This window comes from Pagrus pagrus (assembly GCF_965226575.1).
Source record: "Pagrus pagrus genome assembly, chromosome: 1".
Taxonomy (NCBI): domain Eukaryota; kingdom Metazoa; phylum Chordata; class Actinopteri; order Spariformes; family Sparidae; genus Pagrus; species Pagrus pagrus.
The window spans coordinates 6,394,470-6,465,588 of record NC_140185.1 but is presented as its reverse complement, the minus strand read 5'-3'; the positions used below and the strand labels follow the sequence as shown (position 1 = coordinate 6,465,588).

Here is a 71,119-nt window from a genome sequence, read left to right as displayed (position 1 = left end):
TCATCTGCCACAAAACTAGTTAATTTCACTAATATTTTGCTACGATATGCTAGTGCTATTCCCCTCTGAGTCCGGGCTTGTCTGTTGTCAACATCCGGGGTCTGTAGGTTGACCTACTACCTCTGACCTGGAAGATGTTGTCTCTGAGCTGAGCGCACCCGCGACAGCCCGGCTTGTTTACCTGTAGCTGCTACTGCTAGTTTGACCCTGGTTTGACCCAATAAAATATTGATGAAATGAACCAGTTTCATGGCAGATAATGCGTTATATAGAGGCTGTGTGTCGGTGCCCCGTCACTCGCATTATATACGCGGCGCTCCACTGAATCTAATTTCGTCCGAACGACGCCAAATGACACCAAAGTTATCTGGGTGAGTAAATGATCATATATTTTGCTAGAAATAAGGTCCAGGTTGTAAAAAACGTTATCCTCTAAGTTAGTTCATGTGAAGTTGGAGATATACAGTATATGTCATTAAATATGATTACAGCTGAGTTATCAGGCGTCATGTTCAGGATGGGAAGCTCACATGCTGTTATCAAGAGGGTATAACTTCATACTGCTGTGCTCCAGGTTGCAAGTCAATACAACAGAGACTCTGACCATCTTGGACGTTAATCAAGCTGGCAATGTAACATTAACTGTCTTTACCTTGTCTCAGAATAGACTGGTTAAGTTAGTAATGTCATGTGTCAACCTGTTGCTGCATTATACCATGATGCTTCATATTAATGTCATGTATTTTAAGTTTTTGCTGTGCTTGCTTTTTTATCCTTTGTTTACTTGTGCTTATGTGGACTACAGGCCTTTGGAGATTTCTTCTATAAGCTTCGTGGGGATTTCTGAATCTCAGCTGCACAATCAGCTTATTTTTACTGTGCAAATAAATAAATACAATGAAATAAATAAAATGCTCTGAATAATAATCCAAGATGTTGTGTGGCTTGTAGGCAGACAGACTGAGGTGATGAATGGCCATCTGGCTGGCCGACCTGGACACCAGTACCAACACACGTGTAAAAAGATTGAGGCAAAGGTGACCTGGCCTCCGTTCCTCCTCTTTATACAGTCTGAGAGGCAGAGGTGAATCAGCTAAAGGGCTGAAAACAACCACATGGTACAATGATTTTAAACTTTGACCTCTCCTTTCCTCTAAGACCTGTTGAACAGTGTTTAAGTTTCCTTCCCTTGACTTCTCTGCTGATTCAGTTATACCTTTTGTTTCCTGGGAAGCCAACTCACAATGAGCACGTATCATGAACCTTAATCATGGAATCATTTCTAGAAAACAATAACTTGTCTCAGTTGGGAATAACAATACAATGGAATAACAAACGGTAAATGCAAATTATTGTAATAAAAATTACAGATTGAAGATTAAAAACATTTGTGAGGAAAATGGATCCAGAAGGACGTTGAGCAATTTCAGGAGTCCCCAAATAGGTTGGACTGGTTCATCACGACCTCCTCTCTGCCATGGACACCTGAAAGAGGACAGCAGAGGACAGCACAGCACTCACACAGGTAGAGAGACAAACAAACACACAGAGGGAGACAGAGCACCATGGAAATTAGGGAGAGAGGGAGGAGCTCGGTCTCCTGGGGGACAGTGATCGATGGAGGGGATGAGGATGAGGCTCCGACAGCCAGTAGAGGGAGAGGTCCCAGGCTGGAGCAGTGGTCCAGCACAGAGAAGCCAGAGTAAGAGGGAGGAGAAGTAGACTATAGAGAGAGATGCACACGGCTTGTTACTAGTGGAAAGCGAATGTTGTTTCAGCATTTTTTCTACAGGATGTACTGACGCTAGGATTGCTGATGTTTACAATTGGTCAATAAAGCTTTGTGGTGAAGTTTGCATTCTTACTGTTAGCATTTGGCCACAAGTTGGATGTTTCAAACATTTATCCATCGCTTTCCTTTTCTATTTTAGGTTCTCTGTGCATGGGATAAAATGAATCAAAATATCAAACCAATTTGATCCTTGTAGCCCCTGACAACTGCAGAATCATTTTTTCCTATCGTGCCCCTTCCTCTGGAATAACCTCCCTGCTGACATCAGACAATCTGACTCTATTGCGGCCTTTAAATCTAAACTCAAAACATACTTCTTTGACTTAACCTTTAATTAGTCTTAATTAGACTCTGATTGCTAGCTTCTTCAGTGGGTTGGTCTCAGTCTCAATGAGTCTCTTTGCTGTAGTGATAGAGTTCATGTTGTCCTGCCGATGAGAAACAATCTGTTTATTCCTGATAACATTGCATTTCTCTAATTTCACAGGCTTGTCACAACAAGCTCTGCTTTTCTGAGCACTACGTCAACAAAAGCTTCACTCTGTATAGGTCACACTCACAGCATCTTATTTGAGGACAAAGGCATATTCTTCATCAGCAGAAAAACAAATCTGAGTCATCTTTCTGCAGCCAAACAAACACGGACTGACAAATACTCCTTTTAAAAAGTGATCCTGCTGTCAGTAACCTGACTGTTTTAAAAAAAATCAGGGAGGGAATCTTTGGACTTCATTCTCTGGAGCTTGCATAACTGCTGAGGTTACCTGGAGGACAAGAACACTGACTTTATTTTGCAGACTGTACAAGAAACAAACAGAATGAGCCTGCCAGTAATAGACCTGTCTCAGTGCCATGAGTAAGTGTGTGCGTGTGTGTGTGTATGTGCAGAAGGAGAGAGAGGAGGGCAGAAGGCAGACGGTGGTGAGCTAGGTTAATGAATATTTTGTTTGTTTTCCCTCTTTGCAAAAAAAATGGTGTGCTGTGTTCTTTAAAGAGCTGCTTTAACTGACGAGGGCAATTAATCATTCCTCCCAAATGGCGCAGGAAGGAGTCATTCAGCACGATCACAGGGTGAGCTTACTCCCCAGATGGCACCTCACAAAATTCAACTATGTGAGTGTGTGTGTGTGAGTGTGTGTTTTCAGCTATGACTGTGTATGTGCGTCTGTGCATGTCAGTGTCTGTTTTGTGCGTGATGCTAGGACGATAAAAACAGACACAAAGGGGTGATGAGGCATAAATGGCTGCCAGGATATTTCATCCCCAAAGAACTTTAATAACCACCCGAACATGGCCATGTTCGTCTCACCTCCTTACTATCACTGGACACACATTTAACCCAGCTGGACTGCAGTGAGTCAATGGTGCAGCTGGTCACTTTGCCATCTTGTGGTCATTTTTAACAGTGCAGTTATTAAATAATCATTGTGATGTACTGATTTGTTTATGGGTACCTGATCTATTATTACAGGGAACAACCCATAACAACAAAACTGAGCAAAACCTGAACCTGATCTCGACCTTATTATCAACAAACATACATGGTTCCTTTCTCATTTTTAGGGACTAGAAATCTGTGTGCTAATGTCGTTATGGTTCAGGACAGTGTCCTGTCATGGATACTGTTGATCTCTGAAGACTATCTGAACTGAAACTTCACCAGAAAACATTTATGGTGTTGTGGCTTTGTCTGCCACTGACTGACAGAATTCACCCACCCTATGTTCATTCATTCTGTGTTTTGGTGACACCACTAGTAGACAATTTCAAATTCATCAGAATGTTCAGTCTTCTCCCTGTCAATTGTGATTGACCAGCTCCTAAAGTGTGCATGGCCTCCTTTCATCCAATACAATAAATGCAAATACAGCCTGATGAAACACAAGATAATACCAGCCCCTATATATGGTTAATACACTTGACAGCGAACTGCAGCTTATTTCATGAGTGATGAAATTAAACAACAGAGTCTGAGGTGGAAACTAGAAAAGGCACACTCTTCCGAAGTGTTCCCTGCAATAACTGAAGCAGTGAATGTGGTGTTGTCTGGGATATGACTTTGGCTCAGGAAAAAAAACACATTTTTAGCATTTAACGCACAGCATGTCACTCCGGCTGCTAGAGGTCTCTCAATCCCAACATGCAAAAGACGTCAGTAGTGTTGTTGTCTTCTTTGTTGATGAAATCTATCTACATGACTCAGGCAGAAATGTTCACTGATTAGGTCAAGTTAAATTTACGCTATTTTGTCATGTTCACTAACCACCCACTAACTTTGGGATGATGTAAACAAACAACTCAACAACATAGCGATTGGAATAACCATTGCATTTTATTCAAATTGAAATAACAAAACAAACAAACTGAACTTAAATTTTTTATTGTTGGCCCAGATGGTGCTGAAGTGGAGGATGACATGTTGTCGACCGCGTTCTCCAAGCTGCCAGTCATTCAGTCCACTTCCTAAAGCACGCCGTGGAATCTCATCTGCATGCATCGTTTTGACCAGCGACTTGGTCCACAACCAGCTGGCTCCCCTGGATGCTGTAAGGGACATAGCTACGGCTTAATAGACATTTATCAGACATTGAAACAATTATTGTATGTCCTCATTAAAAATAAAAATAATAATGTGTGTGCCTCATTTACTTGAGAAAAATGTAGAAAAGCTGCAGATATAGTATGGTAGCCATGTTATCTATGATATCAGATATCTGACAGCCACCTACAATTAAAGCAACATTATGATGCTATAGTCACGTAGTCCATTTTAGGACTGCTCTCTCTAGACATCCCAGCCAAAGGGCGCACCGCCATTTAGCCAAAAAGTTAGATATGTTCATGGCAAAACATTCAAATCTACTGCTTACTAGCACACAAAGGAGAGGGAGTGAGATGTAGACAACACACATCCTCACTGGTACTGGTTTTCATCCAACTTATCAGATCGAGTATTCAGGGCCACTATGGACAACTGTACTTCCTCAACTGCTCTGATGTCATGTGGGGTCCCACAGGGATCAGTCCTTGGTCTGATTTTGTTAAGTCTGTATTTGTTGCCTCTTGGCCATGTTATTCGCCATTTCACTTCTGCGTCGTACCATTGCTATGCTGATGATTCTCAGATATATGTTTTGTAAAAAAAAACACAATAACCTGGACTCTTTGCACTGCTGCCTGCCTTGCTGCCATTAAGGGCTGGAAGTCCTCGACTTCCTCCAGCTGAACATAAACAAGACTGAAGTACTAGTTATTTGTCCAAATCACATTTCTAATACTGTCACCCCTCACCTTGGACCATTAAGAACAAACACAAAACAGTCAGCTAGAAACCTGGGCATTGTTTTCGATCACCGTCTCAACCCACCTGCACCTGCAGCACGGCCTTGCTTTTATGGGTGCTATTTGGTCCAAGGTTTTTAAGCGCATAAACTGATTAACCACTAGAAGTGAAAGCAACAGCAAAGTCTGCAGCTGAGTTGCTATTTAAAACGTGTAAACAGTTTGCTTAGGGCATGGAGTGGCATTGATACAGTTTAAATCAAACAGAACCAATTTAGTGTCTGAAACAAAATCCCACAAAGAGAGGCGACTCATTTCTAAATCCAAAGTAAAAACTAAATCAACAGTGTGATGATACAAGCTCTTTCAGATTAAAAGATTTGCATGTAGTTAAAAATTCAGATGCAAAGGAGATATTTGGGTTGTTAAAATCATCAACCAAAAGGAGCAAGGTGGGACATAGATGACATTGTATAAGAGCGAGAAAGTCCGCACATGCAGAAGGATAGGGTTTGTGGTTGGCACAAACAAGAACAGGACTTTTACCCAGGAGACCACTGTTCATGTACAGTGTGAAACCAGAAGTCATCAGTGAGTTATTTCGGTAAGCATGTGACGCATGAAACACACTTTTTACGTCACTAATGTGGCTCACTTATCTTAATCCAAACCACAATCTTTTCCTGAATCTATCCTCAGTATTTTGTTGCCTGCACCTAACCCAACTGTAACTGTGTGTCAATGTTAGCCAGGCGACAGTGAGTCTGATCTGATTCACCCAACACTGGTACTCTCCAACGGTTATAAGTCGTAGTTTTCGTGTAATTGTGGGAACAGTCATGTATGTCGATTTAGTTAGGAGAGCGTGTTGCATATTTCTATAAATAATGATAGTGACACCTAACATTCACAATGAAAACTGTATTTTATCTCACAGGCATATATATGAAGGTGTTGGACCACACACACAAGCCCTACACAAGCAAGCAAAGATAAGGAGAGGGTAGAGGTGTAGAAAGCTCAGCTATTTCTAACTCCACACCCCCAGATTTTTCATTTTCAAACATTCAACCATTACTTTAGTCAGGCCAATGCAGGTAAAGTAGGTGTGTGGGAATCTGAAGGCTGACTTCCATCGTCTTCATTTTCCCTGCACTGAATTACAGCTCACTCTTTATGTTAGATAGTGGTTAGCTGACGTTTGCTAGTTAGCCACAGTAACATTCACCAGTGTTTGCAGCCCTGGTAATGTTATACAAGACTATTTATCAGATATTATCATACATACAGCTTAAACATGCTCTGCAATCTCTTTCAGTGCAAGGTTTAAAGAAGATAACTGTGTTCAGGAACCAGGAGGTGCCTTGTGATGAAACATCTGACAGCCAGCCTTCATTGTAAGTTATGGTGAGTGCCACACCTTCCTGTTTGTGTGTGTGTGTGTGTGTGTGTGTGTGTGTGTGTGTGTGTGTGTGTGTGTCAACAGCATACGAAGGATTTGTGTGGTGTCACGCCTCCTGTGCAAAGAGAACAGAGAGGAGGAGTGCTGTTCATCAGCATGATGGAGAGCTGGTCAGCAGCCTGGCAGGCTGGCAGTCACTGAGACTGATGTGTCTTTTCTCTCGTCAGCCTGCTGACGCTCGATAGCATTTTCATTTTAGTCTGTGCCACTGTTGTATTTTTAATCCCAACAACGACTTTAAATATTCAATGTGAGATAGGAGGGTGCATTAGTTTGACTCATCTCTGTGTGAATCTGTAATGTTTTTTCTCCGCACAACAGATGCCTGTTCTGTGAAGCAGGATTGGTGGTTAGTGTAGTAACTTCAGGTTTGACCTCAGGTTTACTGTATGTTTTGGGTCAGTTCCAAACAACTTCTGCTTTCCACAACTGATGATTCTTCAAGTCACTGTACACAGGACTGAAACACAACCCTAAGACCACAACAGAGACATCAAACTTGTTCTTCAGGGATGACTTTACATCTGCAAACCCCCACTGCTAACAGTAAGACACCAGCTCTTAAGTGAGCACAGAGAACCTCTCTCTTCTCTGTAAGTTACATTTTATATGTTCCTGTGAAGCAATCTTCTGGGATGTTAATGTCATTTCTCAGCCTTGTCATACTTCAGATTTCTTTTCTCCATAGTAAATCGATTTAAACAGTTTTTTATTTTTATTACACTACAAATTATTCCAAAAAAATAAAAAATTAAGTATTTTGATGACATCCCAGGTAAAGATCTTTTTGGTCGGTCTTTCCTCTGGCAGCTGGACCAGTTGGTTCCACACTTGAATTATTTTACATCTCTGCTTGACAAGACCACTCCGATCCCATCACCTTCAACAGCCTGCTTTACTGTAAATTGATGCATGCTGAGAAAGCACCTTGTGGCTCGACATTGGATAGTGTTACTGTCAAGGGTTTCAATCCTGCAACTACTCTCTCAACATGAGATGAAATTGAGCCGAAAAAAATCACATTTCATATTATTCATCACAGACCCTAATCCTGTTGACATTACCTATGTTCTATTCTACTCCACCCTCTATAGAAACAGTGACATTTCCCCAAAACACTGCTGATTCTGTGGTGTTTCTGTATTGAGCCATAGGAGCATGGAATAATAATGGCTTTCAGTTGGTGTGGACCTTTACAGTACGTTTGCAGGTATTGTGGAGTACTACTGCATTTAAAAAAGAGAGAAAGTAGTATGAAACCTTTAGTGGCTCCAGAGAAATCTGCATGTTATCTGAATGCTACCTAAATAGCTTCAGTGGCATTATGGGTAATGTAGGCACCAGGTTTCAAAAGGAAGAAGAATGTGTGGAATAAAAAGTTGATATCTCTGTTCTGCTGTATCGATCCTGATCATTTGTTTTTAAACTGTCCATGGTGAGTCCAACAGTGTTAGAGGAGTGCAAAAATCTGGCACCTACATTACCCACAATGCAATTTAGCCCCTGACTGGTATCACTAGAGGCAATTTCTCAGATTATGCAACTTTTTCCACTTTTTTCCGCATCCAATCAAAGACTTTCTTTAAATGGATAAAACAAGTAAGTGTCTTAGTTTGTTTGTGTGTGCGCTGCAGTAACCACAGTCATCCACACGGAGCAGCAAACATACTGGCAACAGCAAACATTTCAAAAGTAGTCATTTGATTTGTTACAATAAAACAAATATCAACCGTCTAAATGTTGGTTTCAATATTTTATGTCTCTTGAGTTTTTAAAGTAAATTCGGCAGCGTTACCTTTTCACCCTGCAGTTTAACCATGTTGACTGACCCATATCTGACCTTTGTTAAAACTCTTCTGTCAGTCTCATAACTCCATGGTTAATCCTGTTCCATAGATGTGAGGTGCTTTAAGGTGAGCCACAGTCAGATGTTGCCCTCTCCTCCCTCTCTACCCTTACCTTTCAAAGAAGGCTGCTAATGAACCGTGGCCGCTCAGACAGACAGGAGGAATACGGCTCGGATTTATTTGCATCCTAATGAGTCAGAAGCAGACACAGAGCAAACACTGATCAAGTGAACAGGTCTAAAGATGGAGAAATCTCTCCAGTCATCTGCCTGTGAAACATACTGAGAGAGCATTCAACCCGTCCTCATCTGTCTCTACTTTCATCTGTGTATTTGAATATGTATTACAATAGTGTTGAGTAAGGAAAAACAAAACAATTAAAACATGCCTGCAAAGAGTGTAAATAAAAATATATAGATATAATAGATAGATAGATCTATTAAATCTATATAACTGGCCTTGTTGAGAAACACAAGCAAATGCCTTTTACATCTCTCACCTAGAGAAGACAACCCAACATTTTTATAAAGACTGCAATGATGAGTGGTGAAGGCATCACTGGTGATAAACCTGATAGCAGAGTGTCAGACAGCATCCACAGGCTGAGGAGTAGATGCAGATTCATGCATATAGATCACATATCATAATCCAAAAGAGAAAGAAAAAAAGCTTCAACAACCCTTTTCCTACAAAACAAAGGAGAGTTAGTTCTGTCGATATAGGAAACAAAGACCAGATTATGGAGCACATTTAAAAACAACAAATGTTGAGAAAAGTGCTTTACAAGATTACATAAAACACAGTATTTAAGTAAAACAGGAATACATAAAAGCATAGCACAAAACAGCATTACAAAAAATAATAAAATACAAAGACAATAAAAACTGTTTTCAAACCCCATCGCTACTTGAAACAACAACAAGCTTTTTTAGCCACGTTATATCAGAGCTCACCCCCCCACGAGCAAACTAAATTTCCCCCCACACTATTTTGGAGGGGCACTGTCGCCACATCCTAGGTTAAACTCCACCCAAGACAAATGTGTTTGGTTTAAAGACATGCAAACAAGCCAGAGTGTTTCCCCCTATACCAGAAGGAGAACTGGTGCAGCCAGACCTCTTTCCAGTGCTGACACAGTGCTTGGACCTAGTTAGGTCTGTTAGGAGTGCTGGTTCAGGCTGATGTCATGATACAGTAGTTCTCTACCTGCTGCGTCTCTCACCCACCTGTCCACCACAGATGTAGCCTGACTCCATTAACTCAGGAGATTATGATAAGTGACCTCGTTTTTAATAAGACTTGACTTAAGAATTAATTTTTTACTTCTAATGCAGTTAAATTGCGCTTTCTCTTCAGCTCCCCTTCCCTATTAATTTGCATAAAAATCCTCCTACTTGCCTGGAACTATTACAAAATGTATTCTTTTACGGTGTACTATAATTAAGATTTTTGCCAACATGAACCCTATAAAGGATATGAATTTCTGAAAAGGATGTATCAATAACAAGGGCAGTCTCTCTCTCAACATCAGCCTTATTTTATTAAAAATCAGTGAGAAAATTAAAGGCATACTCTGCTCGAAGGCACACAGAGAACATCCACTAAAGCATTAAAATGATCATTAACATTAACACTGGAGGCTGTCTCCCCTGTATTAATCCTGAGGAGAAAGAAACAGAGCAGAACAGGAAGAGCAGATACTGTAATTACTCACAGTAGAATGTGTGTGATATAACTTCACTGGATCTGAAGTCACTCTCATCAGTGTTGCGAACAGTCAAGAGTGGAACACTTTATGTTGAGAATATTGAAATTCTAATATATTATTTGACATATTTTCAATTTCCACATTATTATATATCTCTTGTATCCTTGTATCTGTACATCTGGTCTGAAGTGTATGTGAGGTGTGCACATTCGCAAATCTCATTTTGTTTTGATACTAGTTTTGGAAGTGGTGTATGCATGTTTTCTGTGCATTTTTTATACATTTGGGCTGGTTTTGAAAGAAGAATGTGTAGAATTTATACCTTGCCTGGTATCTGTGTTCTGCTGTATCGATTCTGATCATTTGTTTTTAAACTGTCCATGATGAGTCCATGTTACATTTGTACTATTTTTGTGGTTTTCTGGGTGTTTTTTTCTGTGCTTATGGCTGTGTCTGAAATCACTCACTCATTCCCTGCTCCCTAGTCACTACATAGGGAGTCCAGCATAGTGGACTTTATAGGGAGCTCATCATCAGAAAGAAAAAAGCACTTTCGGACACTACTCAGGTGCCGTTAATTACTTCACTGCTGTCGCACAGTTGAAACGTCATACATCAACGCCAGTTGTGGACTTTCCATAATAAGTACTTAAATATATATTAAAATGAGTATTTAAAAAGTATACCGTTAATATTGAGTCAAAACACAAGCATTTTAATGTACATCCCGATTATATTTATATTTAAAATATATACTATATACATGTATGTGTATATATACACACCATTTTCGCACCACACCTTTTGTCTTTTTTATCTCTGTTATCTTGTACTGTGCGATCAAAGAGCTATAGTTAGACCCCATTTACCTCGCAATTACATACGAGTCTCAGAGCTCCCCAAAATGCCACCAAACGTAAATTTATCTGTGTTCTTACTCACCATCATCCAGATGATTTTGATCAGTAGAGTAAGAATACAACAAACAAGACAAAGAAGAGTGAGATTTGCAGCTCTTGCTAATCTAGCGAGATGTCGTCAGTTTGTAAGTAAAAAAATTAAGGATTTTACATTTATACAAGACATCTTAATCATTAATGTATTGTCAGTGTCAATAATTCACTCGTATTGTCAGACTACACCCCCTCCTGTGGAAACAGACATGGCACAACTTTGTTCTTAAATCAGATTAGATGGATGGATAAATAGATACTTTATTCATTCCCTATGGGAAATTCAGGTGTCCAGTAGCTCATAAAAACATACATGAATAAACAAGTTAAAATGGCTCATAAAAACACACACGAATAATGCGTTCCTCCGCTATTTTTCTCTCAGCGCAATGCATGATGGTAAATATTGCTTGGTTAGTGACCATCGGTTGTACACTACTTTTCACAAGCATTGTGGGATACTTTGAGTCCACTATATAGGGTATAATAATTCCCACTAGACATTCAGACAGCACCACAAAATGGCGTACTCACTATGTAGTGCACTATATAGGGAGTAGTGAGTGATTTCGGATACAGCCTAAGTGTTTCAGATGTACTGTGGACTTACTGGGTGTGGCTTTCTGGTGGCCCGGTCTCTTGGGTCCTATAACTTCCATCTACCAAGTGTAACAAAATAATCGGGCGAAGAAGCTGGACCCAGCAGACCCATAAGGCATTCACCAAGCTCTGAGCGCTATCATCGTGGGCTCACACGAACACATGCTCAGAGAAGGTATTTAATCACTTCAAGGTCTGTGCTCCAGTGTGTCCCAACCTCGGTACTCGGCTTAACCAGCTATCCACGCAATTACCTCCACCCTTCTCTTCGACACCTGCCGCTGTGAGTAACCTACCTGTGCCTTCCCCCTCTCCATCCCCCCCACCCCCCACTAGAGAGCCCTTTGTTCCCCCTCCTGAGCATTACTCTGGTGACTTAGGCACCAGAGATAAGGGGTTGTCAGATAGTCTGCAGGATGATTTAGCCACGCGTGATCAGCCAGCCTCCCTAGAAGAGTTAATTTCCCTACCCATTCACATTGATAATCGCATCCAAGAAAGGCGCAGAGAAAAGGGGTTTTCTCACTGCAGATTAGCCAGCCTCACTCCCAACCAACCAACTCACTCGTCCCCACCTCCCCGCCGACCTTCAATCCCGGAGCGCCCCCTGTTGCCCGGGAGGAACCCATGCAAGTAGGACACACTCGCCTCTTACCAGAGGATCTATCTACTATGGTCAACCTGGACCTGATACCAAACGGTGACTACAGCCTGGTGTGCCTGCTTGATACAGTCAGCTGTGTATCCTCTGTACCCCATACTGTACTGTATGTTAAATGATATACCGAACAGTGTGTTGTTGCTGAACACATTTGGACCAGTGTGTTTTAGATGTAACAGCCTTTTGAAAACAAAGGATGCCACTGCTCGTTATGTTTTTTGAACCTGCTCAGGCCTTGAATCATCAGAATTTCTGACAAAACCCGGTTTCATACAGACTGATACATTGATGAGTCTTCCATCATCATGCTTTGGTCCCGAGTGTGGTACATCATTTGGTTCGTCAAATCCATGAGAAAATTAAATTGCTGCAAGTCACATCTTGCACTTTGCTAATGTGGGCCTCAGCTGTGTCCATTTTATTGTGTTAATAAGTGCCTGACTGACTAGTGTGCTGATTGGTTTCTTGGCTGGAGGCACTTGTGGACTCTGCACATGCCCCCATGAAAAAAATGCAGCAAAAGTGTCCTCATAATAAAGTGCCCTCTGCAGCAGCCCCATATGCAAAAGAACGTGATACAGTACCATTTTGGGCAACCTTCCGGTGGAGAACACACGGTGCCGTGCCATATGGGCTGCTTCATGACCTTCTATAGGGTGGTGCCCACTGCATGCAGCTTGTGCCCTTTATTCACTGGCTAGAGGTTTCCTCAGGTGATTTGTTTCTTACAGGTGACCTCAGGCGATCTATATTAGCATCTGAACTAGCTCCCTGAATTGTTGGAGGGTTACCTTTTAAATATGCACAGCATGGTGCTCTGAAAGATCATTCTGTAATTCTAAGCAGGTTTAACATTTTGGAAAGCTTCCTTAATCCGGGCACGGCATCACAGTTTAAATTATGATCTCACAGAAGTTAATACCGTTTGCCCTTCTTTGACAGTTTTCTACCATCCTGCTAAAACAGAAATAACTGATATTATGCTGTGAAAGGCGACGTGCGTGTTTTTTAAACACATTATTTATGCTGAGATTACTTATTATTTACCCACAATGGTTTATAGCCTATTTATTACAAGCGACTCACGCAGGTGTATTGTTTAAATGTGCATAAATGAAACACACTATCCTATCTATCATGTCTACTATTTCTAAATACCATTTTGTTTGGATGAATGGCAGGATTATTATTTGTTTAAGTTGATTGCAGGGAGGGAGAGGTAGGCCCATCCACAGCACTGCGTCTGCCTTACTATAGCTTGAATATCTCCATTTTCTAAAAAAAATATTTTAAGCCAGTTGGTTTTCTGTTCACTACAAAAATCAATGGCACCTGTCATTTGTTTAAATGTGTAAAGGTGATGTATGTATATCTTTTCACTGTCATGGCCCTGTCATGTGAATTTTTACTGTCCTTTCATAAAGGAGATTACTATTTGCATCCTAATTATCAATATTGGTTTGTTTTAACCATGACCACTATATACTCTATAGAACCACACCTCTTTTATGACAGAGGCAGATCAGAAAGCAGTCCTATCTGTGGTTTTCTTGCATTTAAGACAATTTAATCTTTTCTTTCCAGCTCCTGTTAATGTCAGTGAGAGAGAGAGAGAGAGAGAAACTTTGCTTTTTTACCACCTTTATTAAAACATGTCATGTACTCATCACAGCACTATATGTAGTGAATAGGACACTGTACATCCCCCCTACACACACAGCCCTACACGCACGCACACACAAAATAAAATCCCCCCATTACCTAACCTTCTCATGAACAAATGACCAGTTCAGTCTCCCTCAAGCTACAAGCAGCCGTGTCTACACACCACACCTTCTGAAACACATTAAGGTCATTAACAAAAGAATGATACTCAAACTCAGCCCGAAGACGTGCAGCGACCAGCCCCTTAAACAGTAACTCAGGGTCCATCAGTCCTAAACCCTGCAACCCGTCTGTCTTCCTGCCAACCGTCTGGACCTGCCGCCAACATCAGCACTGGGAAAAGGAGGCACCTCCCCCCTTGCCTGACTGAAGGAGTCCAGCACTGATGGAGACAGCGAGCCCAGCACCTGCCCTCTCAGCCTCTCCAGAAGTCTCAGAGATTTCACACCTGACGCCTCTGACAGCTGCTGTGTTGTCTTCAAGTCCAGCCCGTCCATCTGTCTCAGGTGGCCCAGTGTCACAATGCTAGCCCTCAAAAAACAGCTCCACAGGGTCTCAGAGCAGATGCCGCCAAGTTCGATCAAAGGGCTGTGGTAGATGGGCTCCTCCCATACCCATGGTCCTGGCTCCAATCCCCCTTCTCGAACATGTCTTAGCATCCACCAGCTCTTTAGGACCGCACCGTAGAACAGCAGCAGCCCCATGATGTCTACAGCCCCTGGATTCAAAAGGAAGAGCTGTTGGTCCAGCCCAGTACCTCTAGCAACAGCACCCATGCTGGGTCTCCCCAGCAGATATCTGTATGATACAGCAACCTTTGGGCTGCTTGCAGCCTGAAAGCTGCCACTCTGCTTTTCAAGTCCACCAGCCCTTGGCCACTCTCATGTACCGGCAGATACAGCACCACAGCTTTGCGCCACTGATGACCGGACCAGAAGAAATCAACCAGAGTCCTCTGTAGCCTCTCCAACAGGCCCGCAGGTGGATTAAGAACCACCAGCTTGTGCCACAGTCAAGAAACCACCAAATTGTTTATTAGCAGTGTGCGACCTCTGTAGGAGACTTGAGAGAGATTCCACCTCCACTTTACCAGCCTGGTGGTTATGGCTCCCCTCCCATTTCCTACTGACCCAGCCCTTCGAGCCCAGGTACGCAATCCGAAAACCTTCACCCCTCCCTGTTCCACCCCATACCTGCAGCTAGCTGCGGGACCTCTGATTGCCTCCACCCCCCACACAACAGCACCCCACTCTTCCCAGTTGACTTTTGCAGACAAAGCCCTTTGATAAACCTGAAGTGCACACATTACTGCCTGCAGATCTTGGTCATTTTTGACCAGCACTGACACATCGTCTGCATAAGCTGAGACTACAATAGGGGCCTTACACCCCAATTCTAGCCCCACTCCCCCCTGAACCTTCCTACGCAGCAAGGCTAGCAAAGGCTCAATGGCCACTGTATATAGTTGCTCTGATAATGGACAGCCCTGCAGAATCCCCCTGCCCAAAGGCACCAGCCTACACAGCCCCCCAGCTACCTTCACTAGACATGAGGGCCCGGCATAGAGAATTTTCACCCCAGCAATAAAACACTCCCCCACTCCAAAAGCATGTAAAGCCTTAAACAGGTAGCCATGGACCACTCTGTCAAAGGCCTTCTCCTGATCCAAACTTAGAAAACCAAAGTTCACATTTGAGAGTTTTGCCAAGTCCATCAAGTCATGCAAGAGATGTCATGTATTGACCGCCCTGGTACACAGTAAGTCTGGTTATGGTGTATTATTATCTCCAAGTGTCCCTTCAGCCGGTTTGCCAGACTCTTGGAAAATATTTTTAAAGGCAGCACAGAGCAGTGCCACCAGCCGCCAGTTCCTCAAGTCACTGAGATCCTCCTTTTTAGGTAGCAGAGTAAGGACTGCCCTGTGACAGCTGAGTGGTAGCTCCCCTACAAGAAGGCACTCCTTTACCACCTCATACCAGCCTGGGCCCAGAACTGACCAGAAGCTTCAGACCATCCACAACTGGGGAACGGCATTTGTGCCACTGCCTTGCTCAACTCCTGGAAGGTGACAGGGGAGTCCAATTCACTCCCTTGGGTTGAGGAGAGTTGCGGTAAACCCTACAATAATTCCTCAACACAATCTGGATCACAGTCCTCTGCTGCATACAGTGTCTTATAAAAGTCCACAGCCCCCTCCCTCATTTCAGACAGTTCACATGTAACCCGCCCGTCAGGCAGACGCAAGCAGTGCATGTGTCCATCCTCCCCCTGTCGTTTTTTCCAGCCCAAAGAAAAAAGAGGTAGGTGCATCCATTTAATTTAATACTGAAAAATGAGCCCTTACAAGAGCCCCTCTTGCTCTATCCTGGAGAACGGAGCCCACATTTCTCCTTAGTTCAGCCAGGTTTTGTCTCTGTTCTGCAGTGTTCTACTCCATAAGCCTCTCCTCAACCTCCTTTATGATGCTCTCCATCCTTCCAATAGCTCTCTTCATACCTGTATACAGCTGACAAAAGTGTCTTATTTGGCACTTCCTCACATCCCACCATAAGCTGAGTGAATCAAACTCCTCCTTCCTTTCCCTCCACACCACCCAAAAATCTTTAAAACAAGAGGAAAAATGGGCATCTTGCAAAAGCCTCACATTGAATTTCCAGTATACAGAGTGCCTATGTCCTGAGGAAATATTCAAGAGACACTGGCCCATATGGTGGTCTGAAAATACTGCAGGGGACAACTGTGCCCTAACCAGTCTATTGTTGTGTCTACTGAAAATATATATCCTGTCCAACCTACCTGCACTAGCCCCATCAGGCCCACTTTTCACCTATGTGAAGCCCCTCTTGTCTGGGTGTTTAACCCTCCATGTATCCACCTGATAATAATCTGTTAAAATCCCGCCCAATACACTGGCTGAATCTACATGTGGCTCTTCACCCCTCCTGTCTAGATGCAGATCAACAGTACAGTTAAAATCCCCCCCAGCACTAAGATGTCATCCTGCTCAACCTGAGATAATTCCTGTTTCAGAGCCTCAAACAGCACCGCCCTTTCCCTGCCTGTTTTATGTGCATACACATTCACAAACACCAGCCCCTGAATTGTTGCCCTCACAACCAACAGCCTGCCTTTACAAACCTCCTTCTGTGAAATTACACCAACCGCCAGCTCTGGTGTAAATAACACTGCAACCCCTGCACTCCTATTTGTACCATGACTTAGGATGTGAGTGCCCCTCCACCAGAGCCCCCAGTCCACCTCATTATCCACATCTGTATGTGATTCTTGCAAAAAGATCACATAAACATTTTTGTTATTTACATATTCCATCAACACGCCCCTTTTCCCTTGGTCCTTGGCGCCATTTATATTAAGTGACCCGTTTTTTAAAACCTCCATAAGAAAAGAGGAGAGGAGAAACAAAGAAAGAGACAGAGCCAGCAGCACAATAGGCCCCTGTGACAAACCAGACACACTCATCATATATCCAGTGATCCAAGATTCCTCCTAACAGTTGTAGCCCATTCTTCAGCATAAACCTCTTTCCTGGAGTCACCCCAGCACCTGAGGCCACCCCCCTACCCCTGAGCATGTTTTCACAGATCTGAAAAACTTCTGTGTTCTCCCGTGCTCTCTTCAATGTTCTTCATGCTCTTGGTTCTCATCTGAAAATGATCAATTTCCTCAAAGGAGTAATCTTCACCTTCACCTGCCTGACTGGCTGACAGTTCAGCTTCTCCTACATCCCCTTGAGACATTTCCATCTCATCCCACTCTCCTTCAGACTCCTCAGCTGGCCTGCTGACTTCCTGCTGACCACCAGTCTGCCCTCTCTGGACCCCAGCCTGCCTTCTCCCCAGTGCAGGTGGCACCCCAGGCACCCCTATGCTTCTTTTCCTCCTCTTTCTCCCTTCAACCTTAGTCCATCCGGAGCCTCTGCCTGCTCCCCCTGATCATCCTCACACACACTGTCTCCTGTTGCAGACTGCCCACTTACCTCTCCTTCCCCTGCTACAGGCCCCTGACTCTCCTGAGCTCCATCAGAGGACTGACCTGCAGCATTACTGGCCTCCGTCACCGTAGCGTCTTTTTCCCTCCTGGGGCAGGCCAACCTCTCATGACCGATTTCCCCACACTCAAAACAATGCTGGCTCTCGGACGCCGCATACACAGTATGAGCACTTTCACCATGTTTAACATAGAAGCTGACATTTAGCATCTGCTCGGGACATTTAAGATACATCAACACTTGTCTCCTCAAAGACAACATGTTTCAGATCTGTGCTTCTACACTTCAGAGAGATCGGCTTAAACCTGCTTGCAAACTTACCAAAGCGAGACAGCTCCTTTACCAAGGCCTGATCCTTGGTAAAGGAGCTGTCATAGGACAGATTTCTGTTCAGGATTGGGAGTAATGAAAAACCATCACAGACGTATGTCGTGATTTTTTTCAATACCATTACAACCGATAACGTCGGAGCTTAGTGATACCACGATCTTTCTTTCGAAGCATGCTTTCGAAGTTTTGCCCTGGGTTTCGGTACCCATCCCTAGTACTTTGCATGGTAGCTCATTGCCATCAGTGTGTGAGTATGTGAAGTCGAGTCGTTAGTATCATTTATAAAGCACCAAATCACAACAAAAGTTATCTTGACACTTTTTATTTAAAGTACTTCTGTACCATTCTCTTACATTTACAGAGACCCAGCATGCCCCCATGAGCAAGCACTTGGCAGCAGTGGCGAGGAAAACCTGCCTGCCTGAGTGTATGTGTGAACAGATGAATGAGAGGCACATTGTAAAGCCCTTCATTTCCACAGTCCATTTACTCTTTCTTTGATTAACAGTTTCAAAGCTGTAATCTAGAAAATATAAATGTCTACAAATATTGTGGCTATTGGATGGACTCAAATGGTATTAACAATACTGTGGCAGAAGTGTATGTGTGTGTGTAGATGTGACGAGGACTGCTAAAATTATTCATTGTTTAGTTCAGGAGATTAATTACCACTAATCCATATAAGATAAAGGGGAGAAAAAGAGACTCAAACCAGCTGACCTGAAGAAGCCACTCAGTCAACACCATTTCAATCAGAACAGACTCACATTTTTTGAGTGAACGTGAAGATTTATTGTACATGTGTTCAAAAGAATGAGAAAGTTTGGTGCTTTGACTCCATCATGATGAAGTAATATTTGGGGAGGTGATGAAGTTGTGTGTAGAACAAGAAACCCTGCAAAGAAAAAAAGAATAGAAAGGAACAACAGGACAGATTTTTGATGAATATCAATACTTACCTTACGGCAGGAGAATATTTCTAGCAGAAGAAGCATAATGGTATTAGATAGAGACATGCATGGCTGGGAAGAAAGATGTAAATATTATGAACTACCCCTGAGAATACACTACCAGTCAACAGTTTGGACACACCTTCTCATTCAATGTTTTTTCTTTATTATTATTATTTTCTACATTGTAGATCAATACTGAAGACATCCAAACTATGAAGGAACACATATAGAATTACTGTATATAGTAAACAAAAAAGCGTTTAACAAACTGATTAAATATGATTTATACTTTATATTCTTCAAAGTAGAATTAGGTTCAATGACAGCTTTGCACACTCTTGGCATTCTCTCAATCAAATTCATGAGGTAGTCACCTGGAATGGTTTTCAGTTAACAGGTTTGCCTTGTCAAGAGTTAATTTGTGAAATTTAACTTAATGTGTTGGAGACCATCAGTTGTGTTGTGCAGAGGTAGGGTTGATACACAGTTCAATACAGTGAATAGCCCTATTTTACTGCTGTTCTAATCCATTTTGTGGCAAGAACCACTCAGCTAAGTAAAGAGAAATGACAGTCCTTCATTATTTTAAGACATGAAGGTCAGTCAATCTGGAAAATTTCAAGAACTTTGAATGTATCCTCAAGTGCAGTCGTGAAAACCATCAAACACATGATGAAACTGGCTCTCATGAGTACCACCCAAGGAAAGGAAGACCAAGAGTTACCTCTGCTGCTCCAGACTCAGAAACCACAAATTTACAGCACCGCAGATTAGAGCCCACATAAATTCTTCACAGAGTTTAAGTAGCAGACACATCTCAACATCAACTGTTCAGAGGAGATTGCATGAATCAGGCCTTTGTGGACGAATTGCTGCAAAGAAGCCACTACTGAGGAAGAACAACAAGACAAAGAGAACTGCTTGGACCAAGAAACACAAGGACCTAACTGAAATAAGAGGTCATACAACCAAACGAAAATTAGGACGAATGACAAACAGAAATTAACTGCAAATATCATGAATGATGTGTGAGGTCACAAAGACCATGATATGAGCATAAAGATACACATACACAAGACCAAACAGAAACAAAAGTAATAAGACCAAACAGGAATTAGGGCCAGCGGGCCAATGGAAATAAAATGCAAACAGAAATGAAAGGTTCGACGAAAAAACAGAAATTAAGGTTTGATGACCATTCAGAAATACCAAGAATATGAATAAACGATTAAACGTTCAACATAAGGACCAAACAGAAACGAAAGTCATGTGACAACGGATATTGAGGCCAACAGGCAAACAAAATAGAATTCAGACAGAAATTCAGGTCCGACGACCAAATATGAATTAGCCCGGATGATGCTTGAGTATGTAAATCATGATAAAGATGAGATAAATGAATGAAGTCATGAAACCCAGACTGAATGTTATTGGGATGACTTCCCCACTGATGAAATCAAAATATTATACTTAATGATTCAAATATGTGCAATGAATTTCAGTGAAAGCCATGACAAACCATGATTAACATTGTTAGTGTATGAATACGTGAACACCACCCCCAGTTCTATGCTCGTCTTACCGGGGGATCAGGGCTTCAGCAATCTTTGATTTGAGAGAACGACATTGATATCGGGGCGTATGTAGGAGGTGTAGCTAGATGATGAGCAAGCGCCTCCACACTTGGAATGTTTGAGATGTCGACTGGGATGAAAGCTAAGATCAGAAAATGAAATATCTGTGTGTGGATGACAGGATGTGGTGAATTCCCCAGCTCTGAGAAGCATAAAAGGCCAACAGAAATACAGCTTTGAATAGTGCATCAATGTAGGAAGAGAACTCTGATTTTTCTCAGTCGACATTAACTGAACCACATACTCCATGACTTTTCCGAAACTTTCTGGCTTTGTTTATTTTTCCAAAACATATTCCATGACCTTTCCAGGATTTAAATGACCGTACGAACCCTGTACATTTGTTCTGGATCTTTACATTTGCACTCAACCCTGTCAAACTGCATGCTATAAAGCATTTAGATGTTGGCGTTTGTGTGTGTGTGTGATTAGTCTGCAGGTTTTTATATGAGATTTGGGCTCCCCTCAATTGATTCAGACCTCCTCCTCCTCCCCAGCCCTTCACCTCTCCACTCAGTCCAATTAAAGGCTGCTTAGTCAGCCAGGAAATGAACAACTCCTGCATAGATTGAGCTCAGCTTGCTGATATTAACTCTTTTTGGGCTCTTCAGTAAGGAACATAAAAACAAATGGTAGAAAGATGTTTAGTCTGTTGCACTTATGAAACTTATCCTAATGAAACATAAGACCAAAGGCATGTTTACAATATGTTTTACTTATTGAGCTCATATACAGCCTCAGAACATGGAACAACAATGTGATGTTATCAAAACGGTCCAGAACAGCTACTTACCTTGTGGTTGTTCTGGTCATGGCTGGTAAACCTAGGACTCCTGGGGCCAATGTATTAACCATGCCTACACACAGAAAATGCACTCACACCACTTTCCATGCAGATTTCCACATTTATAAATGAGTCACGGGTGGTGAGACTGTGCGTACTGGAACACATCTTTTACACCGCCACTTTTCCATGCAGATTGGCGAATGCGTAAAAATCCACACAGGGAGAGAATGTGCTTACTGGTACACATCTTTAACACCATGCGTAACTGAACGCCATCAGACCGTCACACTCCCGTCCTGTCTGTCGGCTTACCCTTACACACAGACATCGTGTCTCCTCTGTTGCAGCTCAGAACCAAACTGTCCTTCCAGGCAGTGTGAATGTGGCTTCTCTCTGTCTGTTTGTCTCTGTGTGGAGGTGGTTTCTCCACCTGACTTGGCTCAGTGTGCACACCTTGCTGCAGTCATCTCATCACGCTGCCCTTTCTACACACCTGCTCTCATCTACTGCAGTACATGTACCCTGGCTTTCCATCGGATTGTTGTGTCACCACTGTCTTAGCTGCTCTCCAGGCTCTACTCGTGTTTTTGCTCCTTATGATTTTTTTCCCTGTGCTAACTTAAATTCTCTTTGTGCCCCAGGATCATCTGCCTCACAGTCTGCCAGCCAGCCGTTCCCAGCCTGCCATCTTCTTCTTTTATCCCCGGCTTCGCCATTCACCTCAGTCGTCTGGTCTCATAACTCCCTTGCCATCAGCCTTCATCAAACATCAAAACATTATTTTTCCAATAAACTACACTGCTCTGTGTCCTCCACTTGTGTTTATGAACAGCGGTGAGGCAGTTTTCTTTTTAAACATAATAGCAAGGCCAAAAACACCTCTTGACGCCTAGATCTGAGGGACTACACTGTGCTGACCAGTGATTCTGCCGACGTAGCCAAAGAGAAGAGCTTAAAGAGCTCTAAACTGCATCTCATGATTTTCAGATGAATTTGCTCAGTTGTCATGGCGATGAAGGGATCCTGAAATATGATTTTCAAAATGTTATGTCCGCATGATTGTTCATCGTAGATATTTTGAAGGGATCCTCTCATGATCATATTGTTCAAATAGTTTGACAAAACTGAAGAGCTGTCGTGGCACAGGTAGCACTGGCAAAGAGTTTGTTGTTTAGTCGAGGACATTAACTACCTTTCAGCTGTATCAGCTACTAACAGGCCACAAAGCACCTCAATGCCTTGGGTACTTTTCAAGAAAAAGATGCAGGCCTTACCTGAACCGCAGAGACCTTGACTTACTTTCCACCATTGCTCTGCCTGTTTCTCACTGTTTTGCTCACTTGACTGTGGGATTCTCAATTTAAACACCGTTCACTGAGCTCAATGTTTTTGTTCATTTAAGTAGAAAATATAGCAGGTCATTGGTCTCAGTGAAAAGTTCCTCTGCATTCATCTGTTGATGTTTCGTTGCCCCAACACACCTTATTCAAATGCATGGGTCGTTTTAAGGCTTCAGCAGAGCTTGATGACAAGCTGATCATTTGGATCAGGTGTGTTGAAGCAGGGAAACATTTCAAACATGCAGGGCAGGGGGCACCAAGGAACTGGACTGAAAAACACTGGCCTGAGTCTCCTGAATCAGCGAGGAAAGAAAGAGACTGAGGCTATGTACAGACTACAAGCCCAAATCTGTTTTTTAGGATTGTTGGATTTGGATTTCAAAGTGTCTCAACTCGACACAACACAGAAATTTAAAATCCAGAGAGATGGGTATGTATCCAAGTGGCTGAGCTGAATCTGTGCTACTACTGGTAGAGCAGTATGAAAGACACTACAGGGACCAACAGTCCACACAGACATGCTCAAATCTGCTGTGCAATTTGACAGCATGATTGTTTGGAGAGCTAGATGATGGATCATGCTTCCATGTTGGGAGAGCTGCGTCACTAGTGCACGAGTGAGTTACTGATGCCTATGCTGTTACCATTGCAACTCATGCAGATATGTTGTTGAAGTCTGGAGTCTAAAATCCGACCTGATCACTTGCGAATAATAGTGCCGACACTCCGTCTTTCAGATCTCACTTAAGAGACTAATTGGATTTGCCTGCTGTGTGAACATAGCCTGAGTGAACCCCAGAAAAAAGAACTCATCTGTCTGTGAACGCCAGCTGAAAGTGTCAGTAAAAGCTAAAGACCTTGAGTTAAGATACTTTCATCAAACTGTGTCTGTGATCAAGATTGAAATTTCATGTCTGAAAAAAGCTTTGAGACAAATATGTCCAGTGTTATTTATCATAGTATACAGTTCTATAGAACTTTTGATCAAATGGGTCCACAAGGCAAATCATTATAATAGTATGGTGGCTAAGTCTTCCTTCCCCAACATAGGAGCAGCTGAGATGTGGCAGACCATATGTCATCACACACAAAACAGGTGAGTGGGCTTTAATTGAGACCAGAATCATGCTGTTCAATCATCATCTCTATATGACACACCTGTCAGCTGGATGGATTATTATAGCAAAGGGGAAGTGCTCACTAACACCGATTTTAACAAATATGTGCTCAAAGTTTGAGAGAAATAAAGCTTCTGTGCCTGCTCATTGGCCTGATTTTCAACATCTCTTTCAAAATTCTCTGGTGCCCTGTAACATTATCTGCCCTTTCTGTGGGGTGCTAAGTCTTAGATCTTAAAATCTTAATTTATATAGTTGTTTGATAGTATATTTATTCATCCATTAAGTTGATATTAATAGCAGTGATACATTTTACGGTATGTTGTCATATTAAAGGATAATTGTATTATGAATCATATTATTATCGTTGCTATCATTTAGTGGAAGTGGTCAGTTTACTTGTCTGTTTATTTATTATTATATATAAATGATGTTATATATTATATTGTAAAACAGAGGCAGGGAGAGCTGTGTCAGGGTGTATTTTCATGTGAGCCAACAGTAAGTCAGACTGAGCCAACAAATGTGAACGTGCTGTTTGTTGTCTTTGTAGTAAAAACGTGTTCCATGTTCTCGTGTTTTCATGCTGATGTATGGTCAAAGACAGAAGTTCCACTATGGTGGCTGATAAAGTTGTACTGTGTTTGCTGGTGACTTACATTCATTTTGAAGAGCATGAAGCAGAGCGATCATGTGGTGTGTGGTGTCTGCTGTTGTTTGACAGTGAATGAACTCTAATAAACAGCTGATGTCCTCTTGAACTCACTGAAGGACCCTGTCTGACCACTGCACGAGGTGTGTGAATGATGATAGATCCTGCAGACTGTTTGCTGGTGCATGAACAGCACGTGCAGATGTGTGACATCATCACGTGAAGTAATACAGTAATTGTAAAAGGGGCAGAGGGGATAATTGATATTTCTCCATTGTCCATCGTAGCTTTAGTTACGTCATTCTAAGTGGAAACAAAGAACTGCATCGATCACATAAAATCAAGAAGACTGTGACCGGAAGTAAGGCGCTTTGCCTTCACAATAAAGGCGCGACCATAAAATGACTCGAAAATGAATGAGCACTGGAATACACATCGTCTGTGGTCAAAAGGTGCCAAAAATCCTGTAGACAATTCTAACAATGTGAAGTTTGCAGTGCAATAGCTTCTTGTAACCCTTCTCAATTCTCTCTCACATATGCTGTATATATTCACGGTAAATGGACAAACATTTCTACAGCTCATAACAACACTTGTCACATTCACACACACCACATGCAAGGTGCTGCTCATCAGGAGCACTTTGGGGTTTAGTTTCTTGCACAAGGATACTTCAACATGCAGCCGGGGATTCGTACCAGCGACCTTCCGATTACTGGACAACCCACTCTACTCCTGAGCTACAGCCATGCATGTATGCATGTATGCGTGTGTGTGTGTGTGTGTGTGTGTGTGTGTGTGCGTGTGTGTGTGTGTGTAGGCTATCTATGTGTGTGTATGTGTGTGTGTATTCTGTTTCTGTTAAGCCAAATGTAATGACACTAGAGCAGCTTTCATGTAACATTGTATCGAGATATTTGAATTATTTTTTAAATGATGTTGAAGTTGTTGTAGTTAGCCAGAGGCCTATATTTTTGTTTCTCAGGTGTGCGCCTCTCAGGCTCTTATTTTGAAAGCGGAAACCGGTGATGTGAGTGTGTTTTCTCCTCGGTGTGACGCTGGTTGGTTTTCAGCACGGCATGTTTCAATTGTCGGACAGCTCGTTGAGCACAGCAGCACAGCTGTGACCGGCAGCGGTCCAGGAGGACAGGGAGACCTCGGACGATGGAGAGCGTGGAGCCCGCAGGGACCGAGCGGGAACACGGATCCGTGACTGCCATCAGAGCCCACCATGACAGTAAATGTCTCTTATCACCATATACCTGTGCGCGTGCATGTGAGGATGGATGGATTGCTTTTTAGTGTTTTTCTCGGTCACACTCGGGCTCATTGGAAGGGTTAAAGTTTGTCTTCGGGTGCGGGTGCGCTGCGGGTTCAGAGCAGATGACGCGTGATCCCTCTCAGTCTTTTCTTCTCTTTGTCGGCTGTGTGATGAGACGTGCTGCGCTGCACCGGGCTGATCAGATGATTATGCGCTCTGCTCCCAACAACTCAGGGTGAGTGATGGTGTGCACACACAAGTGATGTCCCTGTGCACGCGCCCTGCTCTGTTGGAGGCTCTGCAGCGCAGTGACTGTCGGGATGCAGGTGGCTCGGTGTTAACTGGGAGTAGGATGCATTTCTGCTAGAAACGCTTGAGGTCGGTTCTAGTCCTCGTTTTTACGATGCATAGTCCAAAGTGTGTGTTATGTAGCAGTGGTCTGTGCAGGCTGTTCAGTGTCTCTGCCTCCTCCTGGTCTTTGGAAGTGAGCATCTCTGATTCTGTGATGTTTTTTCTTCTCTTCTGTCAGGGCAGATAACAAAACATTAGGATTGACTCAACATCTGTGTTTTTTCCAGGCACCAAGCTTCTCCTGAGGTAGGACCCTCTCTATAGGCCTGTTCCTGCCACCCAGCAGCAATGGACCCCCTCCCAGAGTACTCTCTGTTCCTGGTCCGGATCCTGGAGGAGCTGGACACTAAGCACAACACCATGTCCTACCAGGACCTGTGTAAGTCTCTGTGTGCTCGCTTCGACCTGGTGCACCTGGCCAAGCTCCGCAGCCTGCTCTTTTACACGGCCTGCCTGGACCCCGCCTTCCCGGCCACCCTGTTCAAGGACAAGATGCGCTGCTCCATGGAGGACCCGCAGTCCAAGAAGCTCATGGTGGCAGCAGACATCGTCACAATGTTCAACTTAATCCAGATGAACGGAGGTATAGCCAAGGACAAGCTCCCCATAGTGCAAAGAGGCAAGTTCCACAAGAACCAGTCGCTGGAGCTGTGCAGGTCTGACAATGATGTCTACAAGTTTCCGGATTGTGACATGGGGGTTGGCTATGAAAACATAGATCACCCCAGGGATGGACACCATCATCACCATCATCACCACCGCCCCCAGCAGCACCATGTGGCTCAGAGCACCCCTCCCTGCCCTAAATCAAATGAGTGCAACAGCCGCCAGCAGTTTATTCCCACCTCAGACCCCAACTTCCTTCTGGGCGTCAGCAAGGACCTGAAATGTAGAGCAGCCTCTCTGGACAAACTTCACCATCTGCCCCAGTATTCCAGTGGCAGTCCACCCTCTCCGCCATGTGAAATGCAGAGCACTTACTTTCCCATGGATATCGACAGCGAGTCCACAACAGACCAAGAGTCCCTGCGGCACATGGGCCATCCAGAGCCCTTCACAGTTCACCCCTGCATCCAGAAGAGGAACGCCTTTAAGGAGGACTTCCACAACTTCGCGGCCTTCTCACCACAGGTTTGTGTTCATAGGATGCTGTTAGGGGGTGTGAGAGAGGGAGGGCTACTCTGAATCAATATTAGTGTTTGAATGTACATAAGGGCATTCAGAATAAAAAAGCTCAGAGCTGTAACTCGGGCTGCACGATAAAGCAGAAATAATCATACTGTGAATACTTTGACAGATATTTTGATATTCATGAATGGTGAGAATGATTATTTTTGCATTGTAGTTTTCATTGTCACTGAAACTATTAAAATCCTGCTGATGTGACATTTGCTGGTTTCTGTATCAAACCAATTTGCTCTCGAACATGTGGAAGAAGACTTGTCGGCCAGCTCTACAGAGCTTCAGTATAATGCTGCTTTGTCACGCATTTGACCTTTAACGGAAAATTGCAGCTTCTCACATTTTTTACATTTAAAAGTATCAAATGTAAGTTTACATAATGCTGAATTGGCCCATTTATAGTTTACTGTTAAATATTGGCGTATTGATACTGATGCAGTAACATCTAAGCAGCATTTTAATGTACTGTATACTGTGTCGGTGTATGTCTATCTATCTGTCCTTACACGTGTACTTCGTTACTTTTTTTACATAATGGACTGAAAACAGGGGGCACTGATATGTTACATATTTTATCCTCACACAGGGATACACAGACTGTCACAGTGTATACATCTATATACAGTCCATAATGGCTAATGGTGCATGTGTTAAAATATTCTGTTTCACTGACACTGATTATAAATTCTTGCTTTTTGATTAATGAGTTTAAATCTCAAATTGCATTATCTCAACACTAACCTCACACGCTTTTTATTCTGAAGGTCGGAGGACCGTAATGAAAGCCTTATTTTTCTATGAATGCACCTTGATTGAGTGCTCCTTCAAACATTTATTGCCTTTGCCGTGTGTCAATTAGTTCACTCTGTTCAGTAATCAACCAGCCTTTTGTTCCTCACATAAACCTCAACCGGTTTGTGATGTTTTGTGATTCTACATTGTTACGATTCCATCATTACTAAAAGTGCACTGTTTCTGCCGTCTCTGCCATGTTAGTGTGTTTTAAAGCAACTCTGTCCTTGTCTTGGTTCCTGTTTTAGGTCGTCACCACTGAGTCCAAACAGGGCAGTAAGGCTGCTGACATGTACCACAGGAGGGAGCTGCACAAGCCTGCCACCTTCTTCAACCACAGCTTTGAACTGCCCTACAGTAACCCCTACTTTGAGCCCACACTCAACTCCCCCCTGCAGGACAGACGGAGGGCGAAGCACGAGAGCCTGGACGACCTACAGGCGTCCACATACTTCGGTCCGACCACAGTCTCGGAGTGCGTCAGCAGCAGGAAGCACATTAACAGGGCAGGGAAGCAGCCATCGTGGCCGGTGAAGAGCCTCAGTCTTAACACAGAGGATGGGCCTCCAGACTTTGAGAGGACATTTGTGAACAGCAAACCACTCAAAGAAAACCACCATCGCAATATCAGCATCATCAGCACTGACAACGAGCAGCATTTTCAGAGCCCAAAGGAAAAGGTAGTAGCTTCTCCATCTGGCTTTGCAAAGAAAACTAACGGATTAAAAACAAAGGATGTAGCACTGATGGCGAGTGGGCCTGCTGGTTTGGACAGAAGGGAAGCAGCCAAAAGGTTTAGAGACAAAAATATGCACAGTCAGTCCTTTCAGGGAGTGGACAGCTCCTCTAGTGTTGGGACTCAAACAGAGCAAGCTGAGAAGAAGGTGAAGGAATACCAAGCTAAGTACAGTGACAGAGAAAGACACCCCTTCAAACACTCTGATGAGGACTCTGAGATCGTTAGTGATGACATAAGTGACATTTTCCGTTTTCTTGATGATATGAGTGTTTGTGATTCTCTGGGCGTCGTCCAGCCGTCATGCTACACCAGCAATGGGTCCCTCTCTCAGGTTACGCTGAAGTCTGAAGGTGACAGCTCCCCTGAGCGCAACACGGTCAAACTAGCCAAGTCCAAGCTGGACCGTCTCTTCCATTCGCTGGAAAACACAGACGACGAGCTCAAATCTAGTGTGTGCAAGCTGGTGATGAGGATCGGTGAGATCGAGAAGAAGCTTGAGTCTCTGTCGGGGGTTCGCAGTGAGATCTCCCAGGTGCTCTCCAAACTCAACAAGCTGGATGAGAAGATCCAGGAGCCTGAGGCCAATGGGAGACATGGGGAGACTGCATCTGCATCTGGGTCCAATGCCACCCCTGACAAGCCGCAACCCCACCCTCATCCACATCACGACACCACCCTGTCACCTCGTGTTTTCCAGTGCAACACTACCGGCCACAATGTCAAAATGGACAACGGGTCTTCAGCAGAATGGTGCTGCTCAGATGGGAGTAACAGCGATAGCCTCAGGGTCAAAGCTCTGAAGAAGAGCATGTTTACCAGGAGGTCGTCCCGCTCACTCAACGAGGAGAACAGTGCCACTGAGTCAAAGGTCTCCAGCATCACCAACTCCCCACGGGACTGGAGGACAGTGTCCTACTCCTGCCACCCTGGAGACGAGGGCATGGACAAGGACAGAGACAGAGACAGAGACAGCAAGGACAGACACCGGAAAGCCAAAGAGGTACAGACACCGTTATTGAATTCACTAATAAATTAGATGGGAACACAGACAAGAGTATCAGATAAAAAGAATGGATTAAAAAGAACAGATGCAGTGTATCACGCAACAGAGGTAAAGAACGGAAGTAGATAAATGCTTACACTGTATGGACACACACACACACACACACACACACACACACACACACACACACACACACACACAAAAGTAATAAAAGTGAAAAAATAATAAAATTGGAACACACAGGATCCTCCTGCACATTGTGCTGCATTTAAGGTTAGAGCAATAAAATCTGCCATCACACCATGATTTTACTTTCTGGCTTGGAGCCCCAGAGAGAAGTATTAATACGTTTCTGGGGCAACTGGTTGACATATATACATATGTGTCAGTATTAACCTTGTCATTGATCTTCACAACTGTACAATTTCTCAATTTCTTTGCCCCTCCAAAACTATTGGAACAGTGAGACCAATTCCTTTATTTTGGCTGTACACTGAAAACATTAAAAGATGAATATGAGACAAGAGATCAGCATTCCAGCTTCCATTTCCAGGTATTTACATCTAGATCTGTTAAAAAACTTAGAAGATGGCATAATTTTTAGGTGAGCAAAAGTATAGGAACAGATAGACTAAAAAATAGATTAGAGTGAATAATACTTAATATTTAGTTGCAAATCCTTTGCTTGCAATAACTGCATCAAGCCTGCGACCCACTGACATCACCAAACCTTTGCATTCTTAGTTTCTGATGCTTTTCCAGGCTTTCACCACAGCCTCTTTCAGTTGATGTTTATTCTGGGGGGGTTCTCCCTTCATCTCCTCTTTAGCAGGTAAAATGCATGCTCAATAAGGTTTAAGCCTGGAGATTGACGTGGCCAGTCTAAAACCTTCCACTTCTTTTCCCTGCTGAACTCCTTGGTTGTTTGGCAGTGTGTTTTGGGTCGTTGTCTTGCTGCATGATGAAGGATCTCCCGATCAGTTTGGTCCCATCTCTCTTTAAATTGGCAGACAAAATGTTTATGTAGACTTGAGTTTATTTTGCTGCTGCCATCATGTGTTACATCATCAATGAAGATCAATCAGCCCATCCCAGAGGAAGCCATGCAAGCCCAAGCCATGATATTACCTCCACCTTGTTCCACAGATGAGCTTGTGTGTTTGGGATCATGAGCAGATCCTTTCTTTTCCCATACATTAGCTTTTCCTTCACTTTGGTGAAGGTTAATCTTTGTTTCATCGGTTCATAAAACTTCGTCCCAGAACTTTTGCGCCTTGTCTCTGTATTGTTTGGCAAATTCCTTATTGCTAATGAGTGGTTTGGATCTTCTACTGTGACCTCTGTACTTTTGTTTCCAAAGTCTTCTGCGAGCTGTGGATTGTGATACCTTCACTCCTGCCCTCTGGAGGTTGTTGGTGATGTCATTGACAGTTGTTTTAGGGTCTTTACAGCTCTCACAATGTGCTACTGATGTTGTCCTTGGTTAACTGGTTCGACCTCTGTTTCTGTGTACACCAGTGGTTTCTTTCTTCTTCAGGGTATTCCAGATGGTTGTACTGGCTATGGCCAATGTTTGTGCAATGGCTCTGATGATTTTCCATCTTCAAAATTGCTTGCTTTTCTCCCATAGACAGCTCTTGGGTCTTCATGTTGGTTACACCTTTTTAACTATAAATGCAGTCTGAAAAGGCAACACCCAAAGCTGAAAATGAGAGTAGACATTCAGCGCTATTTATTGTTTGAATAATCAATGTAATAGGACACACCTGGGCAACAAAAAACACCTGTCAGTCACATGTTCCAATAATTTTGCTCACTTGAAAAATGGGTGGGTTCAAACAAAAGGTTCTATCGTCTTCATCTTTTAACAGATCTAGATGTAAATACCTAGAAATGGATGCTGACATACTGATCTCTCGCCTCACATTCATCTTTTGGTGCCAAACCCAAAAGGCCATGAGTAAATGAGGCAAAAGCCTCACTCTTTGCATTTGAAGATAAATCACGCTTTTACTGGTGACTGTAATGTTAGTGTGGGTTACCGAAGTGGGTGGGAAATTGTCTTTAAGGATTTGATTGACTGCGCTATGAATGAAATCCTCTATCACTATTTGTATAATCTGATGTCACAATATCGGATGTATATTGTGACATAGTACAATATCTTGAAATCTGTTTTTGGTTAATCCAGGAAATTGATTAATCTGATGAATGAACGTATTTAATCACATTTAAACACAAATTCTATATATACAAACATATCATTACCATTGAATAATCCTGCACATTCCTGAAAATATCTGACTGTTGACAAATTTATATCATCACTTAGTAAACATCAATATATCACCCAACACTACTGGACACTGCTCTGTTTGGAGTTTTCAGACATGTATTTAAAGTTATCACACCTTTTGTTCATTTACTCCACACTGAAATAATTTTTGTGCATAAAGTTTTTGTGAAAAGTTCATGTTTTTTACCCCTTGGTTTACCCAGGAGGATGAATGGAGTGCTGAGATGATTAGCTGATTATTTGATGCACACCGTACACAAGTAATTGACAACAACTTTGGTTAACCTTTCAGGTCAAACGCTGTCTGTTCTTGTCAATTGTGCATTTGCTTTCCAATGTCAGGATTTTTTTCTTTCCTCTCTTATATAATGTGTTTATGTCTGGAACAGTTGGTTGGACAAGACGAGACATTTGAAGATATCAAATGAAGTGAGAAAAATAAAAATTACCATTTGAGGGACCTACTCTAGTCAGATATGAAAATGACAAGTGACTTCTCAAAGTAGAAGTTATTCTTTTTAATTATAATTAATTGAAATTAGGGGGTAAACGTGGTAACTTCTATTTCACCAAGAAACTACAATTAACACCTTTTCTTAAATTCCTTCAAACTCTTCACTACATAAATTATCAGTGTGGACAGACACAGATGTAAACTGCAACTTGACTGGTTGATGGAGGCATAGAACCGTGAGGAAGTAATTCTGGCTTTAGGTACATTTTCAGCTTTATTGTTCTGCCCCCCACACAGCCCTGCTGACTGGAGGCTTTTAACACACCATGTTGAAATGTCAGAATGTCTCAGCAGGTGTTAAACACACTAGTCATTCTCTGTGACCTTTCTGCAGGGAGCTAAATGGAGCGGGTGTTAATTGAAATGGGGCCTGACCCTGAGCTGTCTTTATGCGGCCTTTTGCAGTGTCAGCACATCTCTTTAGCAGCTGTATACCATGTCACTGTCATGTCATTAAAGTGGCCCGGCTGTGTTATCTATGACTTAATTTGCCTCTGCTTCTGTATCACTTAACCTTACATTTTTTGTAGATTCATTTGACATTCATCAATGAAGAGTATCCCATAGAGAAACTGTTGATTCACTCTTTTTTGTACTGATGAAGTTCTTGTATTAGGTCCATGGCAGAAAATACTGCCATGGACACTACATAATCAGTCATTGCACTGCTACCACCTGCACAGCGGTGTATATCCCTACCCTCCGTATCCTCAGGTGACGAGAGGAATTAGATTTTTATTTAGATATGTATTTATAGTTTTTAAGTTTAAGTCTTTTATGTCTACGTTAAGGTTTTTACATCCTTCTTTGTGGGCCTATTCTATTTTACGTCCGATTTTCTTTCAACGAACTTTAATCGGCAACATACACAAACATTTGTAATTTTTTAATAAAACGTTGACTATTAAGTAGGCCTGACTCTTACATTTTCTCAAAAACTGCACCAGGTTACAAGACCTCCTCTCACCCTCTCAAACAGGTTTCAAAATTAAGTGCTCTGTAACTGGATAGAGCTTTTTGTACAAATAACATCCAACTAAAAATGAATTGCAGTATATCCTACTTTATCCAACATGTTGTAAGCTATTTTACACAGTGGCCTGTTAGTGAAATGGTCTGAGTGAATGTAACTTCCCCCTGATAAGTATTTGCGCAGTGTATACTGGTATCCAGGACTCTTATTGTGAAAGATAAAAATGTAAGGAGTCTGTGTGATGCACTGCAGTGAAAAATTGGCTGCTCTGGTTCAGACACTCAAGCCTCCATGTTGCATTGCATTTGCATTTGTGGCCAGTTGCTAGTCATCGCTGTTGATCGGTGCATCTCACAGAAAACATTTTATTTAGCTGATATACTGCTTTGTTCTCAATAATGCTTTCCCCCCTATTCATTCATCACTTCTTAACTTGTTTGGTATGTGACTTAATAGGTCAACCGGATGAAGGTCCAGTAGTAACTAGCTGAAACGGTGTATCTGGCCACCTACCGTGGTGAAGTCGGACATACTTCAGTGAATAAATCAATTCTGTCCTGTTGCTTGTAGACTGGGACAATGGCAGCAGTCCAATTAAATGGCCTAATCGAGCTGTGACCGTAGCTCGACTTAAGTGTGCATGGAAACGTACTGACCGTCTTGCCTGCTGGACCATGACTGCTCTCTCAGTTCAGTTGAGTTGGGTTGTTTTTAAAGAGTAATTGACAAATCCTGCATAGCATCTCATAACCTGAGTTTTATTTACAGATTACAGCCGGTTGCATTCACTGGCCAAAGTGCTGCCTAATGTGTTTGTGACAATAAAGGACTTTTAGGTATCATAACATCATCAACTAAATCATTACCTAACCCTAACCCTAACGTTTTCTCTACACTCCTGTTTTCAGCCCTCTGTTTTATTCCCCTCACCCTCACTCACATAGTTATTTGTAATTTAAGTAAAGTGTTAGCAAAATCGGAAAGCGTTCAGTGACCGAACCAACTGAACAGACTGTCTGCATTGTTAAGACTGAGAGCACTGAGAGTAACCAAAAAGAAACCAGGAAAATCTAAGTTTGGACTTAGTGTTTTCTTATCCTAGCCTACACTTGAAAAGTTTGTTATGCCTGATGAGGCTGCGGGGGAAGGAGGAGACGTTATGTCTGATGAGGAGGCGTTGCATGGCGTGGGGTCCTGCATATCTCTCTCTCTCTCTCTGTCTTTCTGTTTCATGCACACTTTGGAAAGTTGTGCAGAGAGTCTTTAGTTTCTTAATTCCTTACTCTGTGGAGTCAGGACAGAAGGGTGCAGCAGGCCTCTAGTGCACTATGCACGCCGTTGTTGACAGCATGCAGCTGAGGTGCCCACCACTTGACCCACACAGGGGGGGCCCTGAGTGTTTGGCTTTCTCAGCTTTAAAATGATATCAAATATCAAACCCATGAATTAATACATGCCACATATTCAGAAATGCATGATAAACATTATTAATTCAGTATGAAATGCTATGAGTGGGGAGAATTAATAAGATTAGCGCTCTATTTACCAAGGATGGTTCCTCCTGCTCTCGGATGAACAGGACTGTGGAGTGAGTTAGCAGACCGGCATGTAGATTAGTATCTACACAAGCCACGGCACCCTGGGGAACCTGCTGTTGAGACCTAACCACATGGTTCTAATAAAAGAGCGGCCTGCATGTAGACCAAAGCCCAACATGGGGCCTCCTTGCACTAACAAAGCCTGGTAAACAAAGGAAAGTGCACCAACCCTAGTATCCAGTAGGTGGCGCCTAGTTGCCACAGTCCCCCCAGGTTTGAAAACTCCCTTCTCCCATTGTCTGAGAGCGCACCTGAACGCACTGTCAGTTCCACGCAACAGCCGGATGCACGGAGAAACCTTAAACAGCTGCACGCCAGTTTCACGGCAGTCCAATTGTATGGTGTTGCTGGAATCAACAGCTTTCGTCTGCGCAGCCGTTACTCAAAGGGAGCAACAAAACATTTGGATTTTACCTGGGCCTCGGCCTAGGCCACAGTCTTTAACCTCGCTGGGTTAGCCAAAACTGCCTTGTGTTTACCAAAGATGTTCCGGATCCAGAGGAGAGCTGTGCAACCCAGCCTCTCTCATCCCTGCAGTTGTGAGGACGTCCCCTCAGAGAGCGGCCCGCTTTGCCCTGATTTCTTTGCCCACAACGACTCTGCTGTTACCTCCACTACAACGCCGAGAACAGCCACTGTCAGCCCACAAGCTGCAGCTGTAGACGGCCAATGCCTTTTATCCACGCTGAGGAAGCGAGCTGGATTAAGGACTTATTTAGTGTCTGGGCAGACGCCAGATATTGGCGTGTATTGTATGCTTGTAGGCTACCTTATTTGCGTTTGTGGACCGCCGAGTCCTATCTGCTGCTAGTTTTACACTGTAAAACTTTGTGCTTGCCTGCTTTTCTTTGTGCTCATCATGAGCTGATTCCAGCCTTTCCACTCTGTGGAGCTAAGTGTTAGCTTTGCCGCCGTGTGAGCGTACAATAAGCTGTGTTTCCATCAAGGATCAGCCAAAGGTGAGTCCAGCCCGAGTTCGTTCACTGCCCACTGAGTGATAGAAAGAGTATTGTGTCTCCGTGGCTGTTTGTCCCTCCTTGCTGTGCTCCGAGCAGACTCAGTACACAGTATGAATACACAGTACACAGTATGAATACACAGTACACAGTATAAATACAGATGCAGCTTGTTCTTCGTGTGCAACAGGTAACAGACAGAAAATCACAGGCACAGTTTGAACTTTAAGGTTTTGGGTTCACAAAAAAAATCCAGAAGAAGTTTAATGTGTTTACAGAAGCTTCGTTTGGATGAAAAAAAAACTAATATTCAGGATAACAGCCGGAGCATCACATCCAGACATGTCCAATGAGAGATAAAACTGTGAGAATGAAACAGGAACTGAGCTCACACCACAAAACCAGACAGCAAAGCAGATGCAGATCCAGATGTTAGAGTTTCTCCAGAGATCAGCCTTTGAGAAAATAAAGTGATCATCCAACAAAACTGTTTGTCGTCCGCTTCAAAGTTATTTAAACAGGTATAAAAGGACAGGATTGGTTATAATGTAGGACACAGACAGCAGCTGAAATAATGCAGAGTACTAACTGCAGAAGAAATCTGATCTTTATTTTAAGCCATCTGTGAATCAAGTTCACAGTAGTGATGGATCACAGGTAGGCCTATATCCATGGACACCACGGAAAATCTGTGGATTGGGTATAAATTCATCTGACGTCCCTACAGCTGTTAAAGCCGACTGATAGCTGATCCAGCTGTGGTCTGCAGCTCTTCTGTCCTCCTGTGGTTTCGATGCATCTCTCCACGATTCCTCGGTGGGAGGGACTAAGATACAAGAAGAAGACACAAGTGAGGGAAATGGGGATGCAATTTAGGTTAAATGGGACATACCCACAGATTATCTGGTCTCTCAGTCAAGGTTTAGTTACAGGTCAGGACTAATAGGCTACAAGATTAAAAGCAAGAGATTGATATTGACTATTTACTACAGCTTATAGGCTTGTGCTAACATTGTATAGCCAGAGCTGTGTAGTAGAGTAAATTGTGAGGACTGGACTAATCACCAGGCAGGAGAGCTGAAGCTTAGTGTTATATTATCTTCTATATTTTATATTTTCCATCATTTCACATTTATAGTCATGTCATTTTTGGGATAGCCTCTTGTTTTTTCTCTTAAAGTGCACCAGATTGATGCATTTAACTTTAAAATGTGCACAGTTTTCTTCTGGGGAAGCATGCCCCCGGAGTATAATGTACATTCTGTCTGTGACTATTTACTCAAACACAAATAGTACATGCAATGGTGTGGCTCATTGGTGTGTTTTAATAGTTTTTGGACAACAATGACACAGAGTAATACAATATGTCAGGCTTTGGATAGGCAATACTAAAAGTATGTTCAATTCATTGAAATAGATGCAGAAGAGATCACCTTTGATTAAGGCCTCCTACTGAGCTTATGTATAATGTACGTAATGTCATGTCCCATGAAAATGTTCATATACAGTACTCTGTCACTATGTGTTGGTCCCTACTGCTTGTGTAATTGATAGGGATGTAACGATACCAAAAACTCATGTTTGGGTTTTTATTTATATATATACATATAAAAAAGACTTGAACAATGTCCTTATTAATACATGTGATGTGTACAGCATGTATTATTTGTATACAATTTGTTTTTACTTGAGGTCCTTCTGCTTTCCTTCTAAAGTATAATAAACGTAGATGGCCATGAGCTAAGCATATGTAAAAAGTAGCCAATGGACTGGGTACAGTTACAAAACAATACTGCAGCCAGTAGCAATCCCTCCCTCTTTCTGGTTGTACAGCGGGACTACCAGGGCACCCAGGGGGGTGTGAAACGGGAAGACAGCTGAAAACAGGCACTCAGCCGCACGTCCCAGCAGTCTCTCCCCCTGTTGTTGTCCAGCAGATGACCAGGGCCTCGAAAATCTCTGTCAGCGTACCTAACACATCATTATTTCCTATCTGTGTGTTCAGCGGTTCTCAGGTGTTAATTATGTTGTGTTTTTCTCGCGGTTGGTTCGTCAAAAAACATTTTGATGCAGCGGATTGTGAGCTGTAGTTTCCCCACAGGTAAATACGTTGCCTGGCTGTTGCAGCTACAATGACAGTGGGCTCATTAAGTGAAGCAGACTGGACGGGTGGCAGAGCAGTGGCACAGCAGCCCACCCTGTGGACAGCCAGCCTGCTTGCTCCACCTAACAAGCCTAGAGTCTTGCAGCAAAAAGCGGCTCTGGAGAACGAGTGAAGAGGTGGGAGTATTACTACAACTGAAACACAGCCGAAAACAGACATTACCAGAGCTTCTGTGTGCGTTAACAGTTTGAGTCAAGCATTGAGAACAAAACCAACCAAGCCAACCAATCAGAGGCGGAGTAGGGCAGGGCTTATGAGAACGAGTCTGTCTTCTTCAGCAGTATGACTGCACCCTCTGCTGTTTAAATACAACAATATAATGATAAGGAGAAGGAGGAGAATGTATTCATACTGATTACTATTGTTAGATCCATGAACTTACGAGCAAAATAGCCACGTGATAAGTTGGCAGATATCGTCACAGTCCCACGACACTATCGCACTATTTTTTTATCACGATGTTGCAAAATTCGGTGTATCGTTACATCCGTAGTAATTAATGATTGTTGGCAGTAGTGAGATGAAAAGAACTATTGCATCTCAAATCCATCTCCTAAGAGAGATCTTGCCTTCTCATCTCTTCTATTCAAACCAATTGCCACAACCTTAATCATTCCTACACTAAACACACTCTACGAACTATCCTTTAAACATTATAAATCACAAGGTAACCAGTTGGTTTTTCAAATACATTCAATTAATGCATGTCTCCAAGCTCTGCTATGACACATTAGTTGTTTTGCTGAAGTGTCTGTAGGCTGCTGACAATGATGTGTATCAACTCCCAATTAGGTATTGTGACTGTGACATAGGGAAGGCTTTTCAGTTTAAAGTCAATACTTACACAGACTGATGGTAGATAAGTGATATATCCAGGTCCTGAATACACAGAATGATGGAGCTTTGCTATTTACACCTGTCTTCAACCTGTGGTTCAGTTTAATGATATAACACTGAGCTGGTAAAGGTCAGCTTTGGAGTTGAGCCATCTTTGAAGCTCAGGCAGGTCTCTGTCTGACATATACGTCAATGCCTACAGATCTAAGGGCACTTTATTCCTAATGATGGCTCATGTCCTGGTTGTTCAGGATAATCTTTTTATAGGTACCTTTCATGCCCCTCTAGATTATTCTATTATTAATATGCTTTTCTTTTAAGGTAACACATTTAAGGTAACATGGTTAGTACACTTTGTTTCCTGGGTTGTATCAAAATAACCTTAATACCTTATGGCGGTTTTAGTTGATACACTTGGTTTTCGGTAAAACCACTTCAGCCAAGCTCAAGATAAGTCCAAGTCCAAACAATTTTGAGATTGAGTCAAAACCTAGTCCAAATGTGCTAAAGACCAAGTTAAAAAAACTAAAACAACAGACAAAACAGTGCTCAAAAGTCTCCATATTGTTACATTACTGTTTTACTGCATAAATTATGCATATTTAGCTAAAATATTATTACAGCTGAGAAAAATGGCGACAAGGCACAAGTGTGGAAATTCTGGAGGACATGAACATCATTCATGTTAGCTTAACATTGTTCAGGGAAAAGGGCAAAGTGGAACACCTAACATGACTTCTTCTGTACTGATGGAATTGTGGCCATTATACTAAATCTTTAAAGAAAACAGGTAAACATGGAGGAGATCTTGAGTTTGCATAACTGTGGGAATGGGGAGAATTAGAAATATAGGCCTGTCTCTAATCTAAGCCTGGTTTTCCAGTAACTTAATAAATGATTATTTTTATGAAAAACTGACTAAATAAGTATGTAATAAAACATATATGCTATTCCAGCAAGCAGGCCGTCCCTTAGTAACGACATAAGAAAGGGGAGGATTTCTAGTCTAAATTTAATCAGCCAGCCAACTTATGCTAATGTAAATGTTTTCTAAAGATTGTGGGAATTTACAGACTGAATATTCAATGCAAAATGCATGCAATGCTTCACTAGCTCAATTTTTTTTTTGATATTAAACTGTCTGGTGAAAAAATGTTCCCTTGAAAGATTTTGCTACCATGTCTGTGAACTACACATGTATTTTCTAAAGCTAGTACTGACTGCCCAGCAGCTGACGGAGGATGCAAAATATTCAAACATTTCCAAAAACTCCATAGTGTTTGTAAAGATCAAAAGTGAAAATGTATTGAAAAAAAGATAGATGTAAGCATTTCCAAAATTCATGACATGTTTTTACAAACAAAATAAGCTGCCCAATTTGTTGGTGTTTTGCCTTTTTAAAACAAGACTTCCACTTCTGAAAATGTGACCAAATCTTGAACAATCAATTTTGGTGATTATAGAAAGTTGTGTGAATCAAATGTTCTTTGTAGCACGGCCTCTTAATTACTTCTGAGTGATTCTCATTGATAACAGCTGGTGACTTTTCTGGGCCCATTTTAATAGGGCTTGTTTGATACACCCATTAGACTCAGACACAAACACTATAATGGGAAAGTCTAAGGAGCTCAGCATTGATCTGAAAGAACACATTATTGATTTGGACAAGTTAGGGTCACTTGGAGCCATTTCAAAGCAGTTACAGGTGCCAAGATCAACTGTGCAAACACCTGTTTGTAAGTATAAAGTGTATGGCACAGTTGTGTCACTGCCAGGATCAGAAAACACAAACTATCACCTGCTGCTGAGAGAAAACTGGTCAGGATGGTTAAGAGTCAACCAAAAACCACCAAAAAGCAAGTCTGCAATGAATTAGAAGCTGCTGGAAGACAGGTGTCAGTGTCCACAGTCAAGTGTGTTTTACATCAACATGAGCTGAGAGGCTGCTGTGGAAGAAAGAAGCTCTTGATCCAGACGAGACACCTTAAAGCTGGACTGAAGTTTGCTGCTGATCACATGGACAAAGAAAAAACCTTCTGGAGGAAACAAAACTGAGTTGTTTGGTCACAATGAGCAGCGATTTGTTTGGAGGAGAGAAGGTGAGGCCTTTAACTTCAAGGACACCAAACCTACTGTCAAGCATGGTGCTGATAGTATTATGCTGTGGGGCTGTTTTACTGTCAGTAGATCTGCTGCTCTAAAGAAAGTAAATGGAAAAATGAAGAAGGAGAATTATCTCCAAATTCTGCAGGAAAACCTAAAATCAGCAGCCAGAAGATTGGATCTTGGGTGCAATTGGATGTTCCAACAGAACAATGATCCAAACACACATCAAAAGTTGTAAAGGAATGGATCAATCAGGCTAGAATTGAGGTTTTGGAATGGCCTTCCCAAAGTCCTGACTTGAAGCCCATCGACAACATGTGGACTGTGCTAAAGAAACAAGTCTTTGTCAGGAGGCCAACAAACGTAGTTGAACTTCACTGATTCTGTCAAGAGGAGTGGTTTAACATTCAGCCAGAGGACGACCAGAAGCTTGTGGGTGCCTATCAAAAGCACCTAACTGAGGTGAAAATAGCCAAAATAACCAAATATTAGAATTACTGTATGTATAGATTTGGTCACATTTTCAGAAAACCTATAATGAATTCATTATTGAACCAAACTTTTTGAATGTTTTTGTGACAAAGTAGTTTGTGTTGCACTCATTCCATCACAGAAACATGAGAGCTGTAGAAATCATTGGGACTGAAGACTGCTGTGATATACATGTTCTTTACAAGTGGATGGAAACTTTTCACCACGACTGTATACAGTACATTAGCTTTTGCTCCAGCTCTTGCAGTTACATTGTTGCTGTGGAAAAGGCAGAACAATATTTTCTAATTACTGTATGTACAAAGTTTGCTGTCATGTTGATTTGAGCACATTCTGAATATCTAGTTGAGTAATCTAATCTAATATGAGATTGCTTGCTGTATAATCAGAATTTATTTTGTAATGTTACAAGCAAATTATGAAAGTCTAATGTTTACATGTCTGAAATGAAGACACACCTTTTTTATTTGCTGTAAAACTGCTGTCAACAGCTAATAATTCCACAGCAGTAATGAAATCTCTGAATTGAGCGGGGCGTGTTGATCTACCAGTAGGTGTATTATGAATAACCAACCTAAACATTGGTGACTATATTATCTTTGAAAACTCAGATCAGAAAAATATGACATGTTACATAAGGAATATTTAATGTTGATAGATGAATGCCGCTAACATTCCTTGTAAAATCACTAACCATGCCAGATGTGGTTTTAAATCACGATCTGGATATAATAGGACTGTGCTAAATAACATGTCTCCTGCTGCCTGTTTTTCAGTCACATTCACATTCAGGCTTCTTATTCTTATGCACACTTTGTGAAATGAGATACTCAGATGCTGTAGGACACATTTCCTTATTCTAAGCTGACTCGAGCTGTGTTCATCTTCAGATTAGTGTCAGCAGGTGGTAATGTGTTAAGGCTGATGGATCACCTGTGTTTTTACAGTTAAACTGTGATGAGGTTCATGATATCAATAGCTGAGATGACTGCTAGAGGAACAGCCCACACAGCTCATTAGTTTTAATTAGACCCTCCCCATGGAGAGCATTACCTGATACTTGACACTGTGGTACTAAAAGAATTTACTCGCCACGCTGATAGGAGAGCAGCCAGCAAAAAGAGCAAAACATTAATCGTAAAAGACAACAGGACTCAGTCGAGAAAAGAGATGGATAGCTGAGCTAAGTCAAGTCAGTGTCAAAACACCCATGAGATCTTGACTAGGAGACTGGAGGTGAGTACAAAGGTTTTTCATAGCCAATCTGTTTTTATGTACTCAATCTGCTCTTTTTATAGACAATCTCATGAGTGGAAAAATTAAGTAGTTCTCAATAATGTATAACTACACACCACACTACCAGCATGAAAGCCAAGCCTATATCTGTTGTGTTAACCCTTCCACTAACAGTGTCCACTACGTTGGACAGATATTTAAAGCCAGTTTTAACCATTTAAGTTGGAGTACCATGTCCATGGCATCAATGCCTTCGTCATCCAGGAACTGCCTACACACTCTTGCCACATGAGGCTGGGCATTGTCCTGCACCAGGAGGAACCCAGGGCCCACTGCACCAGCGTAAGGTCTGACAATCCCTCTGAGGATTTCATCCCGGCACCTCACAGCAGTCAGGGTACTGTTGGCTATGGCATGGAGGTCTGTGCAACCCTCCAAGGATACGTGTCCACAGACCATCACTGGCCCACCGTCAAACCGGTCATGCTGGATGATGTTACAGGCAGCATAACATTCACCATGGCGTCTCCATACTCTTTCATGCCTGCCACATGTGCTCAGTGTGAACCTGCTCTCATCTGTGAAGAGAATAGGGCACCAATGGTGGACCTGCCAATTCTGGTGTTCTCTCGCGAATGTCAATCGAGCTGCACGGTGCTGGGCTGGGAGCACAGGTCCTACTAGAGGATGTCGGGCCCTCATGCCACCCTCATGGAGTCTGTTTCTGACAGTTTGGTCAGAAACATGCACACCAGTAGCCTGCTGGAGGTCATTTTGTAGGGCTCTGGCAGTGCTCCTCAGGTTCCTCCTCACACAAAGGAGCAGATAGCGGTCCTACTGCTGGGTTGATGCCCTTCTACAGCCCTGTCCAGCTCTCCTCATGTAACGGCCGGTCTCCTGGTATCTCCTCCATGCTCTTGAGACTGTGCTGGTAGACACAGCAAAGCTTCTTGCAACCGCACATAGGATGTTCCATCCTGGAGGAGCTGGACTACCTTGTGCAACCTGATTGGGCTGCAGTTACCGCCTCAAGTAGTGACAAGGACACTAGCAGAACACAAAACTAGAGAAGAATCAGTCAGGAAGGAGAAGGAGAGAGCAATTGTCAACTTTTGTTCTCAGTCTTTGTTTTGTTTTGACAATTCATTGATGTCCCTCATGTGCGAACATCAGTGTCTGGCATCATGCAGCCTGAGGAACAACAAACGACGCACCCGTAACACTTCCTTTACCGGTGTGGCTGTGAAGGACTCATGAGCGCTGTGCCCATCACGTGGTGATGTGGTAGAGAATCTAGGTCTTACCATTTTGTCTCTCCCTCTTGCAGGTTTTTTCTCCACTGCGTTGACTGTTAATTTCTCCATTTTTGCAGCTTGTGGATCTGCTGTCTCCATTGCCATTGCGATTTCCTGGAGCCCAAGTCTTTCTCATGCAGCAGCCGTCAGCGCAGCTTGTTTGAAATGCACCTCAATCACTTGACATCTATGAATCGTCTCTGTTGTCAGTCTGTTCACCTTGCTGCCACCTGACAACAGGTACAGAAGTATCTACTGCCATACCACCAGACGATAGTGGTCAACACTCCATTTTCCAAAATGGATGTAGCAGAAAGGACTCAAACATAGTCTTTGTTTTTTAAACCCTTGGGTTTTAAAAAGTGATGATACATTTGCCTTGTAACCTTGTAATATTTAACAGAATGGTGAAGCATGTTCTTTCCTGTGATACTGTAGGCATGTTAACTCATTACTGGCGCATAACTTTAATGTTTTCTGTAATGGTTTGCATCGCCTTTTCAGTCTCCACTCTGTAGCTTTGTCAGGGTGGGAGAAGATGGTAAAAGAAGGAAAAAGCTTAGATAACAGACTCAGCTGCCACAGTCGGCTCCTCTGCCAATGGACTGTGGCATCAACAAGCACACCAGCTGTAACTCCAAGATGAGCCTGCTATTTAGGGCACTTTCAAAACCACAGTCTGGCATATTCTCTTTGTTTTTAATCAGAGGATTCACTCCTTATCTCCTGCATTTGCATCTTAGATTGGTTGAAATAAAAAAAAACTCAACACTTAAATATAGACCAAAATGAAACCCTCCATGTTTGCTGCCATGGATTTTTTTACTCTGTGACAGAACCAAGCGAATCTGAAGCTGCACAAAATCCTTATTAGTGTATTAGCAACCAGCATCTCACATTTAATGACTGACCCTTACACTTGTAGAGCAACAAACTGCACTCTGAGGTCTGTCATTAAGCAGCTGAAAGTGCATGTTAAGACTCAGTCAGGGTGCAAGATATTTGAATCAGACACCCATTCCAACATAACATGTACTATCATTCCTGCTCTATTCTGAGCAGAGCAGTTCAGACTTCTTGAAATCTTTAAAATTCAAAGCCAGATTGAGGTTCTACTTTGCTTGGGCATATAGTTTGTTCCTGACTGCATTCAAAGTAGTCCAGACCAGATGTCACAAGACAAGATTTACTTGGCTTGACTGGAAGTAGACTGGAAGAAACTGATCTAGGAGTCAGGATGCCCGCTTAAAACAGCTAGATGCATAAACACCCTAAGGCTAATTAGAAAGCCAGACCAGTGCCATTTTTTTAGCTTGAATAAGGACATGTTATCATTAATTCAGTAAGTCCACTGCTGTGGCTCAGCGGGGTTCATGATGCAGAGAGCTCCGGTAAAGAAGCACAAGGTCATTGCCTATGAAGAAGTGATATTAATGAGTTTCAAATGATATCATGATAGTGAGAGTCTGAAGTGCAATTCAGTAAAAAAGCACATTTCAGACAACAGTGACTTTATATTATCATGTGCAATAAATATTGTGCTCCTGCAGCTGGTAAGGCATGCCCTTACATGCCCGATGCCCAGACAGAAAGATACGTTGGACCGAATGTTCAATGATGAGCTGAGGATGGTATTCATGTTTTCAATAAATCATTTTTATTTAAGTGCAGAATCACAGTGCAGTGTGTTCCAAAAAGAGTGCACAATAGGATAGAACACACCGTACATCTGACAAAAAAAACTGCTGACATGACTGTTTGTGAGTAATGAACGAATGAATTCTGCTGTGGCAAACTACTGTATCACACTACAGTTTCTTTAAAAACTCCACTGCACAGCCATCCAGTTAACATGCTAATAACCCGATAGCCACATTAGCAGCTTAATAAAGACAAACACACACACACAGACACACATTTATACCACTTTCACTGACCCTGGAGGCAGATATTGTCACTATGTTTGGTATTAATGGCAGCTGCTTGTACATGTTGTAGGATCAATGCAATCAATACTATGCCTGCAGGAATGTTTTATTTTTTATTAGGATTCAAATCCCTAAGGGAAGAACCCTATCGAGTTCATGCCGGTTTGTTATAATCCGTTGTCTTCTGCTGTCGCTCAATTTTCAATGAGATGGAACAAGCTAGAGACATGACAGTTGGCCCAATAACTGAAAATGATGTGCATACGCTTCATTAGAAATACGCACTCAGCCTGACAGTGGCGCTGAAGTTAACAGCCAATAAGAGAAAACTTTGAAATGCCAATCCCCCGGTGAGTTTAACTGACACACATACATGACTCAGTCTTTTTAGGAGTAGACGTCTCTCTTTCTATGCTATAGATTAAAATAATTAGAATTGATTTTTTAAAGCAAGAACAAATTGAATTGACTGAGTTTTATTGTATACATACCCCATATATAAGTCGACACAGCACAAATGTATAGGCATCAGATTCATTCAACAATAAATGATAGCCACTGTATGGATTTGAATTGTAAAACTATCCCTTTGATTTTATAAGCAGCCTTATCCCATGAGCTCTGATTGACCCACTTCATGTCGAAGTTTGCACCTCTTTTACTTTAATGACTTTTTTCTTTAAAAGCCATTCATGCATTATCTTTCACATTAATGATATCAGTAAGGAAGACTTTTAAATGATGGTTATGTCAGTACATGCTTCATCTGTTCATCAGAGCAGACCAGGTTTGGATAGTAGACTGCCTCCATCTGCCTCATAAAAATGTACACTAGCATTTTACTGTCTCCCCCCAGGCGTTGACATCAGCAGTCTGAAGATATTAAAAATGTAAAAATAAACCTCTCTGCTCTGTAAGACATCCTGTGCTGCTTGTCTTACAGATTACCTGTTCTACTGGCTGAGAGTTGTAAAGTATTTAAAGTCTCAGACAGAGGCCCTGGTTAATGTGAAATGAGTAATTCCCTTGTTGTCCTAAAACAAACCCTAAAAAAAAGAATAGTTTTTCTGTAGCCACAGCTCACATAGTTGAAAAGGTGCACTAGACACTTCCCTGATGACTTTTCTGTTCTCTAATCCTCTCCATTTCTAGGCAGAGAGAGAGCGCCAATACGAGCTCCCCCAGGTCCACCGCCCACCCAAACCGCCAAAGGAGTCCTACCTGGTCGAACAGGTTTTCTCACCACACCCCTTCACCCCCACCGTTAAGGCTCATGTGAAAGGCAGCCCTCTGTACACCGACCTGAGACTCACCAGCCTGTCAGACGGCAAGCGCGGCCAGCCATCCTGGACCATCGAGGAGTATAAACGCAACTCAGGAGAGAAGGGGAAGCAGCTCACAGCCCTGGACCTGCAGGTACTGAACTATCACAATCACAGGAGGGCTGTAGGGGAGTGAACTAGGCATAGCTGCCCTTTAACTTTGTAGGTACTTAAACACCATTTACAGTTGTGGTCAGAAGTATACATCCACTTGTAAACAACATGAAAACGATTTGGTCACATTTTCAGAAGACCTATGATAAATTCATTATGGAAGAAAACTTCATGAATGTTTTTATGACAAATTAGTTTGTGTTCCACTCTTTCCATCACAGAATGAGAGCTGTAGAAATCAATGGAACTGAAGACTGCCATGATATACATGTTCTTTACAAGTGGATACATAAGATACAGAAGTATCTGCTGCCATACCACGAGACTACAGAGCAGCTTCACTCCCTTAGCTGTGAGACTCCTCAATTCATCATAAATAATAGTTTTTCTTGCGTAGCATAAAGGGACTACAACCTCCATTCCATCAGATGAACCTTGAACTTTAAACCTTGAAACATCACATGCAATTTACCAAACAAAACAAGACAAAACAGTGCCGACCGAGACACCAAGGCATCCATCTGCAGCGGCATCTTGATGAAGCCTAGCCTTCAGATGATCATTCAAATATGCATAGAAGGCAAGCTGAATATTGTTCTCAGCTGCAGTAGCCAACTGAACCAGATATAGTTGTTTAGTTAAAAGTGAATAGGTGGGATGAAAAAATCCCTGAGGACTTATAAATGAAACCTGCCTAACATTAAAATTTAGGACAGATATAAGATGGTTTATTAAGGCAGTATAAAATAAAATGCAATACATCACCTTTGAAATGAGAGGTTGGTGTTGGATATGAGGCAAAATGGAGGCTTTAAATCAGTGATCCGAATTGGTGACCTTACCTTGTCTACTGAAGAAAATCCATGTCAAATATTCATTAGCAAATTGCAGGTCTCTGAATGCTGACTGGTAAAATTATGCAGCTGGTGAATTTTACATACTCCATAAATTTGCTGACCAGGAAACAACTAGTGAATTTATCTGGCCTTACGGCAGAAAGTCAGCCTCACAGTCCTCCAATCCAGCTGTGCTTTTAATGATCGAGAAGTACCTTGAGTCAGCCAACAAGTCAGCTGAACCGGTCAGCTGAACCAGTCAGTTGAACCAGTCAGCCAATCGGTCAGCTGAACCAGCCAGCCAACGAGTCAGCTGAACGAGTCAGCTGAACAAGCCAGCCAACAAGTCAGCCAATGAGTCAGCTGAACCGGTCAGCTGAACCAGTCAGTTGAACCAGTCAGCCAACGGGTCAGCTGAACCAGTCAGCCAACGAGTCAGCTGAACGAGTCGTTCAACAAGTCAGCTGAACCAGTCAGCTGAACCGGTCAGTTGAACCAGTCAGCCAACGGGTCAGCTGAACCAGTCAGCCAACGAGTCAGCTGAACGAGTCGTTCAACAAGTCAGCTGAACCAGTCAGCCAACGGGTCAGCTGAACCAGTCAGCCAACGAGTCAGCTGAACGAGTCGTTCAACAAGTCAGCTGAACCAGTCAGCCAATGGGTCAGCTGAACCAGTCCGCCAACGAGTCAGCTGAACGAGTCAGTCAACGAGTCAGCTGAACCAGTCGGTCAACGAGTGAGCTGAACCAGTCAGCTGGCTGTGTTCTTTCAGTCCTGATAGTGCTTCATCACCTATTGAAGACACTTCACAGCTTTCTAATTTGAGTCCTTAAAACTAAAAGGCATGCCCAGTTGTCTTTGACATCAGTTTCTAGAAATCCTCCACTGAGGACTAGAACCTGGCTCTGTGTGGTGAAGAATGAACAGCCATGATGAACAGCACAGGGAAAACATGGTTTGACTATTTCATTAGCTTCAAAAGGATTTCAGGCTGACAATAAAACTGGGTTAATAGTTAATAGTTGTTGAAATTGTGAGTTGCCCATTTTATTTTATTTACCACTGCATCTCACACACACACTAATGCAAACCCGACTCTCGTATTGATTGTCAAGTGAGACCTGCAGGGCTTCATAGATACGAGGGTTCTCCTCTTACATGTGTGTCTGTGAGGATTCCTGTGACTGTAGGGAGCCGTTTAAGCTTTGACACAGGCACAGAGGCACATTATTGATGTCACTGTATGGCCTTCAGGGTCACAAGTTACTCAGAAATCAATTCCCTTCCTGACAGGTCTCTGGCTGTGGCTGAGATACATCTAAGCCCTGTGACTGCTTCTTCAAATGTCCTTACATGTCCCCTTAATGGCTTCAAAGACATTGTTATTTGTGTGGCTGCTGTCAGCCCTGTGTTGAACTGTAAGAATCTACACAGAGTAGAGCATTTCTGCATCTGTTGTGATTTTTATTAGCACCTTAACAACCATTCTTTACAACAGACAACAGCCATGGTCCAGTCTTCTTTTCACCATGCCAATCCATTAAACAAAGACACACACTCTCCTCCATCACACAGAACTACTCGTCCTCAGGGAAGCAGTGAACCGTGCTACAACAAGAGAGAGCTAGCACCATGGAGCCCCAATGTGTCAGTGCAACAATCAATGCAAGCAACAGTCTGAGTGTTTGGTATTTTCCTGACCTTGAAATCTGCTTTACATGTCCGTGTGGTATTTTGGTGTCCAGGGCAGAGCACATGGTGTACAGTTGAGTGGCTCTTTCAAATGGAGCAGCACAAAATGAGTTGTTGGTATTTTGGTGGAAAAGGTGGAAAAGGGGTAGCCTGGATGTGACATCACATCCAGGCTAGCTGCTTTTCAGCAGGCCCAAAAATTGAGGGACCCTCAAATGCCTTTCAGAAAAAGTTAAAATGGGCAATATGATGGGCCAAAATGCATATCCCCTTATTTTCAGGCTGAATGACAATACACGATATATTACTTACATGTAGACTATATGCAGACTACAACTACCAAGTAGAATAATGATGTGCTATGATTCACCTCACACACAAATAAGTGACTCTCTCTCACACATACATGGGACAGCGCTGTTTTGCATGTGTGCTAGCAATGATTTCATGATTTTTAGCGGAGCAGGTGCATATAGGTCTATCACACTGTTGACTAATTAACAGACTGATCAAAGTAGATTAGCGGCGCTGTGTCTCCATTAATGTTGCAGGACAACTTGTGAGTGGTGAGGTGGAGCTGAGCGGAGTGTGTGAGAGAACAGACACACACTGGCGAGGCTTTACAATAGAAATGGGTCACGTAGCACAACATCACCCTGTATAGATGGAAACAGAATTGTCCATAACTACAGTCGTGGACAAGAACATGTATATCATGGTCACATTTTCAGAAGGCCTATAATAAATTCATTATTGAACCAAACTTCACGAATGTTTTTGCGACAAAGTTGTTTGTGTTCCACTTATTCCATCACAGAAACATGAGAGCTGTAGAAATCATTGGAACAGAAGATGTTCTTTACAAGTGGATGGAAACTTTTCACCACGACTGTATATCTTGTCTGAAAATATAGATACGTCTTAAAAAATTGAGATATTGCCCAGCCCTAAGCCATGGGGCATTATCTATATTCTATACTACATGAGTATCTACTACAGAACTTGGTATTCATTTTAGATAAATAACACCATGAAGTTTCACAAGCACCACAGCCCACATAATACATCGTCATAAGTGCTGGTGCTTGGTTCCTATCTGCCCACACTCTCTTAATGTCATCATTAAACCAGACTAAGGGCTCTAGCTCTAGTTTGGTGACTGCACTAGTTGAAGGGGAGGCATGGTACTGTAGAGGGAGTGGTGATATGAGTCGCACTGAAATCTTGTTGCCAACATTGAGTGAAGCACAGTTGTGTGGGTTATTTTTTACACTTCTGTGAGGTAATTTGGTGAAGGCGCAGATAGATAAATCTCTCTGATATCACACAAAGCCCTTCATTCATGTTAGGTTCAATTCTCCACATTGGTTTTACAATCCTAGACCAGCTCATATGTGATGACACATTAATGCCATCCAGAAGGAAGAGAAATTAATGAGTTTCTTACCAGCATCTGTTGTCTACTAATAGTCTGTTCTCGTGCCCGTTCCTTTACTCTGCTGGCGGTCTTTACAGCCATCTGAAGGCAGCAGGTATCTGTTCCATCTGCAGTCTGAAAACAGTTCACAGGTCCATGAAAAATTTAAGCTCAATTAAAAGTCTCTCTGCTAATAACTCCCTCAGGACTGTAAGACCTGTCCTCTTTCGTGTGTCTCCATCCAAATTACTGGGTAACCGGGGGCAACAACTGTTGAGTGTCATCCTTTTAACGAGTCTGGGCAAAGTATTGCCTGGAGCTCTGCAAGCTTAATTGCAACACGGGCAGATGTGTGGCTGTGATGAGCAACATATGTGATGAAGTTTGTTCAGGTTAAAATGTTATTTTGAAACAACAATTTTGTGGATCATTACCAGGATTATCTTTATGCTGCGATATGTAGGTTGAAGAGGCAAATCTATCATTCTTACATTGTCAGCAACTTTTTTTGTCAAAAAATACATTTACGTTAAAAAAAAACTAGACTGCATTTTAAATTCCACTTTCAATTTTTATGGCACGAGGGTTGGAGTAGACGCTGAGAAGACGCAGCCCAACCCAAACCTGTACTACTGCAAACTGTAAGCTGAGAATGTTATTATTACTGTCTCCAGATGTGATTTCACTAAATGAAACGCATTTATCTGGTGATACAGTAATGTAATTAATTAAACTGGTTCTTGGTGTGGAAATATCAGAAACAGACACATAAGAGCTCCAAAGGGTTCAGGTGGAGTTGGCGTTTTAGTTTAAAATGAACTTTTTGAACACTTTAAGATTGAAGTTGTGGACAAATCTGTCATTGGAGTTCAGGATCCCTGAGGGGAAGAGACTGTAATACATTTCTCAGTTCTGTGTTTCCCACAGGATTATTTCTGAGACTATGGTCTCAAAATTATGAGCGCCCGTGAGTGTCATCTTAACTATATACTGTCTGGTCTGTGTGGTTGAGTGTCATCTTAACTGTCGGTCACCACAGTAGCTCAGTTGGTAGATTAGCGCCCCATGTACAGAGGCTGTGCCCTTGCTGCAGCGGTCCAGGGTTCAAGTCCAACCTGTGGCCCCTTGCTGCATGCCATCCCCCCTCTAACTCATCCCCTTTCCTGTCATGTCTTAAGCTGTCCTATCAAATCAAAAATATTTAGAAGAAATACTTGTGAGAGCACACAGATAAGTTGGCTACTTTTGTTTCTAAAGCTTGGAAAAAACGTCAAGATGGTTTATTTGTTTGGTGCTATATGTCATCTATATGCTGCTGCTCTGGTTTCTGGTCTCTTTTTACTGATAATGGTGTCTTGTGAGGCCGTTCGGCTGGGCACACTGTTTGTGCGTGACACAATAATAAAAAATGAATCAATAAACTACTCAAGTAGAAGGACTGGTCTAACAGGATGACCTCACTTCCAGGTCAAACTGATGTGGTGACGCTCTGAGTTTGAGTTTGTGCTCAGGTAATTAAGCGTGAGCAGCTTTCATCATTACAGGTGTGAGAATCCCTGTTGCTCTCTCAGATGTAGTTAAACAGTTTCTCTTGCTGCTCACATCATCTGTTCATGCTCACAATCCTCTCCTCCCTCGTGCACAAATCCAATTCTGCTCATACAAATCAGTGTCCGTGCGCTCACAGGTTGACTTTCAGACTGAGTAGCATTGGAATTTGTTTTGCTCTGTCAAATCTTTTGTTGTCCAGACAATGTAGATGTTACTATGCTACTATGAGAAGAGACTGTGCAATTCCATTTAGGCGCACCTCCTTCTCACAGTCTGCTATATCAGTCAGAGGCAGCAAAATCTGGAACAGCCTGCCAGCCTCCATAAGAGACTGCTCTACTTTCCTTATTATCAAAAGGCAGTTAAAAAACTGGCTCAAGTCCAACCAGACCTGTAATCATTTCTAATTGAACACACATAGCTCCCCATGCCACTGCGCATGACCGCCCACGGACATGCGCAGTGACATGGGTAAACCATAAGGAGCACTTTACAAATGTACTACCTCTCATTTCATTTTAGCACAACTCCCAACAAGAAATCGTGTTCCGGTCTCTGCATTGTTGCACTTCATCCCATTTACCCACCTCTGACAGCTGATTCAAACCCCAACAACTCTTATGAGCACTGCAACACTTGAGCACTGTAGCACTTCATTATATTGTATGTCTTTGGCTTCGCTGTGTTTCTCTGTTTTTTTTTTGTTGTTGTTGTTGTTCGATTTGTTTGTTTGTTTCTTTGTGTGTATTACTGTCTATCTGTTGTTTTTGTCTTAGTAGTGTTTCTATGTCCCTTGTGTCCTTGTATATTTAAATGGCTTTTAACATCTTGCCTCATCATCTAACACAACATCTAACACTGGCACTTTTACAGTCATGTTCATTAATGTGCACTGTCCTCTTAAAATAAATGTAAAAAAAAATAAATTAATTAAAAAAAAATGTCAAGCAACCTCCAGGTGCTAATGAGCCCTGATGGACCTACAAAGACCTGGAGAGAGGACAGACTCCACATACACAAGAGATCTCTTGTTTTGAATAAACAGTTTAATGGGAGTGCTGTCCTTTATTTTTAAGAGGCATTCAGCACCCTGTATTTAAGTTATATAAGTGAGTCGAGCGCATTGTGTCTTATTTGTAATTATAAAAGTTGCATGACGTAAGCGTTTCTAAAGAAGTACATGTGAATATTCATCATTTAATAGAATGTGTACTTATGGTATAGACATGATACATTATAAGCTCTGAATCTGTGTAAGCCTAAATAAATAGGAATAATTAGCTTTTTATGGTGTCTGACAGAAAAAAAGCATATTTTATTACAAACTCAGGAGGTTGCACTGAAAAATTGCCTGATTGCTGAGACCCTGCTCTATCAACATGTAACTTAAGATTTTTTAATACTTCAACTTTTTTCTTTTCAAAATTGAACCTGTTTCATCCAAATTCTCAAGAGTCAGTGTGCTACCATCAGTAGAAACACGTTTCTCCAAATCAACCAGCCCTGACTCACAGGCAATGTTCTCACAAACTGGACCACATGCCCCCCACTGAGTGTAAAAACAGCTCAGCAACCAAGCCCAGTACACTGACCCAATGCAAGATCAGCATCTAAAGACCCTCTGTGTGGTAGAAACCTGCCAAGTCCCGCTTCCCTTGTGTCGACAACAAACTGGTGATGAATGAGGATCAAGAACAGAATGGACAATACCTGGAGGAAACAGGTCCGGACAGCAAATGTAGACAAAATAAAGCTGTGCCAGCAAGTATTTCAGAGTATAAATAGCCCTATATTGTCAATGAAAATCAGGAAGTGAGGCAGCAACACACAGTTGTACAGTCGTATATAAAATGAACCATCATTTGGTGTCTCCAATCCAAACCCAAACAGTTTACGCTGAAATACAACTCCTTCTTAATGGGTAAGCAGGGAGGGGCCTGGGTCTTTAACAGGGGGTCTGCGACCTCTTGGGGGTCCTCAGAGTTACTGCAGGGGGGCTGCCAAATTAACGACTTATGATATTTTTAAAGTTAAATTTTTGTTGAAATTTTAAATGTGCCTGGAAATTCATGTTGAAATAAGAGTAAGAGTAATTTGTTGAAAAAAAAAAAATTGAGGGTAGTCACTCTTGATTCCTCATGTGAGCAAGCTAACCTAGCCATACGCTAAATCACTATGTGGCTCCGGTCTCTAGCCGTAAACTAGTCAGCCAACTAAAGATTATACATTACTTCAGGTTGCTCTAGGCCCAGTTTGCTAAGCGACAGAATTTTATCCACATTATTCTTCGCCCCAAAGATTACTCACGTGACTTAAGCCACGCTCTGACCCCTCAATTCCACCAGCTCCGTGTTCAGTCCGTCTCCGATCCGCCATGGCAGCTGCATTGCGTATCTTCTCCATTGCAGCTCCGGCAGTCTGGACCCTTCCACGACGGATACACTAGGCTTCTATTTTTTGCCGGATGTGACACTAAACCAAAACTGCTGTTTATCACGGCAACGGTACATTAATCCTCTTTCTTAGAGGGATTGGTACAGCATAGCATTCACTCATGAATCTCTAGGTTGTCACCTGTATCAACTGACTACTGCTAACACTATTATAATTGCTTTGCTCACTTAGCGAACGCTTCTAAAGTACTATCGGTATGTGGGTTATCAAGCACCGAAAGTATTACCTATAATCATCTCTCCATTGACCTCCCCAGGAAACTCGTGGATACAGCACATGTAGTAGGGGGTCCTTGCTCCGTTTCTCTATCAGCTTACAGGTCCTCAGGCTGAAAACATTGAAGACCGCTGCTCTAAAGGGCAACAGGGTACAGCTGATGGATGGATGTATAATACAGTATGAAGGACATGCAATGCTTACTGTGAGCCTCTCACTAAGGGGGTGGTGTCAATATGGGCTGTAATGCACATCACGTGCCCCCACTTTATGTACCCCTCCACCTCCCGAAATGAATTTACACAGAAAAAAATGAGACTGAGATTAACAACCGACACATATCTCCAGTTTAATGGTCACACTTCATCATTCTGCTTGTCTGTGTCAGACTCCATCTTAGCCTCGCTGCGTATGAACAAACCCTGAGAGATGTGGACACTTGCAATGAGTCATTCATCCATCATCTATCTTTTCTTGGGTGCATCTTATCTTTTGACAAAATTACTTCAATGAGTTATGCACTGCAACGCTGAAACACACGGTCTGGTAAGTTTATCTACCAGTTTACAGTCTATCTTTTTAATGAGGAGCATGTTTTTGTTTTGTCCCTCTGTCCACTGCTCTTTTTTTCTATACAACAGTCAGTTAAAATATCAATATGCTGTTAGTTGGAGGCCTTACAATGAAGAATGTCTCTCCTGCAGTGTATTCAGCAAAGCTATTACAGAGCAGATTGGAAAAACAAAATCAATCTCTCTGTTGCAGAGTCAGTTTTTTGTGGGTATAGACTCCTGCAGTAACTGTGTTCTCATCACATCCAGGCTCCAGAGAATGTTTCTCCACTCTCACCCAAAGAATTAAATGTTAGCTACACTTTATTGACTCTGAGATGGTATGGCTTTAGTGACCGAAACTATACACCTCAGTCAGAGCCTCCTTGGTCACCATAGGGGTCCAGAGAGTTAGGATTCCTGGCAGTGTAATTGCAAATTCCAGGCTCAGTTCCTTCAGGGGACCTTTGTTGGTTGCTGTTGTCCCTCATACCTCTCCTCATTTCATATCAACACAACAACAAAACAGAGCTCCCTGGTGGCGGTGCGTATAGTATATTAATTTGAATGCAGAGCAGTGAAATGTAGCATGCAGAGTGCACAGAGAGCATGGTTGTTGGTTGAACACATGAAGACGGTATGAGATTAGGAAAGATCTAATATCATCCAGAATTTATTATCCTTGGTTGCATTAGGGGTCAATCATGGCCAGTTACACTGAGTCGTCTCATCCCTCTGCTGGCTCCTCTCATTAACAGTCAGGATTCACCATCTGCTCTTTGTTTGGTGCTAAGAAATGGCCAGATATTGGGATCATTGTCTTTTCTTTCAAGGCATCTGGCATTTTTAGTTGTTTTTGAGATAATTCAGTGCAGCCACTTCGTGATTCTGTGTGTTGTTTTTGAGATTTATGTAGAAGGAATGATTTTGGTAATATAACCTGCTTTCTATGCTACAGCAGCTCTTGTGAAGCTTCGTAAATCTGTCAGAATTAAAACATGTCACACAACTCTTCTCGAGTAAGCCGTGGTTCAGCGACTTCATCAAACTCGTTTAGTTGTCCTGCCTTCATCAGTGTGGTGCCACAACCTTGATGAAGGAAGAGTTGTGCGAACTGGCGTAGTTGCGTTGAAGCTCACACTGGTCTGCACCTTGATTTTTGTTTGCTCTCAATCACAAAAAGTCTGGCACGAATAAAGAAGGTAGATTGTTAATGAAGGCTGAGATTACCTTTAACGTCCAACATAGCATATTCTGCATAATATATATTTTCACTACTCTAATTCCATCAGAACAACAAAGTCATGTCAGTCTGCTGTTCACACTTTCAGCAAAAACTGTTTGATTTGTTTGTATTGTGTTTTTTCTAGTGGTGTTAAGCTGCTCAGATTTTTGCCAGCTGACTGAACAGGCATTAGTCAGGTGTAGGTGGAGAAAGCTAGTAGCATGTGCTCGTTAGCACGGGCCCTTGGATGGCCAATTAGCTCAGGGCGACAGGGTGGCTCCCTATGAGAGAGAGAGAGAGTTGTGCTCACACTGCTGCTGTACTACTCAGACTGACGTCCACAAGAGAAATCCTATCAGTAAGCAGTTGGTGCAGGTTGTGTACCCAGTATAACGTTACACAACGTTACTAACACTCAGATGTTTTAGTAGACAAAAACCTTTGATTTCATCAAGAAACATTTTCAGAAACGTGTTGTGGAAAATATATTGATTGCTAAGGTTCCCATGCACACTCGAAATGGAGCTACTGCCATCTTTTCTCAAGTTGCAGCAGACCAAGGTCTTATTTTATTGATTATTTTTATGAATGCTTGTTGTGAGAAACAAAAACAATGTATCACAGTTGTCCTGATTGTGGTTCCACTATACTCAATGGCTTTCTATGTGACACCTCGTGGTAAAATTGGCCCAACCTATAAGTTTTCTCAGTGATACTTAATAATTCATGCTGATATTTCAAATAGAAAGCCTGCCCAAAATGGGAGAGGATTTGTCATTTTTTGGCTGCTGGAAGGCTGTTAATGTGAAACCTTTGTGGAGGAAGTGTTTCATATCAACCGGTTTCGTGCCGTGGAAATGTGCACTTTACTATACTATAATATACTATGTCAATGGAAAGTTAAGGGAAGTTTCGCATCATAATACTGTTTAATATAATGAAAAAAAGGAAAATAAAAGACTGCATGCCAATCAGACACTTTGTCCACATTGTTAATTACAAGTGACCAGATCAGATTTTCGTGTCCAGACATAACCAACCTATCTGCATAGTATAGGGCTGAGACACATCTGTGGAACTCTGATTTGAATCACATTTCAAACAACCTCCAAATGTGGTTCAGATTTGATTTGAGAAAATTGCATTTTCTGTGGTTTTCTGCTGTCCAGACTTCCTAAAATCAATCTGGATACAATCTGGATTTGGCCTCTGAACTACAGGCCTGTTTCAGAGGCCTACTTCTCTCTGCAGTCTCTTTACAGTATTTGAGAATTCATGGTCTGTGCTAAGGGGAGAGTCGCATTTCATACACTGCGCATCCGCAAAATACACAACCGTATATACACAACTCAGAAGGCCGCCTAATAATGTCAGTGTTTACACAAGCTATCATGCTGTGACTGTAAAAATCTATTCTTGCATTTTGTCATACAAGAAACAAACGTCAGATTTAAACTGCAAAGGAAACACCTGGTTCCGTGTAGAACCTTGTCTGTGTTTTGATCCTGGTTCCTTTTGTTCAGAACGTAGGTATAGATCTCAAGTTCTTGATTTTGAAAACATGAATCAAGGCGTGCATGTGTTAACATATTTCTTCATAGGCAACTGTCAGGTTCTCGAAACTGTGCGTCTTTTCCCATGCTGTGTATCCTCTTACTGAGTTATTTTTCTTTGATTGTTTCATCAGACCCAGGACACTCTGAACCCCAACAACCTGGAATACTGGATGGAGGACATCTACACACCAGGCTATGACTCACTGCTCAAGAGGAAAGAAGCAGAGTTCAGGAGGGCTAAGGTGTGTAAGATCGGAGCGCTGATCGCAGCCGCGACCTGCACTGTGATCCTGGTCATCGTTGTTCCAATTTGCACCATGAAAACATGAGAGCACCAGGATGGAGTGACTATGACAGCTGGAGGTTTTTGTTTTTAATGCAGTATTTACTCCTGGTGGTCTTTCTTGCCAATATAAAATGATTAGGACAGCTCCTGTACAATAGAAATGAACTCAGCAAGTGCATAATATATACTGTATATCTATTGGTTTAACAGTTGTAGTTTATTGTATTACTATAAACCGTGCGGGACAGTTGAAGTGCATTGGTTTAATTGTCCAACTTCAACAACTGCAGCAGATGATCACTGAACTCAATTGGATTTGTTATTGTAGCCAGCGAATGATATTTTTATTTTTCGTATAATTACTGTACAGTGTATTTTGATCAAAGTTATTTTTGATGAATTATCTGGTTGAATGTGAGAATTTCTCTTTATTTTATTATCTTTCTTCAATAACAGCAAGCATTTTAAGTAAGGAAATTTGTGCACACACATTTTTCTAATTAGAAATATACTGAAGTACTTTAGTTTAAATAGAAGTGTACTTGTACATAGATTGCAGACACAGTATGACTGCACAGCCAAACTGAATGTATTGATATTGTTCGCCTACTTGGAAATGAATGAAGTCACTTGAATGTTGCTGCCCTCTCCTCCTCTGTCTGAATTCTAACCAGCCAACAGCACATACCTGCTCCTCTTCCTGAAACGCTGGTTTTAATTTTTTTGAGACTAGTGGAGATCAGCTAGGAGGATTGTAGAGCTCAGCATATCGACATCCCTCACTAGCACAAACTAAACAGAACAGCATCCCTCAGATTGGGTTTGTCCACACATTTACTACTGCAGTCTCCTTAAATGCCTTAAAGTACAAACACTTGTTGCCCAACTGCCCACTTATTATTACCAAGCACGTTTCATGGCTAGCAGACAACTGAATTTAGCTTCAATACATACTGCCGTGGTCAAATGTTTACATCCATGTGTAAAGAACATGTATATCACAGTGTCTTCACTTCCAATGATTTCTACAGCTCTCATTTTTTTGTGATGGAATGAGAGGAACACAAACTACTTTGTCACAAAAACATTAATGAAGTGTGGTTCAATAATGAATTTGTTATAGGTCTTCTGAAACTGTGACCAAATCTGCTGGATCAAAAATATACATTGGTGATTATAGAAAGTTGTGTGAATCAAATGTTCTTTGTAGCATGGCCTCTTAACTTCTTCTGAGTGAATTCTGATTGACAACAGCTGGTGACATTTCTGGGCCCATTGTAATAGGGCTTGTTCGATACATCCATTAGGCTCAGCCACAAACACAAACACTACAATGGGAAACTCTTAGGAGCTCAGCATTGATCTGAAATAACACATTATTGATTTGAAAAAGTCAGGAAAGTCACTTGGAGCCATTTCAAAGCAGTTACAGGTGCCAAGATCAACTGTACAAACACCTGTTTGTAAGTATAAAGTGTATGGCACAGTTGTGTCACTGCCACTATCACCTGCTGCTGAGAGTAAACTGGTCTGATGGTCAAGAGTCAACCAAAACCCACCAAAAAGCAAGTCTGCAATGAATTAGGAGCTGCTGGAAGACAGGTGTCAGTGTCCACAGTCAAGTGTGTTTTACATCAACATGAGCTGAGAGGCTGCTGTGGAAGAAAGAAGCCCTTGATCCAGATGCGGCACCTTAAAGTTGGACTGAAGTTTCCTGCTGATCACATGGACAAAGAAAAAAACCTTCTGGAGGAAAACTCTGTGGTCACATGAAACAAAGCATGGTGCTGGTAGTATTATGCTGTGGGCTGTTTTGGATCTGCTGCTCTAAAGAAAGTAAATGGAATAATGAAGGAGGATTATCTCCAAATTCTTCAGGAAAACCTAAAATCATCAGCAGAAGATTGGCTCTTAGGTGCAGTTGGGTGTTCCAACAGGACAATGATCCCAAACACACACCAAAAGGAATGGCTGAATCAGGCTAGAATTGAGGTTTTGGAATGGTCTTCCACAAGTCCTGAACTGAACCCCATCGAGAACATGTCGACTGTGCTGAAGAAACAAGTCTTTGTCAGGAAGCCAACAAATGCAGTTGCACTTCACAGATTCTGTCAAGAGGAGTGCTTAAACATTCAGCCAGTGGACGACCAGAAGCTTGTGGATGGCTATCAAAAGCACCTAACTGAGGTGAAAGGAGCCAAAATAACCAAATATTAGGATTACTGTATGTATATTTATGACCCAGCAGATTTGGTCTCATTTTCAGAAGACCTATAATTAATTCATTATTGAACCAAACTTTATGAATGTTTTTGTGACAAAGCAGTTTCTGTTCCACTCATTCCATCACAGAAAAATGAGAGCTATAGAAATCATTGCAATGAACATGTATATCATGGCTGTCTTCAGTTCCAAGTGGATGTAAACTTTTCACCACGACTGTACAGTAATTGTAGCCTTATGTTTAGTTTTCTTAAAGTTGGTGTAATATTATATTCTTTCTTATTGTCAACAACATTTCCACAATGTGTTAGTCCGTCTAACAACATCCCTACCCTGTCATCAGAGACAACCGGTCATGGTCAATATACTTATTCAACCTGGTAAAGACATTTTTTTTGACAAATCAAATTCCTGTGCAAAGTTCTGGTCAACTTTTACAGAGGAGCAAGAGAAAGCATCCTGACTGTAAACATCACAAACTGGCATGGTTCATCACAGCCCAGGACAGGAAGGCTCTACAGCGGCTGATTCAAACCACCAGAACATCACTGGTACCATCTACAAAGCATCAGTGACATCAGTGAAGTGAGATGTCTGCACAGAGCCCAAAGATACTAAAAGACAACACCCACCCAGCCACAGTCTGTTCACCCTGCTGCCATCTGACAACAGGTACAGAAGTATCTGCTGCTGTACCACCAGACTACAGAGCAGCTTCACTCCTCAGGCTGTGAGACTCTTGATCCCATCCTCACCACTCCATTCTGAATAGTGAATTTTTCTGACTTGATTATTATTTATACAGATTATTTATTAATCTGTATGGTTTTTGTGTTAAATTAATCTTGAATCCCCTAAGAAACTGCATTCTACTAAAAAACATACATCTTTAATCACAATATAGTTAAAAGTCTCAGTAATCTCCTGAAACAACTGGCCACTGTAGTTTTTAGCAAATGTTACTCAATCAAAAGCAAATGTCAGTGCATTTGTTGGGACTATTTTCAGTGGCATATACACATTTGATGCTCCAGTGGGTATTTCCGTCAGTAGTAGGATAGTGTGCTGTAAATGGGATTGAGTCAAAATAAACTAGTGTGTGTGTTAGAAGGAACATGTGACCCGGTGCGACAGTGTGGCTTGTTGATGTGTTTTTAATCACTTTATGGACGACAATAGAGTTCACAGAGGAAGAAGATATATGAGGCTTGTGATGCACACTCAGTAAGTGTTAGTATGATAACTTTAATGTTGGTATGGGGTCTGCACATTGGATTTGTTGACAATAAGAAATATACAGCATATTAACAGCCTTATCCTTTCACCTTAATATAGCTGAACACCAATAATGTATCCTCCATAGAGCCCAGTTAACAGAAGTTCATTTGATACATCTCTTTAGTGCTCTGCTACTCAACACAACAGCCCTGCAATAAATTCTACCTTTATGAATCTCATAGTGTTCACCAGAGAGGAGTTTATTCAACTCTGTGGTCATTTGTAGTGAGTGGTGCTGTTGTATTGGACCCCATTATGTTGAGAAATGTTCTAACACAAAACAGAAATGTACGCAGCCATAAAGTTATGAATCAATGTCAAAGGAGATTAGTCTGGTTCCAGATCGCCATCCATAACTGATTCAAGTAGGTCTGGTTTTATGGTCAATGATGGGTGTTTCAGCCAATCAGAGAATTTAATGCTGGCTCATCCATGGGCATTAAAAAAAAAAATTTAAAAATTAAATTAGTTAATTAGTGCCAACACATTCCTATAAGACAATAGTTGCTGTCTCTCTTAACATGTTTTATACATTTTTCAATACATTTTGGGTCTTCATGATCCAATTTGGCAATAACTTTATGGGAGAGGAGGAGGGAGAGTGTTGTCATGCATTTCTCTGTTTCTCTGCCCAGTAGATGATGTATGAAACAGTAGTTAAACAGAGCGTAGAACACTTTATGATTTGACAGATTCTAAGGACTTTATAGTAACATAATTAATTTTGATTTCATGTTATTATGGTGTCCAGAACAATTTCAAGTATAAAATAATTTCTGTATATTTTTTTAAATTTTATTTTCTGTATCAACTTCACAAATGCATGAATGAATAAAGCCAACATTAATCAATAAAGTCTAACACCACCACAGCAACAACCACCACAAGGCTGCTGATAAAACTGCATCCCTAGTTTTTATTTTCCCATGCTTATTTAGACAGATCAGAACCTCCCTCAGCCTGCACACTATGTCAGTGCAGTATTGAGATCCTGCAGTTGATACTGGCAGACCGATATAACGTGATTCTAAGAACTTCTAGCATGTAAATGCATTAATACTGACTGCTGAAGTAGCTAGGTTTACAGGAGATAATTTTAAAATTGCCATTGTGCCAGACACATATTGAATTTAAAAAATGCATAAATGATAGAAGTACCAAACTAAACTCAAAAACAAATTCCATGTATTTCTATCAATAAACTCACCAAAAAATATAATAGCACTGAGGGATGAGAGAAAACGACAGCATAGAGCCTTTGCGGGAGTGACATGGATAACCAGGGGAAAATATAAATTGTGCTATATAATATTGTGCTGACCTTTATTTAACGAAAATTCGTCTTCGATCCTTTTTATTAGTTGCTTATCCTATCTTTGTTAATATAGGATACAAATTCTGGGGTTAGAGGCATTACTTGTTTCACTTTCTGAAGGGGGGGCATGACAGAGAAAGTTTGAGAACCACTGACTTGAGCCAAGTTATATACACATAAACCTGCAACAGGTCGGGATGTTTGGCACAGTCTCAGTAGCTCATAGTGTGGGATGAAACTGAACTTGTGTTCAGATGAGAGGTGGACATTCATACATCACATTTATTTTCTAGGTTGTCATTACTTCGACAGCAGTGGGATTAGATTGAGCTATAGTTACACAGCAGGACATGCTACTATTTTAAGCAGCCCAGTGTCTCTTGGGATTAAATCCACATTACAGCACCTTATGTCTAATGCCAACTTCTAGTGCCTGTGCAGGAAGTAGTGCACCATAAACACAAGCTTTTGTAACCTCAGTCATGCTGTGGCTGCTGTGCAGATATTGTAGTTTGATTTGAAAACATTGGCATTCAAAACAAATATATATAACAATTGGATATAACAGAGCCTTTTTACAGAATTGTCCAATGTTCTCTAATGGCAATAAGGTTGAGGTTGGTAGACACCTGAGCGGAGGTCACATAAAGGTCACATATATTTCTCTTCTATCACCAAAGGTCTTCAGAGCTCAGAGTGATCAAGTGAAAGCCAGCCCTGTTAATTAAGTGAGTCACTGGTGCACTGCTTCTGCCCTTCAGTATGGTGCCTGGCGCCTGATGGTGTCATCATTGCACAACCTCAATAGTGCAGCACACCCAATATAGCTCCTGAATGGAGGATTTAATGTGCTGAGGAACAGTTTGTGGTGGCTGATGGGAAAAGGCTGTGAAATTAAATGGATACTTCCCCAATAGATCCCTCTGACTGACAGCCTGACCTCCACTACTGGTGGTTTTCTTCTTACGTCTATAACTAGAACGTCACTGTTCAGTTTACAACTGAATCACTGTACTAATTAAATGGTTCTGGTTTAGAATGTGAATTTAAACCATCTACTGTCTGTAATGAAGAAATCAGCTGTAAGAGCCACTGTTGGTGTTTGGGTTTGTCTGTGAACCATCTGGATCTGCCTTCAGTACAGGACATGTGGGCTGCAGCACACTGTAGGAGTCTGTAAATAGTTTCAGGTTTGAGGCACATTGTGGGAGCAGGTGTTAACTGGAATATTACAACAATAAAAATGTATTGTTCTGACTGTTAATGGATCTGTTTTTTTATGATGTTATATTCTGTATTACCTGATAATATTTCATTACTGATGGAAGACAATCTCATACATCTTTCTGTTACAAAAAAAAAGTAAGCCAACTAGTTGCATGCTCCACAAAGTTCTTTATTGTTCTGTCTGGGCACTTTTTAATTCATCTTGAACATGGAATGTGAATTTCAATATTAAATTGTCATTCAAACTTTGAAATGGTTATAAGGCAATGTTTGTTTCAACAATTTAACTTTTTTTAAATATTTTTTAATACATACAACTATCTATTTTTTATTACATTAGTGAATGGGTGGAAAACAGTGTTGTGAAATTATTTGTCTTAATGAAATGCAAAGAGAATACTAACACGGTATGATGGCATTCTGTTGGGATGTGATGCACTTTTCACTTGTAAAGCTGCATTGCAAGGTACCAAGGGGTTATTCTACTGTTGGTGTCTTTCATCCTCCCGAGCCACTTCAATGCCCAGTGGTCCACCTCCAGGGTGAATTCTCTCCCTCCTAAAGAGGTAGTACTTGAGGGAATCCAAAGCCATTAATTGCCAGGCATTCCTTCTCCATTGTTGAATAGCGCACTCCCCACAGCTTCCTGCTCACAAATGCCACCAGATGACGATCCTCTTCAGGACCCTGAAGGAGAACTGCACCCAGCCCAATGCTCTGAGGCATCAGTCAGACGAACAGCTGCTGGAAGTCAGGGCAGTACAACACTGGATCCCTGCTCAGGGCCTGCTGGATATCCATGAAGGCTGCTTCTGCCTCTTCTGTCCAACACTTTTGTTTTTATAATGAAGTTATCAGTTGTCAAAAACTACCTGGCTGTATCTGGCCTGCTACCTCAGTACCTCCCTAATAGCAAGGGTGGCTTGTTTTTCTATCTCTTTCGGGAGGGTTGGGCTTAAGCTTTGAATGTTTAAATATATAATAGTTTAAGTGGAACACATTGTAACACTCCTTCTCCTAATGCACAAGTTTTATTTTTCATTATTCTATTTATTTTGTACTTTTACATACACACACACACACACACACACAAGATGCTTTTCAGTTTTGCAGCTGAATGTGACCAAGTACCTTCTGTTATTTATCAGCCCTACATAAAAATATGACCTACGCAAGAGTGCATTCTGTTGTGTATTACTGCTTAATACACTACAGGAGGGTTTTCACTTTCTCTCAAAACCGTGACAAGTCATTTTTGATTTTTGATTTTCCCTCAATTTTTGTTTACCCAGTTCACACAGATGTATGGCATTTAGTTAACTGGACTTTTAACTCCAGGAAAAGGTGCTTCTGTGCAGATCAGTTTTACATGGGTGGCGTGGTGCATCAGTGGTTAGCACCGCTTCCTCAGATATTTAAATCTCATTTACTATCTGGAACTGGCTGTTTCATAGTACCTCTGGTCAAAAGCAGAACTTACAAGAACCCTTTCATTCCCACTGCAATATGCATTTTAAACAAGGAAAAATAGACACTACTATTTCGATGCCGCTTTGCACTCCTGCTTTTATTGATTCATGGAACAGTTGTGTGATATTATGTGAGTCGCATGTGTGTGAATCTTTTTTCATGTTTGATTCCTAACCAAAGGTAGTTTTTGGTCACTATTGTGATAGACAGTAAAGTTTCTTGAATTGAAATTGACTGGGAGGAGAGAGGCCAGCAGTGTATATATCGGGAACTAAATGATCAGTTCCGTAAAAGCACTGACCATCACGTCCCAAAACACAGGAGATTAATAAGAATGAAATTCTTCTCCTTTCATGATGTCAATTTAAAATCTGTCAATTTAAGCAACAGCTACTGTAACTTAATAATTAGATAAAATGTACTTAGATTAGCGAGGATGTGCACAGTCAGTGGATACACTTCCATGCGGTCATCTTCCTCTTAGTAAATTGAAACTCCTCATAGAAGAGGTTGCTGACCCCTGCCAGGTTCCTGCCTTGTTCACTCCAGCCAGAGTTAATAAGAAGCCACCATCCTGTTAGCATCCTCCTTCAGCTAAACCAGAAAACTTGTTACTTCTAGCTGTCATCATCTTTGATCCAAATCATGGCAGCTTCTATATCTTTAAATAAACTAGATTTGAGGTTAAACTTGTCATTTCTGAGCCATTTGTGTCCAAGTTTGGCCAGCTGAAAGCTCCTGATAACCCTGACACAAAGTGGGACACACCACACAGGGAGATACTTGGGAAAGCTGAATGTGGGAGCTGTCAAAACAATGCCATCTGCAGTGTGGTATATTTGAAAAATAATAAAAATCAAGGTTCTTCAGGTAAAATCCTTTAATCATAAGCTGGTATCAGGTTAAGATAGAAGCAACAATTTTCAGTGATTGACCATTAATTATGCATTACAGTTTCACTGACTGAACTGTTAACCTGCCAAAAGGACATTTAGAAAACCACATCCTCCTGAAAGTGTGTTTTCAGCCCTTTGCAGTTTTGTTATGTTTCTCTGACAGTCCTTTTCCTTTTAACCTGACAATCAGCCCCAAGATGCTGTAAACGCAATCAGTGTAGCTTTTTGATGCTGTAGCTACAAGCAACAGGGGAGGCCAGAAATCTGCTGCAGAAAAGTTGTGCCTGAAGACCTGAACAATCACTGCAAAATGAAAAGGATAAGACAAACTGTACCATTCACTGCAACATCAGAGATTACCCATTTAGACATATCCCAAACATTTCACAAAGCTGAAGAGCAGGAACTGTCTGGAATGTCAATTCACTTGATCCATCTCTGCCACTGGTGCACAATACATCACAGTTGAATTATATTGTTGAATTATTGAACGATACCCATGCTGGGTCCTGGTGCAGTCACCCTGTCGTCATTGGAAATGGGATAGATGGCGGTGTAGGGAGCCGTGTCTTCGAGTTACAGGTTTCTCGTGAGCGTCAATGGTGGTGGTATTAATGGTTACTCTTCCGTGGTTTCCGCCAAAGCCACTGCAACTGGACTTGAGGCAGTAGTAGAAGAGCTCAAAGACTGGGATAGGCCAAACTGGGTTTTGAAGTCATGCGCACCTGCGACTCTGGTTTAACTGATGCAATATAACTCCCCGCCAGGTCTATGGGTGTGGAGGACACAACCGGTACCCTAGGGGACCATCACAGTGACATTACCACTTTGAGGCAGCTCTGGTGGCTTGTCAGGCTGATTCCCAATGCCCAAGCTAAAACAGCCTCTATGGAGCTGCGATTCATCTATCTGTCCTGCTAAGGGGTGGAGGGGTGATGTTCACTGGGTGGAACCAATCTGGGCCCTTCCTCTGGAGCGCTCTGGTAAGCATAACTACCAGGAGCATATATTGGTAGAGATACTCAGGGTTGCAAGTGGAGTTCAGCTGGGTAGGTGTCAATGGGTGGATGATCCTTGGGCCATTCTCCGACGCGTATTAATCTAAGGGTGACCAAATCCTACCCCCTGTGTAGTTTCAGAGGGCTTCTCCACAAGGCACCCACATTTTGTCCTCAGTTGCATCTCCCAGTCGAGCCTCTGAATGTCAAAGTGAAGAAATTCGATGAAGCTCGGGTAAGCGGCAGGAGTAACTATGACTCATTTTAACATAGCCAAATGCCTCGTCATCTTATTAATGATGCGCATGAATGGATGAACGAGATCCCCACTGTCCCTGCCTACTATCCAGTGAAACTACAGCCAAGGGAACGGGCTTGGTAGAACCAGTGGGGAAAGAAGACCCTGTTGGTCTTCACCCAGGAGCCCAGGTTTCACATCCTGTGTTAAAAAATCTTTTTATTCCTAAGCCTAACTAAACAATCTCTCTCCTCACCCTAACCAAATAGTTTTGTACCTAAACCCAACCAAACTGCAATTGCTTCACAATAAGTGTCAGAATACGTGTTAGAAAGACTTTCTGGCAGGATCGCGTCAGTATAGATGACCTAGGATGATAATGTGTTGCGTCTACAGGAATCTTATTTTGTGAAACGTATTATTCAGTTGAAAAATTCTTCCTAGTTTTCTTGTTCCTTATCCAAAGTCCCCTTTATGATAAAATGCCACCATGACACTTCAGACACAGTAAGCTCATGGGCTGAATAATGTACAAAATATTTTAAAACCAAATTGAATATGCAGCGGCTGAATTATCCCTGGTCCTGCCTCATGCATCAAATTAATATTTAGACAAGTATTAGCTTGCCATAGTAGTCTGACCTTTCAAACCACTTAGTAGACTGGGAAGGGGACATAATAGCTTTCCTAACCATGGAAAATGTGTGTGTGTGTGTGAGTGGGGTGTTTGGGTGGTCAGAGTCTGTGGTGTTTTAAATTAGAGTTACATCAGTAAAGGACTGTTGTGCTAAGAGACAGGGTGTCCCATATCACCGCTGTAGAACAAAGCTGCTTCCAAGCAACTAGTCATGTTCCTCTAAAGTTGCCTTGAGGGTTACATTTTTTTCATAACCTTCATACAAAGTTCAATAAATTTTCTGGGCCTCATCTCCCAAAAACATGTCTATCATGATTGTAAAATGCATTGTATTTACCTTCTTTAGCTTAAGAAGTTTTCGAATTAGCAGCATAACAGAAGATGCTCCTATGGTGGTTTCAAACAGACACTGGTCCATGTCAACAGTGTTGTGCTGCACTTTAAATTGAGTAGGCCTTCTATTTTAGTTTACTTAGTTATTTTGTGTACTGCACCACCGACATGCACCATGCATTGACTACACTCACTCACCCACACACTACTGATTCAGACAGCCACACCTCATCATAACTCATCTCATCATTTACTTGAATCAATCCAAGTTTAATATTGTTGCTCTGAGTACATCTCCCACATTTCTCACAGCCTGTGAGCTGATCGTAATATAAAAAAACGTCTGAGGGTTGGCAAACCCATGTCAAGAGATTCAGGATTGGGAGTGTCTCTGCTCTTCAGCAACATGTAGTAGACTCTTCTGCACTCAGTTGATGGTGACGTATCATCTGTTCTAGCATACTTACAGTCCATCAATACCAGTCTCAAATCCTTGATAAAATGGTCAAAACTCCCTCTTGCACCTTGCTCATTACTAAATCTCTATACTTCTGTTTTTTTGGTGTGACATAACTATCAACTTCTGCAGTTCTCTGGCAAGATCCTGTTTCTTAGTTTCCACATTTCAGCCTTTATTTCTCAGCCTTGCTCAATGATCCATGTTCCCAGCCATCCTTGGTGTTGTTTTGCTGATAGATCAGACAGAGGCCTGTCAAAGACAAATGTGACGTGACTTGCATTAAAACAAGTCAGCAGCAGCCTACTCAAT

General features: G+C 41.9%; 1 protein-coding gene across 4 annotated transcripts; it reads left to right on the top strand.

Annotated features, from left to right (window-relative positions):
- Positions 1-24,073: 24,073 nt before the first annotated feature.
- On the top strand, positions 24,074-60,375 carry minar1 (membrane integral NOTCH2 associated receptor 1). Of its 4 annotated transcripts, none has more exons than XM_084351823.1 (5): positions 24,074-24,119; positions 26,633-27,536; positions 28,628-30,118; positions 47,669-47,932; positions 59,581-60,375. In XM_084351823.1, exons 2-5 carry the CDS (start codon positions 26,694-26,696, stop codon positions 59,776-59,778), a joined length of 2,796 nt encoding a protein of 931 aa, XP_084207949.1. In that variant the 5' UTR covers positions 24,074-24,119; positions 26,633-26,693; the 3' UTR covers positions 59,779-60,375. The 4 variants fall into 4 exon arrangements, with proteins under 4 accessions (XP_084207949.1, XP_084207947.1, XP_084207948.1 ...); XM_084351821.1 differs by lacking the exon at positions 24,074-24,119 and adding an exon at positions 25,843-26,030; XM_084351822.1 differs by lacking the exon at positions 24,074-24,119 and adding an exon at positions 26,398-26,432.
- Positions 60,376-71,119: the final 10,744 nt, after the last annotated feature.

Excerpts from the sequence above, each read along its gene's own strand:
- minar1 (XM_084351823.1), top strand. The coding sequence starts at position 26,694 with ATGGACCCCCTCCCAGAGTACTCTCTGTTCCTGGTCCGGATCCTGGAG. Across the intron at positions 30,119-47,668 it reads GACACCGGAAAGCCAAAGAG|GCAGAGAGAGAGCGCCAATA; the intron begins GTACAGACACCG and ends CTCCATTTCTAG. Across the intron at positions 47,933-59,580 it reads TCACAGCCCTGGACCTGCAG|ACCCAGGACACTCTGAACCC; the intron begins GTACTGAACTAT and ends TTGTTTCATCAG.